The sequence below is a fragment of the Gracilinanus agilis genome, chromosome 4, assembly GCF_016433145.1.
Source record: "Gracilinanus agilis isolate LMUSP501 chromosome 4, AgileGrace, whole genome shotgun sequence".
In the NCBI taxonomy this organism is placed as follows: Eukaryota; Metazoa; Chordata; class Mammalia; order Didelphimorphia; family Didelphidae; genus Gracilinanus; species Gracilinanus agilis.
In genome coordinates, this window is record NC_058133.1 from 111,990,428 (window position 1) to 112,062,516 (window position 72,089).

General features: G+C 37.7%; 1 protein-coding gene across 1 annotated transcript; it reads left to right on the plus strand.

The window, feature by feature from the left end:
- Nucleotides 1–12,910: 12,910 nt before the first annotated feature.
- LOC123245323 (complement receptor type 1-like) lies at nucleotides 12,911–51,110 on the plus strand. The gene is made up of 21 exons (XM_044674171.1): nucleotides 12,911–12,968; nucleotides 19,839–20,018; nucleotides 20,825–20,924; nucleotides 22,292–22,377; nucleotides 22,838–23,233; nucleotides 24,451–24,624; nucleotides 24,711–24,813; nucleotides 26,873–26,958; nucleotides 27,768–28,160; nucleotides 29,972–30,148; nucleotides 30,233–30,332; nucleotides 32,359–32,441; nucleotides 33,688–34,095; nucleotides 36,381–36,557; nucleotides 36,634–36,721; nucleotides 37,359–37,447; nucleotides 40,071–40,253; nucleotides 41,793–41,840; nucleotides 43,044–43,119; nucleotides 49,223–49,331; nucleotides 50,410–51,110. Exons 1-20 carry the CDS (start codon nucleotides 12,911–12,913, stop codon nucleotides 49,314–49,316), a joined length of 3,099 nt encoding a protein of 1,032 aa, XP_044530106.1. The 3' UTR covers nucleotides 49,317–49,331; nucleotides 50,410–51,110.
- Nucleotides 51,111–72,089: the final 20,979 nt, after the last annotated feature.

The following is a 72,089-nucleotide window of genomic DNA, read 5'->3' on the forward strand; positions in this document are numbered from 1 at the left end:
ATTTACCTTGCAAAAATCTCAGACAACAGAAAGATAAGAAAGGTAAACAAATACAGAAATAAAAAAACAACAACAAAAGTAAAAATCAACAGAGAGATCTTTTAGAGATATTTTTCTAAAGATACATAAGGAGATAAGGGTAAAAACTTTAATAAAATTGAAATGATGATAAAATGCCTGGAGACAAGAGATAGAATGACTTTTTGTGGGCCTGCCAGGAAGCCAATGTCTCTGGATCAAAGGGTATGTAAATTATAGGGGGTGGAGGTGTAAGATGTATGAGAAAACTGGAAAAGTAGAAGGAGGCTAGGCTATAAAGAACTTTCAATCCTAAACAGACAATGTTATATTTGATACTGAAGGCAATAGGATGCCACCTGAATTTATTGAGCGGGCAAGTGTTGGGTTGTGGTAGTATATATGACTTATATATGTGATATAATTATATATTTATATATATATACATATATATAAATATATAATTATATGATCTGACCTGTGCTTTAGGAAAACTGATTTAGCAGCTGAGTGGAGGATGAATTGGAATGAAGAGAGACTTGTAGCAGGCAAACCTATTAGCACTTTATTGTGATAGTCTAGATGAGAGGTAATATGCTTACAAGAAGCACATTTAAAAAGTAAAGACAAGGTTCAAATCCAGCCTCAGACACTTCCCAGTTGTGTGACCCTGGGCAAGTCACTTGACCCCCTTTGCCCACCCTTACCACTCTTCCACCTAGGAGCCAGTACACAGAAGTTAAGGGTTAAAAAAAAAAAAGTAAAGACAAAAAATAAAACTATGGGATTGGATAAAACTGTCCTATGCATCAAAGGAATCAAAAAATGCAGGAGCTGAAATAGGATAAAGGGAGAAAAGAGCTCAGGGAAATCTTGTGGCACTTCCCCACCCACCCACCCCTCATTAGAAATGGGCATGATGTTGAGATAGGTTAGAAAAGAATCAGGGGTTCTAAGAAGTGACATAAAAACTTAGAAGACAGTATCAAAAAGAGGGTAAATGATAGAGTCAAAAGCTGCTGAAAAGTTAAAAGGAATGAGGACTGAGAAAAGGCCATTAGACTTGGCAAGTAAGAGACCATTAACTCTGTAGAAAGCAGTTTTGGCTGAATGATAAGGTTGTACCCAATGCAGTTGCTTGTCAGCTCTGGGAGAGGGAAGGGAAGAGGGGAGGAAGAATCATATAGCCATGGAAAATATTTTAAAAAGCAAAAAACAAAAGAATACAGATTATAGAAGGTTAAAAAGGGAGTGAGAGTGGAGAAAGTGGTGCCATCTATTGTTGACAGTCCTCTCAAAGAGTTTAATCACAAAAGGGAACAAAGACAATAGTCAGAGGTGATGGATCAATGAAGGCTTTTTTAAGGATGGAGGACAGAAGAACATGCTTGTAAGCTGTGCTGAACTGCTAGTTCAGTGGATAGAGCAAAAGTTAGGAAGACTGGAGTTAGCTTCAGTTACTGACTATAGCTGTGTGACTCTGGGGAAGTAATTTCACCTGTTTGTTTCACTTTCTTCAATTATAAAATGTGCCTACTAAAAGCACTGATCTCCAGGGTTCTTGTGAGGATTAGAAGAGGAAATATTTGTACAAAGTGTTTAACACAGTGCCTGGCACACAGTAAGTGTTATATAAATGCTTGTTCCCTTCCTCTAGGGAAGCAGCCAAAAGACAGGGAAAGATTAATGAAATAAGAAAGCCCAAAGTAGCCTGATTCTGAAGCTTATTAGTCTATCAGCAAGTCACAAGCCCTAGTAGCTTCAGGCTACTTCATTTGGAAAATATGACTAATAAAGGGCCTATAATCAACTTGCCAGGATGTTATGAAACTCAAATATAAGATAATGGTAGATAAAACACTGTGCAAATTTTAAAGCACAAAATACATATCAGTTATTATTTTTTTTTATCATATCAGCAGCAAAGGAATCCATTTCCCAAAGCTCTAATCCTACCCAAATCAGTCTGAAGGTAGCCAACAAGCCTCAAACTCATCGGTGAGTTAGGAGATGTCTACCCAAGCATGTGACTTCTACCCGAGGAATGGGCAGATGAGAACAATTTTGAAGGAGGTGAGAGCAGGAAGTGTGGAGTGCTTAGAGTTTGCTCAGATGTAGAAGCTGTCAAGGTCATCCACTGCATCCTGGGCCATTTCCACTTATCTTGATTTCTGTCTTGCTACTGGATACTGATGAATCTGGAAGAGAGGATGAGGCTGCCATTAAATCAAATGCACTGCTTGTGTGTTTAAAATATACAAAGAAGAGAAGGAAAAACATACAAGTAGATGAATTTTGAAAGGAGTGTGAGGTTTATTATAAAAGGCAAGCAGTATGAAATGGAGATTTATGGATTCAGATAGAATCTTCTTTTGTGTTGTGGAGTGTTTATGGAAATATGATGCTTATGGAAATTTTAGTGTTTACATTAAGAATTTAAAATATCTTTTTAAAAGAGATACATGGGGGGTAGCAACTGAGTAGCTTAGTGGACTGAGAGTCAAGCCTAGAGAAGGGAGGTCCTAGGTTCAAATGTGGCCTCAGACACTTCCCAGCTATGTGACCTTGGGCAAGTCACTTGACCCCCTTTGCCCACCCTTACCACTCTTCCACCTAGAAGCCAATACACAGAAGTTAAGGCTTTAAAAAAAAAAGTAAAAAAGAGATACATGGATGACTTCGAGAACTGATGTAGAATGAAGTAAACTGAAGCAGGAAAATAATACATACAGTACATTTATATCTAGAAGGAAACAAAGATTATTTAATCCAATCTCTTCATTTTACAAATGAGGAGAGAGTAAGTAGGAGAACCAGAATTTGAACATAGGTCTTCTGATTTCAAATTTAGCAATCTTTCCCACTGACCAGTCATAAACCCAGATCTCTAACTCTATAAAGGACAGTAAGGGTCGGAGTGTAAAGTAAAAATTTTATCAGAAAAGGTAGTCATTAAATTCTTGGTTTAATTTTTAAAACATACTAATTCAAAGAAGCTAAGGATAACTTTGGAAGTACAAGAGCTAATTGTGGGGAGACAAATCTCCAAGTAAGACAAATAAGAACTTCTCTAAATGTCAATAGTGAAGGGCAATAAGACAAGGCTGTGGCTAGAGCTTTAAAAAAAATTTAACTATATTAGCATTTCTTTCAAAAAAAAAGCTAAAAAGAAACTCTCCCTCTCCCAAAAAATCAACTTAACCAAAAGTATTCATTACAGGAAATCAGATGAGTAGGATTTGGGAGAGGCTTAAGAGCTTACCACCACCTCCACTGCCCCTGGGTAGCCACTGTCATATACACACCTGCTTAATTAGCAATTGCTGGTAGCAATGATGAGATGGGACTCGGTTGTATTCTAGATGTATTTGATGTTGCACTTCTGGGAGCTGCTGGAATGACTAGATCGGTGGGCCAGTACCCTGTAGTAACACGATGCTTGAGGTTAGGGATATTAAGACAAAAATGTAAACATGTAAATCCATGGGTTCTGCTGAGTGGCAGAAGCACTCAAGAGAAGACATGACCTCTTCCTGTCTAGTTCCTGTAAAACAGAAAGGAGTAGGAACTATCTGCAAATGTTTGATGGCCTGGGAAGCCCCTGAAAATGTTCCCCATTCTCAAATTCAAGTCCTGGATTGCACAATATTTTTAGTGTCCCTAAAAACTGAAAATAAGGTATTGACTTGGGGGCAGGAGGGGCAGGATTGGTAGGAAAGAGGGAGCACAGATCTATTATTAACACTGATCACAGATAGGTAGTTTAAGGTAACAAGGATTCCTTCCCCCACCCTTAAATCAGCCATTCTCAAAGGCTGAAATGATCTTTACTGGTTGTCCTAGACATGACCTGGAAGCTTTTGTTATTGGTTGTATCACCATGGTACCTATGCCTTGTAGAAGACAGAAAACTTCTTCTTTCCAATCATTTTGAACATCGTCTGAATGAACTCAGTGTTGAAAGTCCAGAACATGATAGGTTCCAAAGCCAGGCTGGAAATACCCAAACAGAGCAGTTCCTCTTTGTTTCAAGATTGATCAAAATTTTATTCACAAATTTCCAGTTTTCTAAACTCAACTGTTTGTACAAGTTGATGTCTTTGGTTCAAAGACATAACTCCAGATAAAGGGAAATTAAACTAGTAGTATGGCCCACTGGCATAATATTCATGCCCTGTTTTCAGAACAGTACCGAGAAATAAATAAGAAATATTCAAATTAATTTGATTTTTGCATTAGAAGAACCTAAGACTCACAAAGTTAAATGCCTAAACAGAAAGACTTCTCTTATGGTAATCTCTTTTCTTTTCTTTTTTTTTAACCCTTACTTTCTGTCTTAGAACCAATAAAACGTGTATTGGTTCTAAGACAGAAGAGCAGTAAAGTGGTGTTTACATTTTTTTTAAATGCAGGAATGCTTCTTTAAGGTTTTTATGTGGATTATTAATTCATTACATTTTCTAGATATGCAACAAAAAATGGGATGAAAAAGCAAGTCAGACATGGCAATCAAGGTACAGAGTCCCATGGAAACTGACTTCCAAGATCTGGAGAATTTGGAATTTATATAGTGATTTAAGGCTTGCAAAGTGCTTTACATAAGCTATCTCATTTGTTCCTTGTATCCTCTTCAAGACGCTTTGTATTATTATCCCTATTTTTTAGATGAGGAAGCTGAGACCAAGAACAATCAAGTGACTTGCCCAAGGTCATAAAAAACTGGTAAGTATTTGTGACAGGTTTTGAACTTATCTTTTCCTAACTCCAAGAACTGTTCTATCCACTTGGTGGTAGTGTTAGGGAATATTGTTGCCTTAGAGTTTGGATAGTTAGCCAAGTGTTGATGATCCTCAGGGTGAATAGAGAGAGGAACCCTGAACAAGTTTGGAAAGACTATGGAAGTGAAATTCTGATATATAAGAAGACTCACCTAAATCTGCAGTGCCCTTTGCTTCAAAGTCACTTCTTAATAGAAGTTTTCTGAAGAGGACTTCTTGGAAGTAGAAGGCTATCTCAAATTATGTGGAGGTTGGGTTTTCTCTTCTCTTCCTTTTCCTAACTCCTTGGGAATAGAGAACCACAGCCCAAGATCCAATGGTTCTCCCTATCTGAAATCTAAATTCTCTCCTTCATAGTACCTTGAACCCTGACTACTTCCTTTGTTGTATAAGGACCTAGCCTCCCCTTCCCTAAGGTGTTCTTTGCCCCTGAAAGACTGTGCCAGAACAGCCATTAGTTAGAAGAATGAAGGCAGCAACTGTCCTCAGAAAGAAAATGAGTCACCAGATCCATCACAAATCATTCTGCTCCAAGCAATGAGCATTTTCCACATATACACCATCAGTTCCAAATAGAAATATGTATGCATACATTGAAGACCTGGTCCTGACTTTATCAACCAAAGCTCAGGAAGGAGGATGGTTATTACTAGGTGTAATGTCTACTGTCACACTTTATAGGTTTCTGTCTGCCAGGGCAGATGGTCTATGAGACCAAATGTCTCAGCAATAGTCATTTGCAGCTGCAGCCTGGGAAAAGGAAAAAGCAGTTTCACTAGATTATTTGACTAGGCTGAACCCAGATATGGGTTTCACTTTGTAAAGGACATCCCTGCACATATCCTCAGACTTATGAAAGGACCTACTCGATGGCCTGTTGGTAGCTTTGAGTCCTGAGTTGTACTCCCTAGCAGATAGACCCTCTGAGTAATCAAACCTTTTAACTCTATAAGTCAAATTCTTTGCACCATGCTACAACATTTTCCAAGCATTCATTCATCCATCCTTTCATATGGCCAATGAATATTTCACAGAATCCCAGAGGGTGTTTAATCTAACCCATCCCTAGACAGGAATCCCTTCTACAATGTAACCAAGTGTCCTCTCATCTTTTCTTGAAGATCTCTAATAAAGGGTAATTCACTATTCCCACTCCCCTAAGGCTGCCCATTCTACTTTGGGACAGCTTTCATTTTGGGAATTTTTCTTGACAACAAACCTAAGCTGCTTTTCTACATCTTTCACCCAGTGTTCCTGGTTCTGCCTTTTAGGACTAGGTAGGAAAAAGTTCATCTTTCTTCCATATAACAGCCTTTCAAATAGCAGAACATAGTGATCACATCCCCTCTCATTCTCTTCTTCTTCACTCTTGTTCCTTCAGTCAATTCTGATGTGTTATAATCTCTAGACCCTTTATCATCCTGGTTGCTCTTCTCTAGACACTCTCCAGCTTATTTACTCCAATTCTAAAACATGGTGTGCAGAATTAAATGCAGGATTTTTGACATTATTTGAAATATTGTGCAGATTACTATGGGACTATCCTCTCTCTAATCCTCAGTACTACATTTCTCTCTCTCTCTCTCTCTCTCTCCCTTTTCCTGCCTCTCCCCCTCCCTGCCTCACCCCTTCACCCCTCTTTCCCTCTTTTCCTCCTTCTACCCCTCCCATCTTTCCCTTACCTTCTGTCTTGGATTGATTCCAAGACAGAAGAACAGTAAAGACTAGGCAATTGGGGGTTAAGTCATTTGCCCAGGATCACACACCTAGAAAGTGCCTGAGGCCAGATTTGAACTGAGGTCCTCTCAACTCCAGGCCTGGCACTATACCCACCGGTACTCCTACATCTATCATTGTATTTCCTGAGCTAGGTTCTAGGTGATACACAAAGATAAGTAGCACAAAGGGAGTATGTTAAAATATGATAAGGCATAAGAGGAATATAACATACTATGAGAATGGAAGAGGGAGATTTAGGAAAATGTCACTTATAGCTGAATGGATAAGAGAATGCTCCATGGAAGAAAGGGTATAAAGCCTTAAATGCTAAGTAGAATGTCAAGGACAGAGATGAGGAAAATTTATCAGACACAGGGAAAAGCAGCATGTACTTATAGGCTCAGAGATAGAAAAGCATATAGACATATCCAGAAGAGGAGAAACATTCTAGTTTGCCAGAAAGAAGGGGAAGCAGGGTAAAGTAATACTGGAAGGCTATGTTGGCACTATGTTGTCCAAGATCTTGAACATCTGGTAGGATTTTATTCTCAAACACCTAAGGCTGGACTTCATAGGCAATGGAGAGCCATTAATAAGTTTGAGTAGAGGAGTAACAGGATCAGACCTGTGTGTTATGAATAATAATAGTATTATAGAGGCATATAAAATGAATTAGAACTGGGAGAGGCTAGACATCCTGTTAGTATCCAATGTATGCCCTTCCAAAAATTTTTCCATATAGCCTGAAGTCTTTGAAGTTCTCCATTCTCCATCTGCCTTTAAGTGGACTGATTTCCAAATACTGTGCCCAAGAATAACTTAGATTTACATAGTACATTGAGGTTTTTAAAAAAGAATGGGGAGGGAGATCACACACTCAGACCTCTGTGTGAATGCTACTGACAGAAAGGTTATGCCTCTCCCCAACTGACAGGCTCTGCTGGACTGAGCCTGTCAGTTGTCTTCTTTCAATAGCTGCCCAGGCACTGAGAAGTTGTGTGTATTGTCAGCTTCTCTAGTTCCTCAAACCTGGGGTTGGTTTGAATATAGATATGGGCTATTGGTGCACTGATTGGATAACACTATGAGTCTGACTGCATGGCTACCTTCCCCTTCCCAATGGCTTTAGATATATTTACCACTCAGGAAAGGTATTTCAATATTTGACTTGGTAATAAACAACTATATTTAATTCTGGCTTAACAGGGTTAGGAACAAGGGAAAAGATGGAGGATCTGGGAATGCTGTTGCTAATTATCCAAATAGATGATCAAAGCTGTAAAGACTGCTGGACCAGGTAGAGGCTAGAGATTCTTCACTCTCTCACTAACTCTGGCTCGACTTAGCTGAAGCCAAGCCAAAGAATAGGGAAGGTTGTTGATGATCTTCTTGTATAACAGTGGTATTGCTCTCTCTCAGCTCTATTGATGGTAGATATAATAGCTCTCTAGGTCTCTCAGACAAGGCAGTTGAATTGCCTTGAATTCGTTCTTGAACCTCCCTCCCCTCAAGGATGCTCCAGAATGAGCTGTCTTGTGCTGTGCATGATGGGTATTTATAGGGCTGGCTCCAACTGACTTTTGGCCCTGGCTCATGGCACTGGGGTACATTCCGAGGTCTCCAACTGACAATCTTGTCACTCAAAGTGGTATCCATCTTGTCCCAGAAATTCATTATAACAGTTTACCAAGACTTTCCTCAAATCCTATGATTTTGTTGATGCAATAATTACTTTTAAAATTATTTTTAATAATCACAATTTTAAAAATATAATTAAATTAAAATATATTGATGTTGTTAATTAAATTAGAATGTTATATTAATCAAATAATTATTAATATATTATATGTGTTCTCAACTAATAAATAATAATTAAATTAAAATGTTATAGTCATATTAATTTTTCCTAGATGAATGAATGGCAGAAAAGGCACTTATTTAGCACTTATGTGCCAAGCACTGTGTGAAGCTCTTACAAATATGATTAAGCAAGTCAGTCCCTGCCTTCAAGGAACTAACATTCTCATACAGCAAGGCAATCAATTAAGGAGAATAATGATGATGGAGAAGTATTTTGGAAAGAGAATTCAAAAGGAAGGGCAATTGGAGTCATATAGCAAATAATTGCTATGCCCTTTCCAAGAATAGCAGTGTGGATTTGATTATTGTTCTCAGAGCTAGAGTTGGAAAGGGACCATGTAGGAGAAAGGATAGTGTAATATGGAGATTGTCAGAAAGTACCATAATCAGCCAGAGACTAGGCAAGATAAGGTGGATGAATACTCATCCATCAGAGTCCAGAACTATAGGGATTGGAAGCCATCATCGCAGATTGAAGGTGGAGTCTAAAGAGCAGGTAGCATATCATGGAGATGATCTAGAAATTATGTGAATGCTAGGTTCTGTGATTTGGCCAGAATTACCAAAGCAGAACTCAAACTCAGCTCTTTTCATTCTAAGATCAATGTGTTCTTTCTGCTTTATCATAATTGACTCTTGTATCAAAGTTTTTGATTGGGTAACAAGTAATTGAAGTTCCAAATGTGATTCTAATGTTATTTCACTAATTTGCAGGTACATTGTGAATTAAACTGGGAGGAGGCATGCATAATTGATAAATTACATACCTTGGAATCTGGAATGATTAATTTCAAATTTTACCTTTGACACATATTAGCTTTCTGACAATAGATAGGCAAGTCACTTGCAGTGCCCTAGACAACTCTATAGCTAAGTGGTTCAGTGAACAGAGTGCCAAGTCTGGAGTCAATAAAAATTGTCTGAGTTCAAATCTGACCTAAGACACTTCCTAGATGTGTGACCCTGAGCAAATCTCTTCATCCCCTTTGTCTGTCAAATGACCTGGAAAAGAAAATGGCAAAACACTCCAGTATCTTTGCCAATAAAATTCCAAATGGGGTCTTGAAGAGGTGGACATGAGTGAAATGACTGAACAACAAAATAATTTTCTATGACACTAAGTTACAGGTGAGTTGCCTTCCAATCTGTATCCATGGAGGGAATCTATACACATGACATTGAAGGAATTACAGATCCTAAAAAGATAAATAGGCTTTGTGGGCAACAAACAGAGATGTTAGAAGCTGCCTAGGCCCAATTGGTTTAGAAACTTCCTTTGTAAATGTAATGACAACCTGGCCATGAGATAATAATTAACAGCTTTGAAAATTTCTATGGGAAAATTTTCTTGAGGGTAGGGATTGTGTTGCTTGCTTCTATTTTTTACCCTGAGGGCTTAGAATGGTGCCTGATACATAGTTAACTGCTTAATAAATGTGCTGTCTATATATCTATCTATCCATGTATCCATTTATCTATCCATCTAGCTTTCTATTTATCTATCCATCTGTCATCTATCTATCTGTCTGTCTGTCTATCCATCCATCTATATATCTATATCTCTATATATATTTCATCTGTCTGTCCATCTATCTATACCCCCCCCCATCTATTTGAGAGAGTTGATAATAGTTTTTTTTTTCCTAGTGGTAAAACCTGGAAGAGGATGGATCTATTAATGTTTTTAAAAAGTCTGACACAATTTGATTTTGTTTTTCTGATAGCATCTGGAAAATTATAACAGAGAAGAATGTTACATTCCTTAGTAGTAGATCTTTTCCTTTTTTCCTCAATACCCCAATGTTTGGCCTTTGCCTTTTAAGAAAAATCTTAGCCCCAAAACCTTGCTCCTACAGACAAAATAAAACCTTTCCTCACATAAAAGGTGTCAAATTTCAACTCACATTTCATTCCAATGCTATCAATGGAGAACTCCAAACAGCTCTCATTCCCATTCAATTTCTTACCTTCTTGACAATTAACCCAATTCTTCCCTAAGTTTCAGGTCTTTGAACTTTCCAGCTATTTGCTAATTGCCTAGATTTTATAAGAATCCATCTAGGTAATCTCTTTTGGCCTTCCAAGATGAAGCTAAATATATTTTATATGACTTACACATCTATTTTAGCATGGTATTTTGTTCTTCCAGAATCAATCTTGTTCTAACAAAAAGTATTTTGTCTCCATAAATTCATTAGGCATAATTATCTATTCTTTTATATTTTATATTCAAAACTTCCACGGATCTGTGACCTTAATGATATGTGAGTACTTGCAGCCCATCTTTTATTCACCCCAAATTCTATTTTATTCCTTCCTATTAAATTCCAATCTTTTAATTACATCAAATTCAAAGTGTCTGTATATTCTAGGTACTTTTTAAAAAATGAAAATAAAAACTTTCTGTTGAATAAATCCAATTTTTCTTTAAGTATCTCAAATGCTCAAATACATATTTGACAGCCATCCTGTTTTATAAATTGTAACCTGGGCATTTTGGGGAAGTACTAACATAGAGATGCCCAGAGAGGCCTTTTGAGTATGCCCCTTTGCCTAACAAGGAGCAAACTCTGAGGGCAGAGTCTCCTTCACTCTTCATTTGTACTGGAGGACACAGCCAAGTATATGACACACAACAGGCATTTTTTAAAAATCATTAATTGATTTGATTGATTTAAAGTCATAAAACTAGGAAGTAATAGAAACTAGACTAGAATCTGTTTCCTGATTTCCATTCATGTACTCTTTCAGCTTCATTGGGTATATCCGCAACCTAGACACACACCTGCTTGAACATTTCAGAATGTTCAATTCTGTAATTTCTTTCCCTCTACCCACTCAGATCATAACCTAGCTATGCCTCAGTAAACACTCTGCATGCGTTATGGTGGCCAAAGGAACTTGTTTTCTGGTGGCTAACCTTCTAGTTTTAATAAGTCTCTCCAATCTTAGGCTAGTCCTCAAGTGAAAGACACAGCCTCTTTGATAACTGTTTTTAAAGCCATCCAATTTACCTATACTCCCCTCTTATAGTCTTTAAAGATCCAGCTTCACTTTCAGAGTATGATGAAGACAGAAATAGGATTTCAGAGATCTATTGATCATGGCATTATAGATTTTTAGCTGTTATAGACCTTAATATCATCTGGCCCAAACCTTTTATTTTACAAATACAAACCTGACATAGAGTGGTTAAAACCCACCTAAGCTAAGACTTGAGATCATAGATCTAAAAGTAGAAATGATAGTAGAGGTTATAAAGCAACCTTTTAAAAGTTAGATATAGAAATTTTACAGAAAATGAAACAAAAGTCTAGAAAAGTTAAGCAACTAGATAAAATGCCATAAGACAGATCTAAGAATCAAACTCTGGTCCTTTGACTTCAGGTTAAACACTCCAAGATCCACTTACTAATTGTGGTCCAATTAACTCTAAGGACACGTAAATATGTTTATATAGATATACATACACACACATATACATATATACAATAGAACTTAGTACAGTGGATGACATAAAGGAGATGCTTAGTGAATGTTCCCTGAATGACTATGTAATTATATTGAGAGGAAACATGAGGTGATGCAGGGATATCACACACAAATAGAAACTGGGACCTTACATGAGGATCCCTGCAGGCTTTAATATTGAACCCAAAACACACAAAACATTAGCTGTTTTGTTGTCATTTTTATTTACTTTGTAATACTTCCCAATTACATTTTAATCTGGTTCAGACAGTACTTGTGAGTGTTGGGACCCCGAGGGGAATACCCAAAGGGAAATCTGGTTCAATTCTCACATAATCACGCTATTTGACCCAAGACAAATCACTTAGCCTCCCTCAGGATCCTAAGCAATTCTCTGAACCTCTAAGGTGACAATCTGCATTGGTGGAGGGAACTTCTTTGCCCGGGAGTCGTCCCTATATCAATGAAATCTAGTCCCTATCCTTAATTATCTTTATTTTATACTATGGGTATACGGAACACGCTGATGGGTCCAAAGAGATATGATGAGAGGTGGGTGTTTTGCGGTCTCAGGAAGCAGAAGACCCCAGTTCAAGCCCCGTCTCTGACACTTGGTCGCTGTTTGAGTTTGGGCAGATATGACTCTGAACTGACTTCTTCGGGAGCAACAAGTTTTGCAGACTCTGCAGTATTTACCTAGAGAAGTCCAGGACCTAAGAGTTGGGGCGCTCCAAGGGAGGACCAGACATTGAAACTTGCGGCTCGGATCTTCTGCCAGCAAAGTAGGCCAAGGCAAATAGCGCCTGCTTCTGGTTGGCCGGCTCCCTTCCGAGGGAGAACCAATTGGGTGAGAGCGGACACCAGCGGGCCAATCACAGCCATCCCTACACGGGCCGCCAGGGGAGAGAAGGGGGTGTGGAGAAAGGAGTGTTGGTGGTTGGTCTGGAGCCAGGTGCATCCTTGATTTAAGTGAGGAACCGCAAGCATCTAGCGGTTCAGGGCATGTTCTTTCCACCTCTCCCCAATTTGTGATCGAGCCTGAAGACCTCGCTCTGGTGACCAGCATGGGCGCCGTACTGCTCCTGTGGGGCTTATTGGCTCTCCTCACGCCAGCGGCTTGCGGTAAGTGGGGAAAAAACCGCAGGGGATAGCGGGCGGCTTTGGGGCACGCCCCCGCGCCTGAGAACCCAAGGCAAGGCCAGCCGGCTCTTCCATGCGCTTGCGGGCCGGGCCGCTCCCCATCCCTCACCCCCTTTCGGGGGCAGGCATTGCTCCACGTGAAACTTCTCCTCTGTCCCACCTTCCCCACTCCCCGCGACTGCCCCCAAAGGCAGAAACGGGAGCCACGGGTGGTGGCAGGCTGGTACTGAGAGGTAGAATGAAAGGAGCTGTCCAAAAGCGGGTGGCCTTACCCTGAAAAGTAGTGAATTCCCATCACCTGGATAACCAGGAAACGGTGAATGAGCTCTGGTGTAGAGTGCCCCTGGGGCTGGTTAGAACAAGCAGCATCTCTTCCAGCTCAAAATCTCCATCACTTGAGAGGCGCACTGGAGCACTGGAATTCATTCATATCTGGATGAGGGTTTAGAGTTAAGGTTAAAATGATCTGTCTCAAAGTCCTCCTTGATTTTGTGTCGGTCATTATTACTATGTTCCTGTAAGTATACAAAGCTTCTCCTGTTCCTTCCTCTAGGTAGTTTTTCTGTCATTAATAAAAAGAAAACGTTGACTTCATGTTCCCTATTCCTTGATGAAGGAGGCAGTATTTGCCCCAGAATTTTGATATGAATGTCTAAAAATGAAGAATGAAGTTCTAAACTTCAAATATTTGGAATTAGAAATCAAAGACTGTAGTCTTCTCATCACTGTAATAGTAGGAACTGTTCTAGATGGTGCATTCAGCTTTTGCTAAAATATCTCTGATAGGGGCAGCTGGGTAGCTCAGTGGAGTGAGAGTCAGACCTAGAGACAGGAGGTCCTAGGTTCAAACCCAGCCTCAGACACTTCCCAGCTGTGTGACCCTGGGCAAGTCACTTGACCCCCATTGCCCACCCTTACCAATCTTCCACCTATGAGACAATACACCGAAGTACAAGGGTTTAAAAAATATATCTCTGATATTAATCTAATTTGAATGAATCAAAACAATTCAAGACCGTCAAGCATATTGTAAAAGTGAAAATTTCCTGTTTTTGTCATAAGGCTACTTTGTGACATCTCCAATGTACCATGAAATGCCAGGCAAAATACCTAGCATATTTGTTCTTTACAAAATTGTTTTATGTGGCTACTGTTTTGTGTTAGGATGGAGAATGAAAAGAACAATAAGTCATTATCAGTCCAGAAGCATTTAACGCTTTACCTGGTGGACTTTACAGAACAACAGGACATATGCAAATAATTGTGCTATAAAATAGATTGTAAAAATGTATTAAGAAAGATACAAATGGGACTTAAGAGGAGGGAGAGTTTAATTCTTGCTGGGAAGATCAGATCCTTCTTTGAAGGAAGAGTAGGAATTGAATAGCCATACTTGGTAGGGAAGGAGTGTATTAAAGGAACTTGAAATATTCTTGTTCTGAGAGAAGCATAAAGGGTTAAAACCAGAAAGACAGGGACAGGTTGAAGCCAAATTGTGGAAGTCTCTAAATGTCTTTTTACTTTTTTACTTTATTTGGTAAGTATTGGAGGAGCCATTAAGGCTGTTTAAATGGTATGGGGTGAATATGACTACAGGTGTGACTTGGGAAAATTCATATTACAGTACTGTGTCTTATGAAGGAAACTGAAGGAAATAATTAGAGCCAGGAAGATGAAGGATGGATTTGAGTTGGAAGAGAACTCAAAAACTATCTACTCCAACTGACAAGGGGTCATCCAACTTTCTCCTGAAGACCTGTGAGGGGGTATCCACTACCTGACAAGAAAGCCAGTTCCATTTTTTACCCTTTTAATTGTTACTAAGCTTTTCCTTAAATTGAACCTAAAATTATTTCCTTGTAATTTCCTCCCATCTCCTAATTCTTCCTTCTAAGGCCAACAGAAATCTTTGATCTTTTTTCTACCTGACAATGCTTAGCAATCGTGCTCCAATTTATACCCATTATCTTTTTTAGGCTAAGAAGTTTCCGTTAATCAGTCCTATGAAATCTTGGTTGTCCTTCTATGGCTGCCCTCCAGCTTATTAATGTCATTCATAAAATTTGGTTCCAAGACGAGAAATCTTATTCTGGGCACTAATAAGTCTCAATATAGTCTTAAGATAACAATACATTTATTGGTTGCTATATGATTCTTTTGACTCACTGCTTGTAGTTAGGCAATATTAACCTATTACATTATTCCACGAGACATTATAAGGGCTTATATAGGGATGGCCTAACTTTGAAAATGTTGGTGAATAAAAGTAGGAGATATTGTGGCAGCAGAAATGGCATGATTTAATTAAGTATTATGATTAAGCAAACCACTTATTGACTTCAATATATATTATTAAAATACGTTAATATATTAATTTTAAGGGGAATTAGCATGGCTCTGAATATTCTTCCTGCTATTTTGTCTGCTTTGCTCTGGAGAAAGGTTCTTAATTTAGCCTTATCTTCCCCCATCTACTTACTCTCTCCCAGAACTTAGCCAGACAAAAAATATACAATACATTCAATAATATACCTTGTTTGTGCAAATGATTCCCAAATTGACATCTTGAGCTCAGATTTTTCACCTGTGTTCCATAACTTCTATATAGGAATTTGAAGCTATATCTAGCACATCTCAACTGGGATGTGAAATTCAGCATGCCTAAAACCAAAGTCATTTTCCCTTCCCTTTTGAACTCCAAGAAATAGTATTGGACTAAGTGCTAGATTTTCATCCTGTTCTTAACACTTACTAGCTGCATGGCCTTGGGCAAATCACTTAGCCTCAATTTTCTCTCATTCCTGGATTGCTGTGTCATGCTAAGATATGTCTATAGCAATCTCTTTGTCTCCAGTCTCTCTCTCCTATCTGTGTCAAATAGTATTTTTAGTTGCTCTTCCTTTAAAACAAACAAAAATAAAGCTTTATCAGTAGCTCACTCATCTGTCAATTCAACAAAGTCCACTCAGCAATTCTCATAATTTTCCTTTGCCTGAGAACCTGTAGTAATTCCGTGTTACCTACAGGATAACACCATATCACCTTCTAAAGGCAGCTAGTGGTGCAGGGGACAGAGAACTGAGACTGGAGTCAAGAAGACCTGAGCTTAAAGCTAAACTCAGACACTTTTATTAGCTTGGGTGATGGCAGGCAAGTCTTGTCTCTCTGCCTGGCTCAGTTTCCTCATCTGTAAAATGGATATAATAATAACTTCTACCTCCAAGGGTTTTTGTGAGGATAAGATGAGACAATATTTATAAAGGACTTTGTAAACCTCCAATAACTGTGATCATCACTTTAGTCATCCTTTTGTTTCCTACTGTCTCCAACACATTCTCTGCTTGAATTTGGTTATCTCCCTTATACATACGCACCTAGAAATACCTTCTTCCTTCTTCTGTCTCAAGCACTATCTCCTCTATGATGAGTCTTTTGCTCCACATTAATGCAACCCAAACTAATCTTCTCTTTCTTTTGGCCCTTAAGAGTCAATGCTTCACCATTAGGCAGTGTTTACTAGTGAATTGAGTTCTGGGCTGGGTTTCAGAAAAACCTGGGTTGGATTCTGTCCCTGCGCTTTACTGGCTTTGTGATTGGGCAAATCATCTCACCACTGAGTCACTGTTAACTCTTCTGTACAATATGAATAATAATCTTAGTCTTTACCAAACACAAAGTTCTTCTAGGGGTTCAAATGGGAATAATGAATGTTAAGTACTTTGGAAAATATAGAATATGTTTAAGTATTATCATTATTGCTCTTTCAGGGGCATGACCTTGGAGAAATCACTATAGTTGGGCAACAGTCATTTATTAAGCACCTGCTAAGCACTCCGCTAAGTACTGGGGATGTAAAAAAGGCCAAAATTGGTCCCTTCCCTCAAGAAGCACCCTGTGTAATGGGACAGACAACATGCAGGCGCCTACATACATACAAAATATTTATTGTAAATAGTAAATGGTGAAAAAATCTCAGGGAAAGTATGAGGGGCTGAGAAGGTGGAGCAGGGTTGGGGAGAATCAGGGACAAGGAAAGTTAAGAATTCCTCTTTGGGTCTCAGTTTCTTCTGTAAAATAAAGAAGCTGGATTAAATTATTCCTTCTAGTTCTTAATGTTCTGTGAATTTGTAATTGTTTCATGGCAATTAATATTTAAGGGACTACTTTGCACATATATGTGGTCAGATCTGTTTCTGAGAGCCCCACACAAATTCCACTGTGGATCTCTTTATGCTGTCCTCCCCAATAATCCAGTGACATGAGATTAAAGTAAACATCAAGGACACATTGTCATAAAAAGGTGACAGATGAACTGAGTCATATGAATAGAAAAGAGGAGGGACAGTCCATCATTTTGCCTTGACCTTGTTAACTTGACTACATGGGAAAAAAGCCACCAATCTCCAACAGGGAGCAGGGCTAGCATGAGAAATTTATGAAGGTCACAGAACTGAAATGAATATGAATCTGGCTCTTATTAATGAAACTTTACCGTTGGAGTTAGGCCTTTTCTCTCCTGCTGTAGAAGGTACAAATTGAAAAAGGAAATCATGCAAGTGTGAATTTTGAATTCTCTTCAGATACTAGTCAGTAAAAGTGTTTCTGGTCATGGTCTACTGCCCTTAATACTCTTATACTTTTATAATGAAAAGAAGATGGTGGTATGGGTAGGAGTAAAAAGGTTTAAATTTTTGCCATTCAAATATATTCCTATTCTAGGAGAACTTCATAAATGCTTCAGCAAAGCATACAGTACCTGGGTACTTTCTTTCTCGGGTCTCTGTAAGATTCTGTAGAACCAACTTTACTCTGTGACAGGTTTGTTCAGAGCTTGGGCTCAGACTTATTCTTTGAGTTCAAGTCCTTTCAAGAAATGCCTATGAGAATGACTTCCTTGTGTTTATCACCCATGTTGCGGATATAAGTCTCCGAATCTGTTCCTAAAGTATAAGTACTTAGGGAAGTTTTCAAAAAAAATAGTGAGACAGTCCAATAGTGCTCAAAACATTTTTATCATAGTACATTTGAATTCACTCAAGGGAAATAGAAAGCTTGCAATGAGGCACTAAGTTAAAAGAAGAAATGAGGCAGTTACAATGGAAAGAGTCCTGGGCCTGGAGTCAAGAAGATCTGAATTCAAATTCAGCCACAGATTCTTTCTTAATTGTGTGACCCTGAGCAAATCACTTAACTTCCTTCTGCCTTAGTTTCTTCAACTTTAGAATGAGGAAAATAGTAGTACCTATCTCCCAGGGTTATTGAGAGAATTAAATGAAATAAGATTCATAAAGTGCTTGGCCCAGTGCCTGGTACATGATGGTGTCTAACAAATGTTTTTTTCTCTCCTTCTTCCTTGTGTACTCTGTGACAGGCACATGCAGAAACAGGGGGAAGGGAAGAAAGATTCCAAGAAAAAAGATATAACCATGTCTCTCTCTCCAGGAGAGTAACAGGTGCAATGGTTTTTAAGCCATGTCAAGAAGGATAAGGGGATGAGTTAGGTAAAAAGCTGCCTTAGAACATGGTATACCCAGGTTCTTCCATTTGCAACACTCTTCCTCTTCAGTGGCTGTGGTGATACCTGGGTCCTTTCTCACCTCAACCCCCCAGAGCAGCTCAACAACAGTCCATGGATTTGATAAGGAAAGGGTGGGTTCTTACATAGGTGTGATTAATTTTCTATCCCTGATATCACATATTGGGAGAGATATTGGGGGAAGAAGAGTGAGGCCCCATCAGTGCAGACATGGGACATGGAACTTTCCAGAAAAGAGCAAAGTAGAGGGGAGAGGGGATGGAACATTAAGCAGGAATAATGTGTGTGACTAGAAGAGAAACTGTGCTGTAAGTGAGTCTTATGGATCTTTATACTACTACTTAGGGTTTAGATTTAGTTTTATTTCATTACTTAAAGGCACCAAGCCCTAGTTTTTCTATTAACTTCATACCTGTCAATAGACATTCGCTCTCTCAGGAGGTATATAGTATTCTACAAGATGTACAATATCATACAAGATGTGCAATAACTCTAAAGCGATATACAGGCCTGTATATTAAGTGAACCCTTAATAAATGCTTATGGACTCCCTTTAATCAATGAGCTTCTAGCTCATTTGATTCTAAAGAAAAGTGGAGCTTGTGATGTCATATGAGGTCAATAAAGCAGTTTTAGAATAGAGTTCATTACAGAGCTACCAAGTTTATGGGACTTTTTGCTTTTCAGAGGTCACATTTCTATCTAAGAAAGCCACCACTATTCTTTGATTGGTTCAGAGGACCAAGCCTGAGCTAGCCTCAGATTCATAACACTTTAAAGTTTACAAGTCACTGCATACATTTTCTCATTTGATCTTCACAGCAATCCTGTAAAGTAGGTACTACAAGTCTTGTTATCCTCATCTTAAAGTTGGGAAAATGAAGCCCAGGGACCTGATCAAGTGACATACTCATGATCAAAAAGTAAATGCCAAAGACAGAATTTGACCCCCAAATTTTCCCAACTTTAAGCCTATTACCCTTTTCTACTATGCCATAGGAGATAATACATACATAGCTTAGGATTCTATTCATATAAATGCCCACACTCTTTCAATGAGATCTTTCCACATATTTACTTGAATCTCTTAGTTTGCTTTAAAATCTTTACCTATAGATTTTTTCACATTGGTTTCCAGGGTAAATTCTTGGTAAATTTTTCTCCTTATCAGATTCCCATTCCAAAGATTAAAACTATTTGGGTTTTTATTGAGTATTAGTATTCACAAAGTTTAGTAAAGACAGAAAATTAGAAGCAGAAGTCTTATTAGTTTTCCAAATTGAAGAAGCTAACAACTTTGATGTATATGTCTTCAGGTCAGTGTTATTCCCCACCAATGTTAAATACTGCGATACTAAAAAATAATTCCAAGTCTGTGTTTGACATCGGAGATACTTTGATTTATGAATGCTTCCCTGGATATGTGAAAAGAAAGTTTAGCACCATCTGCCTTGAAAACTCAACATGGTCAAGTGTAAATGACAACATGTGCAAACGTGAGTAGCCATACATGTGATACAGCTGTCTGTCAATGCACATATGTGAGTTACATTTTCAAATTGCAAACAGATGTGTAATTTGAGTTTCCCAAGGCCCCAAGCCCAGTGCCTATATGAATATGAAAGCATCAGTAAGAGGGTTATGTTGTTCAGAGGCCCTCTTAGCACCAAGACTTAGTAGGCTTCAAGAATGAGACTGAGCTGAAGTGTTGGACTATCCCATCCTGGTGCTTGAGTTTCTGGATCAGAAGGTTCAGCTTTTGCCTGAGAGTGATGAGGATTGAAAGGGGCATTGAATTCTTTTTCCTCTTTTGCTTAGAGCTCTTTCATTGGAGATTAGTGATCCTGTCTTCTCCACATGCTCCTCTTTTCCAGGGTGAGCAAAGACTAGATCACCCCAGATTGACCTTTGACTTGTTCTCTTTTCACTGTGTAGAAGGAAGGTACTTTATGGGAACAAGACATTTTCACTGTTAGTGAAGCTGCAGCTGTGGGGGACAGCTCTTTGAACTTGTTCTGAGAATAAGAAATTCTACAAGCTTGGTGTGGGAATGATATATCTAGCAACATCTTCTCATTCATGCCCAGACATTCAAGCAATGAGTTTTTCCTGGGGTAGTTTATCTCTTAACTGATTTTTTTTGGAGACGGGTGTAGTTTATCAAGATGACAAAAATTTCATAGTAGTCAGAATTAGATAGGCTGACTGGTCATCAAGCAAAATTAAGTTTGGAACTATACAGAAGCAAAGATACTACCAGCCCCAAATCTTGCTTCTTTCTCTCTTCCTTTCTTTTTTATAGGGAAAACATGTCCAACTCCTACAGATCTCCTCCACGGACGGGTGCAAATAACAGGTCCAAACCAGTTTGGTTCAACAATTACATATTCTTGCGATGAGGGGTATGTTTTCAGTGAACATCTACTAAAAGTACTAGGAAATTTTTTAAAGCATCTATCCTATAGTCTAGGGGACATGAACTGTTGGCATCTATCAGTTTTGAAAATATAGAAAAGGAAAAAAATTATTAAAAAAACCACTTCATCTCCCTCAACCTTTCTTGCCAACACAACTTTTCAACATCCTCAAATACAGGGTTCTTTACCTTTTTTCTGTCACAGACCCTATTGGTATTCTTTTATTTGTTTGTTTGTTTATTGTTTTTTAGAAAAATTTTCCGTGGTTACATGATTCGTGTTTTTACTTTCCTCTTTACCTCCCCCCCCCCCATAACTGCCCATTGGTATTCTGTTGAAGCCTTTGGACTCCTTCTCAGAATAATGTTTTTAAAATGCATAAAGCCAAATACATAGAATTACAAGGTAAACCAATTTTACAGACATACAGTTATAAAAAATTCTAACAAGTTCATGGACCCCCACAAAACCCCTTCTGTTCTAGAAGGTAAGAGATACAAAGCAGAAAATACTTCACATGTTTGGCTAAAGGCTTGAAGAAGTTAGGAATGCCTTAGTTCCTTTGAATAATCTTGAGCCTTCACTGAATTGAATCTGTTTTTATTATTAAATTTTATTTTTTTCAATTAACAAACATATTTTTTCTCCCAGTTCCCCCCACCCTACTGAAAAAAACCCCTATAACAAAAATAAAGTCAAGCAAAACAAATTCCCTCATGGGACAATGCCTATATCATTCTGCTTATTGAACACATAACTTTTAGGTGGGTAGCATTGTTCATCATCAATCTTCTGAAATCAGAGTTGATCATTGCATTGATCAGAGATATTAAATATTTAAAACTATTCCATTTTACATTGTTTTTAACTTTGTATAAATTGTTCTCCTGATTCTGCTTGCTTTACTCTTCATCATTTCATAGAAGTCTTCCCTGGTTTCTCTGAAACCATCTTTTTTTGTCATTATTTATGTTATTCACTTTTTGTTCTGTTACCATAATTTGTTTAGCCTCACCCCAGTTGATGAGTACCTCTTTACTTTCTAGTTCTCTTTTGCCTTAGAAAGAGCTACTCTAAATAAGTTTGTACATAAAGTACTTTTCTTCTTTCTATGTTGCCTTTGGGTTATAGGTCTAGTAGTAATATACCCAGGTCAAAGAATATGTACAGTTTAGTGACTTTGGGGGCACAATTTTGCTGGGCCAGTTTTGAGGAAACTTTTTTCTCATACTGTGGTACTTCAAAACCAGAAGCCAATTCTGTTCCAGGTTGTAATTTTGGTAAAGGAAGTCGCATATTTATGGTGAGTATTAACTTTGCCTTGGAGTGATCATTTTACATATACTCTTTAGGTATCAACTTATTGGCCTCTCATCCAACCAATGCATCCTGTCAGGAAATACCGTCATTTGGGAGAATGAACCACCTCTGTGTGAAAGTGAGTAAAAAAATCTCCACGTGGTTTGTTCCATTATCCTTGGTTCCTTCTGCATGGATATATAATACTCATATGAAGGCCTTATCTCTTCTTTGCCTCTGAGATACAAGGGCATTCATTCTACTTGGGATCATCTCTTTTTTCTTACTTATCCCCCCAACCATAAGAAAGATCACAGGACTAGGTGAAAGCTGAAAAATCAGTCAATCAAGTAAAATGCCAGTTTTCTGACAACCCAAAGGCATGACTAATCCAGATGATCAGACATGTTTTGTGATTATATGAAATGACCTGTTCATTTGGTACTTTTCTAATGGGTAGGAAGTGACCATCATGCTATACATTTTAATTTTTAAAAGTGAAAAGCAACTATAATGTAATATGAGCCAAATTGAAGTTTTATTTTCAAAGGAAAAAGATTAAATTCCCAAATGAGTGTTATTCTCTATTCTCTCTGCAGCTATTCGTTGTGATCTACCTCCAACCATTCCCAATGGAAGATATCGAAGCACTAATGAATATTTTTACTATGGCATGGTGGTATCCTATGAATGTAACACTGGGTCACGGGGGGAAAAGCTATATGACCTGGTGGGTAACAAAACATTACACTGTACTAGCAAAGACAATAAAGTTGGCATCTGGAACAGTCCTCCACCTCGATGTATTACTCTAGCCAAGTGCAAGACCCCAGTAATTGCCAATGGAAGAAGTATGTCACTCTTTAGACCTTTCTATTTATTAAATGATGCTGTGGAATTGGAATGTGACCCTGGTTTTACCATGAAGGGCAGCAGAGTAGTGCAATGCCAGATTAACAGCCAATGGGATCCTGCATTGCCGGTGTGCTTCAGGGGTGAGTTTGCCAAAATCTTTGGGAATTTGGAAATGAGACAAGCTTCTTGGATTAGCAAATGGAGATAATCTTTAGACTAGGATAAATGGGAAGTGAGCAAGTTGAATAGATATCTTCCCAGAAAAGAATTTTTAAAAATGAAAAATTCATTTAAATAAATGTTGAGTAATAATAACTGAATATGGTCAAGTAATGGAAATTTATTTTAAGAAAGCCATTTTTAATATTGCTTTGAGCATAGACTTTTTATATTATCCATTATCTATATAAATCTAGGGAGATCAATGGAAAGTAAGCCAAAAGAACAGTTGGAAATTTTTCATTTGTTTTTTCCTACAGAATAATTAACTTCCTGATAATGATTTTGTTTAGGACAAAATTGAAGTAAGTTTGCATTCCCTAAGTTAATTTCTACTGGACCATATAGGATTGTGATGGTAAACCTATGGCATGCATGCTAAAGATGGCATGCAGAGCACTTTCTGTGGGCACAGGTGCCCCCTGCCTCCCTACTCCCCCACCAGATTCATTACCAGAAAGGCAGAAGGACTCAGATAGAGCTCCTCCCTTCCCCCTCTCCACTGTGCTTGATGACATTTCTTCACATCACCCATTCAGCAGCCCAGCAGCCCAATGGGAGCGCTTTCTCCCTCTCCTGTGTGGTGAAAGAGGTGGGGTGGGGCAGGGCATACCCAGCACTCAGTGGGAGGGCACAGCACACAGTCTCTAAAAGATTTGCCATCACTGATGTAGGGGAATGCAGCTGAAATCAGAGTTTGACTAAAGGGGATATCACAAATATGGCCCTTCCTAATGAAAACAGTTTCTACTTACAAAACAGAAAGGATTCATGGTGGTCATTTGGTTGGATTTCTCCTGTATTGAAGTGGATAGTTTGGTAAAAGACTTAGAAGCATGAGGACAATGGAGTAATCTTAGGGCACTGACTTTCTCCTTTTGGATACAGGAAATTTGAGTCTATAAAACTGATGCTGTTTTTTTAAAGTATCAGGATAGAAAAGGCAAATTGTTAAATAGACTAGAACAAATTTTAATGGATAAATAGGTGGAGAAAGTGTCCCAGGAAAACTTATGACCTAAAGATCTAAACTTAGTGTATTTTTTCTTTTCTTTTACCTACCCCAGAGACTTCAGTTGGAGAAAGATTATTCTCCTGTGACAACTAAAGGTGTCTTTTGTTCCTGCTCTTTCTTCAGGGTGTCTTCCACCTATGGAGATTTCCCACGGTAAACGGAGCAAAATCAAGGACTATTTTTCCTTTGGAGATACTGTGTACTATGACTGTGAACCTGGCTACTTTCTCAAAGGATCAGCTTCCATTAAGTGTATAGAGCCTGGGAAATGGAACTATGAAACTCCAAAGTGTGAAGGTGCCTACAGCTAGCTAGAACCTCTCTTGCAAATCTCTTCTCTTTGTCTCTCATATGCTGGCCTCATCCCTTTCTTGTTCTCCTAGTGAAATCCTGTGGGAAATTCCTGGATCAGCTTCTTAATGGAGAAGTTAAATCTCCCAGTCCTCCCCAGCTTGGGACAAAGGTTGTCTTTGTTTGTAAAGAGGGGTGAGTGTGAGATAATCCCTCCTAGATTACCATGACTGGATGTGGCATTTTCTGAGCTTCGCAAAGCAATTCATTACAAAGATTCTTCCTCTTCTTTTCTTCCACTTTATTTTCTGTCCTTGGAGGAAAAAAATAGCTTCTGTTGTCTGTGCCCGCTGTTCTCACCACATAGTATCTAACTTTCCTTCAGTGCTGTTTCAAATGCATTGAAGAAGACTAAAATCAGCTACTTACCAAACGAAACCCGTTTTGTTTTGTCAAGCCAAGCTGGGAGTTGTTCTGTTTGCTGTTTCCTTGTTTGAGGGGAGATCTCTTGAAAGGCATGTTAGAGTGAATGACTCCTGGTAGTGGTAATAATTGGGCTATGGTGGGGGAAGGAGAGTGGTTGAAAGATGTATTTTAGACAGTGGGGTACTGAAGAGTACAGATATTTCTTGCTGTGTGAGAGCTACTGCTCTTACATGGACACTGGAATCTTGCTATTTGGTAGTGCTTTGCAGTCAAGCAAAGAGAACATAGAGGGTGGGGTCAGTAGTTATAAGACATTCTGACTAATTGGAATGATTTGTGCTTCTGCTGATTATTAAATTCAGGACTTAATCTTCATCCTTCTTGATCTCCCTGTAGCTTTTGACCCTATTATCCTCTTCTTGATAAATTCTTTCTAAGTTTTGAAACACCGCTCTTTGGGTTCTCTTCCTCTCTGTATGACAATTCCTCTGACTCCTTTATTGGATCTTCTTCCAGGCTGCACTCACTAACTGTGGGTGTCTCCCACAGGTCTGCTCTGGACCCTATTCCGTTTTCCCTTTGTCATTTATTTTGCATGGGATATTAGATCCCAAGGTTTCAAATAACATCTCTCTGCAGATGATTCTCAGATCTTTAGCCTTAACCTCTTACCTGATCCCCGTTCTTCAAACTCCAGCTATCTATCAGACGTCTTAAAGTAGATATCTGCAATACAGATATCTTAAACTCAGCATGCTCGAAACTGAACTCATTATCTCTTCCCCCAAAACCCTTTCTTCTCTTCTAAAAATTTCTGTTACTATCAAAGGCATCACCAAATCCTCAGTGACCTAGGCATCTAACTCATCTCCTCATCCTCACTCCTCACTTCTTACTTTCGCTTCCCTCACATCCCATCTGTTTCCAAGACCTGTTATTTCTACTTTCCTAACATCTCTTCTTCTCTTTACCCTCTTCTCTCCTTGGACTCTGACACCATCATAATCTAGACCCTCAGTGCCTCTTGCTTATACTACTGCAATATCCTTCTGGTTAGCCTCCCTGCTTCAAGTCTCTCTCCACTTCAGTTATCCCTCAGCCAGCTATCAGAAATTGTGTTTCTAAAACTTGTCTGATCATGTCACTCACGCGTGCACACGCACACATACACATATCCCTCAAAAAAAAAAAAACTCCAGTGGTTTCCTCTTACTTCTAAGATCCAATATAAATATAAAATCCTCTGTTTGTGTTTTAAAACCCTTAATTACCCCCACCCTTCCAGTCTTCTTATACCTTCCAATCCACTACGTACTCTGAAATCCAGTGGCATTGGCCTCATTGCTATTTCTTGCACATGACACACCATTTCCTGACTCAGAGCATTTCATTGGCTCTTTCCATGATTGAAATGCTCTCCCTCCTCACCTCTGCCTCCTGATTCCTTTGACTTCCTCAAGACTCTGCTAAAATGCCATCTTCTGCCAGAAGCTCTTCTCATAGGGTTCCTTTTAATGCTAGTGCCTTCCATCTGAGATTATCTCTGATTTACCTTGTATCTATCTTGTTTGTACATAGCTATGCCTCTCCTGATTTGAATCCCGAGGGCATCTTAGCTTGTTTTTGTATCTCTGTGCTCATCATTATGCCTGGCATGTAGTAAGCACTTAATTAATGTTTGTTGACTAACTTACTGACCTAATTTAACTGAATTCAGGAATTGGCAAACATTTATGTTAAAATGTTTCCTCTCCCAGAAGGGAATACCCTACTTTTCTGTGGTTGAGGTTTGATCTTGTCATCTATATGTAATTCCCTTGTTTTCTAGGTTTTGGCTTAATGGCACCTCTTCTAGTACATGTGTACTAAGGGGATTGACAGTTGGTTGGAGTAACAAAGTGCCTGTCTGTGAACGTGAGTAGAAGCACAAATAAGTTCTCCACATTCTTTCCCTTGCTTTTGAGGGAACTTGTACTCCATGTACATATGTCTGCTATCAGTGTATTAACCCATCACTCCCTTGGGTTTTTAGTGTGCAAATAAATATGTCATTCTTCACCTTGCCAACTAAGACTATTGTGAAAAAGTTATCCTGTGGTGATGTGATATGTTGAGATATTCTATAGCTTCTTCCTTTTATGCTACATGTATAGGACAGCTTAGTTCCTTTGTCTTTGAGATAACAAGCTGCTCATGAAACCAAAGGAAATCAGAGGTTCCCAGCAATTTTTACCTGATTTAGGAAAGGAGTCAGATATACATAGGAAGTGGCAAACTATGACTGTCCAATGGCAGAGGACATGAGATCACTGTCAGGATTTGCTGGTCAGCTCACCTGTTGTTCAACAAGCAACTGCTTGACCAGTTTTGGTCATGTAGAATTCTTGTTAACTGAGTAGTGAGTAAATGGAAACTGAGAATCAAGAAAAGTGGGAAGGGTGAGGCTAGGCAGAGAGGCAGGAGGTAAACACACACTAGAAACTCAAGTCTTTACCTTAGAGGCCATATGACTTACATTTGGACATTGATTAGCATGAGTGATGACTATATAAAAATTTATAAGAATTAAAACTCGATACATGTAGATCAGTTTTAGGGCAGTTTTAAATTTTAGGTATAGATTTAAAAGTTAAGTTTCTATTTGGGTGGCAAAACTTAGATTATGGAAGAACTTTAATCTGATACACTTAATTTATACCCTTCTTTCCCTTTAACTCCTGTAGGGATTACTTGTGGTTTTCCTCCTCCTATCATCAATGGAAGGTTTCCACTCCTTTCTGGGAATAAATTTCCCTATGGGACTGTAATAAAATATACCTGTTTCAAGGCATTCCGTGCTATTGGAACCCAAATTGCACATTGCACAACTAAAGATCAAGTGAATGGAGTCTGGAGTATACCTGCCCCTCAGTGTGAGATTTACAATAAAACTACTATTTGTCTTGCCCCACAAGTCCAAGAGAGACATCTAAAGTTGAAGTTCCAACCTCTATATAAACATGGTGACACTCTGATACTTGCCTGTGATACCAACTTTACCATGAAAGGTCACAGCACTCTGTGGTGCCAAGCAAATGGTACATGGGGGCCATCACCAATGCCAACATGTGAGAGAGGTGAGTGAAAAGAGGAAATTGATGCGAGGAGTACCTAGAGGGTACAGTGAATTGAGTTCCAGGCCTGGAGATGGGAAGTATGGGGTTCACATCTGACTTCAGATACTTCCTAGTCTAGTGACCCTGGGAAAGTTACTTAACCTCATTTGCCTAAACCTTTGCCCTTCTGTCTTAGAATTATTCTTATGACAAAAAGTAAAAATAAAAAAAAAACCTCCAACATATGGCACAGATAGGTGGTAGGTAGCTCAGTGGATAGAGAGCCAAGCCTGAAGATGGGAGGTCCTGGGTTCAAATCTGAACTCAGACCCCGGGCAAGTCACTTAACCCCCATTACCTAGCCCTTACTGTTGTTCTGTCTTGGAGCCCATACTTAGTATGAATTCTAAGAGAGAAGGCAAAACTAGGAAAGGAAAGGAAAGGAAAGGAAAGGAAAGGAAAGGAAAGGAAAGGAAAGGAAAGGAAAGGAAAGGAAAGGAAAGGAAAGGAAAGGAAAGGAAAGGAAAAAGAAAAAGAAATTGATATGAACAACTTGGGGTGGAAGTTCATGGGATGGTATTGCTGATAAAGATAGACCTGTTCATTATCAATCATGCAATCACACTTTAGAGAAGGAGTGGAGTCAGAAATGGAAAGGAATTACAGCTCTTCCTTGGAGCATTACTTTTCCCTGATAGTAAAATGTGCTCAGTGTATGCAGGGAAACCAGTGTGATAGTCACATAGCCAATGGAAGTCAAAAACAGCTGGATTTTAGGACACTAATTCTGAGATGGGGCTCACCAGTTTTTCTGATCTTTCAACCTGGATTAGGGTTATAGCCAATTTGATTTTAAAAATAAAATATGTAACTAGGTTCAAAATCTAGTTGTTAATATCTAGTTTTATAATTGTGTCACAAAAAATGATTACTGTGCCTAGTTTCTGTTACTATTTTATACTGTGGCTCCACCATACCCATAAAATGTAAGTGAGAAGGGACCTAAGAGTCACTCTAGTCTAATTCATCCCTGAATAAAGATCCCCTCTTCAATAAGCCTGCAAGTGGTCATCTAACCTTCACTTGAAAACCTCTAGCAAGGGTTAATCACTCCCTCCTGATACGCCTTCATGTTTGGGTAGCTTTTCTTCTCCGGAGAATTTTTATGTATTTTTATTTTCCAGAACTACTTTTCTGTAAGTTCTGTAGTAGATAGCTTTTGGACTAGAAGAATTTTCCTTACATAAAGCCTTAATTGCCCTTCTGTAACTTCTTGTCCTGTGGCATGTCTTTGTCAGTTGAAAAACTTTATATATAGGAGAATATTGTTTCCTAAGTCACACCAAGATTGGATTTTAATCCTTGGATTTAGGGAGCAGCTAGGTGCAATAGTAAGTAGAGCACTTCCTGAAGTCAGGAAGACCTGACTTCAAATCCTGTCTTATACACTTACTAGTTGTGTGGCTCTACACTCAACCTCTTAGGATGGTTGTGAGGATAAAACTAGATAATATTAATGAAGTACTTTTTAAACCCTAAAGTACAATGTAAATATCTTTTTATTATCTTAATAACATTGTAAAATAAAATAAGAGAAATGACCTAGAAAAAGTATTTTAAGCAAAATATAAATTTTTTTAAATTCTTTCTTAGTGTGGTTGTAAACAAAAAGCTATTATTTGATTCCTGAAAGGCAAGTTAATTGCTATTTATCCAAAATTTCTTGCTGTTTTTACTCTCTTTGCTGAAATTCAGTGACTGTGTCTTGTACATTTATAAACTAATAGTCTTTATCTTGTGTATGTGTATGTGCATAAAAAATTTCTTATTAGATTGTTCATCACCTCCTATGATCCTTAATGGGAGACATAGAAATGGCCACAGTGGCCCAGTTGTGCCTGGGTCGTCTGTGACTTACAGCTGTGAACCTGGCTACTTGCTTGTTGGAGAAAAGACCATTCGCTGTTTGTCTTCAGGAGTCTGGAATACTGCTGCTCCCACATGTAAAGGTATAAAATGGTCCAATCCTATTTCTTGAATTCAAACTGCGGCATTACTTGCCATATATACCTAACTCATTACTTTCTTGTTAGGGGCAGTGTGTGAACCTTTAATAAAATTCCCCAATGGGCAGGTAAAGGAGCCTTCACATCTTCAGATTGGGGCAACCATGACCTTTTCCTGTAATAAGGGGTGAGTTTGCCTAGTCATTCGAACCCAGTCCATCCTCCAGAAGCTGGCAAAGCAATTGTGCCAAAGTATAGGTTAGACCACATCACTGAATTACACATGAATTGCATCCTTATCCTCTAACCATGAATCTTTCCCTTTCCACAGTCTCAAAATGCCCAATGTTTCCCCATTACCCCCTCAAAGAAGTACTACAGCCTACCATTCCTTCGAAGCTATTAACCTATATTTCTCCTCTCTGCCAAATTTCTTGAAAAAGCCATTAATCCTTAATGCCTTCACTTTCTCTCTCTCTCTTTTTTAAAAATCCTTACCTCCTGTCTTAGAATCAATACTATGTATTGGTTTTAAGGCAGAAGAGTGGTAAGGGCTAGGCAATGGGGGTCAAGTGACTTGCACACAACAAGGAAGTATCTGAGGCCAGATCCCATCTCCAGACTTGGCTCTCTACCTACCAGCCACCTAGCTGCCCCTACCTTTTACTCTCACTTTCTTCTTAACTTCCCACATTCTGGCTTCTGACATTGTCACTCAACTGAAATTATTCTTTCCATAGTTGCCAGTCCTAATCACCAAATCTAATGTCATTTTCTCAGTTTTCATCTTCCTTGATCTCTGCTGCATTTGACACCTTTGACTCCTACTCCTCTAGCATAATCTCTCTTCTCTGAATCTCTAAGACCTTGCTGTGTCCTATTTTTCCTCCTTCCCAGCCAGCCACTTCTCTGTCTCTTTCACTGATTCTTATCACACCCAGTTATTGTGGATGTACCTTAAGGGCCTATTCTGGGCTTTCTTTTCATTTCTCTCTACATTCTCTTAGTGTCCTCTCTAAACAGATAACAGCTAGATCCATGGATCCAGCCCTAGTTTCTCTTCTAAGCTCCAGTCATTTCAGACTCAACATATCCAGAACAGAGCTCATCTCCCCCCACTCCCAAATCCATCTCTTTTCTAAACTTCCCTGTTATTGTCATGTCCCACCATACTTCCCATCTCCCTAGTTTTCAACTATATTGTTTTCTTTGTGACTCCTCGCTCTCATGTCACATATCACATTTGTTGTCAAATATTGTTATTTCTATCTCTACACTAGCTCATGTGTAGATGATCCTCTCCACTGTTACAACTCCCCCCACATCCAGTACTCATCACATCTTCCCTTGACTACTGCAACTATCTCCTCCTTCCTCCTGTTTTGTCTTTCTGCCTCAGATCTCTCCCCACCCCAGTCCATCCTCCAGAAGCTGGCAAAGCAGTTGTGCCAAAGTATAGGTTAGACCACATCACTGACCCCTCTTGGATTCAATAAATTCCAAGAGTTCTCTGTTGTCTTGAGAACATAATATAAACCCCGTGGTTGGACATTGAAAGATCTTCACAACTTGACTCCTCCTACCTTTCCAGGCTTCTTATATTTCACTTCTACCTTCTTGCCATGTGATGTGGCCATATTAGGCTACTTGCCACTCCTCTGGCATGAAGCTCCATCTCTTGCTTTCTTGCTTTTGTTTTGGCTAGCCCTTGTTCCAAAAAAGAATCCAGTTCTTTCCACACCTCTGCTGCTTGGAACCCTCAGTTTCCTTTAAGACTCAGTTTAAGCACCACCTTCTTCATGAAGCTTTCCTTTGCCCTCCTACCCACCCCAAATGTAGGGGAACTCCTTCCCCTAAGTTTCTTTTGTTTATTTTGCATGTGCTTCTGTGGGCATATGTTGTGTTCCTTCCAGCCCATTGAAATGTAAGTTCTTTGGGGGTAGGGACTTTGTCCACTTTTATCTTTGCATTGCCAGAGCTTAGCAAGAATGAGCACCAAATAAATGCTTGTTGATTGATTTTCTGAATGTTTGCCCCAATGAAGGCCATTCTGACATGGAGGAAGAGACAAGAAAAAGATGCTTTTTAATGACTGTCTTGAATCGGAACATCTAGCATTCTAAATGGAAGAGGCTTTTGTGCTCCTTCAAGTCTTGCTGCGTTGTCTTAGAGGCAAAAACTGATGGTTATCATGAATAACTCTCTGTCTCTAGGTACCATTTACAAGGCCAAGCTTCTAGTCACTGTGTGCTTGCTACAGAGGGTGCTATTTGGACTAAGATTCCAATTTGTATAGGTGAGTAGGATGGCAATTCTAATTTTAGATATTTTCCTTAAGCTGGAAGAGATATCATAAGCCATCTAGTCAAATGTACATTTGAATAAGAAGGGCATCTACAGCATAACCAACAAGTGACCATTAGTAACTTCAATCCATTCTACATTTGGATACGTTCTAATTGCCAAAAATTGTTTCCTTAAATCAAACCTAAATCTAATAAATTTATTAGAATGTTTCCAATTTAAAACTGAAGGGAAAAAACATAGATGTAGTTGCAGCGTTTTTTTCTGTAATGAGCAAGGATAAGATTCACCAAAATCATAATTCATTATTAGTACTACACATTATATACATTATCTCCCTTATATCACAAGCTGGTCCTTATGCTTCTCCTTTTCTGTACCTATTTTTGAGGGGAATTCTATTAAAAGACTGCCTGTATATATAATCCATCTTCCACATTTTAATTCATTAGCAAGAAAGGATATATAGTAGTATCCTATTTCTATGTTTCGGCTCCTTATGTATCCCCTTTGACCTAGTCTTCCCTTCTTATCTCTGCATTTCCTTTCTATTTATAATACATTTTTGTCCTTTCCTCTTTCTGTCCATTTCTGTTTTGCAAGGTGAGGACAGATTCTCTTAAGCTGCCCCAAACTATCACTTGTCATGTTCCCACTACCAGCCTATTTTCCTTAAGCATATGGTATCTCTCCCTTGGCCAACAGTTTCTCTCAAAAATACCTTGGACTTTCATATGTGATCTTTATCTCACTCAGAATCAATGAATATCTTTACTTAAAATCCCATCTTTAACTTATGGCACTATAATAACAGTTGAGTTTTTTAACCTGGGTAATCTCTAGGTGATATCAAGGTAAATAATTTATTCTGAAAAGATAAAAACTTTAGATAATATTTCTACTAATATTGAATTCTTCTATAAAAGACTGATTAATAAGACTAGATTCTTAAGAGGTAAGCCTGACATGATTTATATTTTCAGATAAAAATTCTTGATTGACAGAGAAATGTAATTACATGATCTTAATTTTAAAGTATTTAATAACCATCAGAGATATGCACAAAGAGGCCCAATAATATTTAAAGGACATGATGGAGAAAGATTAAAAATGTTTATCGGAAATAAGGTGATTAAAGATTGACATTTTACTGTGGGTAAAAGTGGATATCAGAATGATGTGAAAGGTTTTCCAAAGAACATTTTGGCAGGACACTCTCCTCCTCTCTTTCTTCATAGAAGTGATTTGCCCAACACCACCTAAAATTGAAAATGGGAAATATATGGGTAGCCCTGCAGATGAAGTGCCATATGGAACCCAAATAATTTATAGCTGCAATGCTGACCCAGAGAAAGGAGTGAAATTCAGCCTCATTGGAGAGAGCACCATCCACTGTATGAGTGATCCAGAGGGCAATGGGATTTGGAGTGCGGATCCCCCTCGGTGTGAGCTTTCTGCTTCCTCTGTTCAGTGCCTTCATCCCACAGTCTCCAATGGCTACAAGATATCTGGACAGGGACCCCCATATTTCTATAATGACACTGTGGCATTTCGCTGTTACACTGGCTTCACTCTGAAGGGCAGCAGTCAGATCCGCTGTAGTTCCAATGGCACTTGGGATCCTGAGGCACCAATCTGTGAAAGGGGTGAGTGAAAGTTACCTAGGTCATGTCATGATTTAGATTTTTTTGTGTGTGTCTTCTCCCCTATCAAAAGTTTTTTATTGGTAGAAAATTGTACCGACAATACAATATATTTTTCCATTATTTAATTATTTGGGAAATTTAATTCTTAGAGCCAACAAGGAACTTATTTTAATTTTCCTCCTTCATCTATTCTTATATTAGATCTGTGTGCACTTCTGCATATCACTTCATCTTTACTTGACTTGGTTATATTTTCAGTCACTAAACATGTAAGGATTATCTGCCAGGCACTGTGCTAAGTATTTTAGATATAAAAGAGTTTAAAAGGCAATAAATACCTCCTCTCAAGGAGCAATCAATCTAATTAGGAGAGACAATATGCAAAAACTATGTACTAACAGGGTGTAAAGGGATACATTCCAAGTAATCAATAGAAGGAAGGCACTAGAATTAAAAGGGATACGGAAAGCCTTTCCACAGAAGATAGTGTTGAAGGAAGCCAAGAAGTGGTAGCGAGGAAGGACAATATTTCTTTCATGTGGAACAGCTGTAGCAAATTCCTGGAGTCTTGAGATAAAATGATCTTGTTCAAGGAATAGCAATAGTGCTTGACTCAGTGGATTAAAGATTATATAGTGAGGTGGAAGGTATAAATCTAGAAATGTGGGGTAGGGATTGGGAATCAGATTATTAAAGGCTTCAAACACCAGTTTATTTGATATTTGATCCTAAAAGTATAGAGAAGCATTGTAGTATATTGAGTAGGATTGCAGCATAGTCAGAACTTTTCTTTAGAAAGTTTGCTTTAACAGCTAAATGGAGGATATATTAGAGTGAAAAAAGACGTGATGTGAAAACCAGATATTACAGGAATCCAAGTATGAAGTAATGAGAACCTGAATCACATCAGTAGGCATGTCAGAGGAGAAAATGGAGTTTAGGTGAGAGGTATGGCAATAGTCAAATTGACAGGCCAACTAGGCGTCTTTGTCTATGAGGGAGGAGAGAGTGAGGAGTCAAGGATGGTACTTAGGTTGCAGAACTGAAGGACTAAGAGGATAATGATACTTTTGATAGTGATTGGGAAGTTTAGAAGAGGAGAAAATTTGGGTGAAATGAGAGAGTCCAGTTTTGGACTTACTGAATTAAAATGTCTACAAAACCTCCAATTTAAGATATCCAGTTGCTAGTTGGAGAATGGGAGTAGAGGGGTTATGGCTGGATCAGTAGATATCAGATTCATCCCCACAGAGAAGATAATTGATATGCATGGGAACTGATAAAATAATCAAGTGTAATAAATAGATCAAGAAAAGAAGACCCTGGACAGAGCCTTGTGGGACACCCATGGTTAGTGAACACAACATAGATGAATATCCTCAAGAACCAGAAAAGATTAGTGAGAATCCAGAAAAGATTAGTGTGACAAAACAAACAAACAAACAAACAGCTAGAGAGAAGAGGACATCAATAATGCCAGAGGCTGCAGAAAGAACAAGAAGGATGAGAATCAAGAAAAGGCCATGAGAATTTATGATTAAGAGAACATTAGTGATTTTGGAGCAAGCAGAGTGCAGTTGAATTATAAGATTGGAAGCCATAATGTAGAGAGTTAAAAAGATAGTGAGAGGAAAGAGAATAAAGGCACCTATTATAGATGGCCTCCTCAAAAAGGTTAGCCCTAAAGGCAGGAGAACTAAGGTGCAACATCTAGCAGTAATGAATGACCCAAGAGAGGGTTTTTTGAAAATGAGAGTGATATAAGTAGGAATGACAGATGGGACAATCTGCTGGGGATAGGATGGGATGTAATCACTTATACATGGAGAGGAATTTACTTTGGCATGGACAAGGTCTCCCTCTTCATACAAAATGGGGAAAAGAAGAGATAATGGCAAAATACATGTGGATGCTGTCAGATATGGGAGAATGGAGAAGAGAAAGGTCTCCATGAATGGTATCAATAAAATCTGAGCAATACCAGACAAACCTCTGTTTTTTTTTACTCTAAGTATAATGGAATCATCATTGTAGAAAGCTTTGCAAATAGTTTCTTCCTTATATCTTTTGAAAACAGGAATGCCCCACTGTGATCTTGTTAGAGAAGTAAAGAGTCGAAAAGGAAATAAGAGGCCCCTCCTGAGGTTGTTAGTTTCTCTTAGGACAGGAAAAATTATGCTATGATTGAATGAAACTCATTAGTCTTCCACTAGAAAGTTTCAGACTGACTTTAACATGAATTCCTTTTAGTTGGCGTTTTTACATAGATAATACTTTTTCTTCAGAGTGCCTACCACCTCCTCAGATACCCCATGGTCAGCACACAGGTGGGGAGAGAAGCCACTTTGCTCCTGGGATGTCTGTAGATTATACTTGTGACCCTGGATACTTGCTCATGGGAAATAAATCAATTTGCTGTATGTCTTCAGGAGCTTGGAGTCTTTCTGCCCCACATTGTGAAGGTACCAATGGTTCCAACTTAGGCTACATTTTTTTAACCTGAGGTATCCTTTAGTGATCTTAGTCTCAATTCTTTAGAAGCGGCATGTGAACCCATAGGAGAACAATTGCAATTGCCCTTAGATGACAATCCTGTGGTTCTGGTTAATTCCTCTTGCCAAGAGGGGTAAGTGAGTAGATACAGCTTAAATAACAGCTTTTTCTTATTTTTGTGCACTAATTACTAGTTTAGCCTAGTGGTTTCCTTTAAAAGCTCTTCACTTTCACCGAACACTGCATGTGGATTTCTAGACTTTTAACAACTATCCTTAACTCTTGGGCTTTTTCTGAGTGGGTAAATAAGCCTGCTATAAACTGAGATTATTCTTTTTTTTAATATTTTCCCTTAGTTACATGTTTCATGTTCTTTCCCTCTCCCCCAAGCCTCCCTAACCCCCCTTAGCTGACACACGATTCCACTGGGTTTTACATGTATCATTGATTAAGACCTAATTCCATATTATTGATAGTTGGACTAGAGTTATCGTTTAGTGTCTTCGTCCCCAATAATATCCCCATCAGCCCATGTGTTCAAGCAGTTGTTTTTCCTCTGTGTTTCTCCTCCCATAGTTCTTCCTCTGAATGTGGCTAGTTTTCTTAAATTGAGATTATTCTTGATCAGGTTTCTAGTAAATAAAGTTTTAAATTTTTGGTGTTTCATCACCAAAAGCCTTTGCTCAATGGCACCTACTTTGACTTTAAATGGTTTGGTCCAGAAAAGAATGGACATTGGGAGGTGAAATTATATTACCCTCTATCTTTAGGTACCAATTAACTGGCCATGTTTATAAGCTCTGTTGGCATCCTGAAGTGGGGACTAGGTTTTGGTTCCAAAAGATTCCACTTTGTAAAGGTGAGTAATCCTAACCCTCTTTATTTAGTTGGGTCTTGGGAGAGGTAATTGGAGGAAGATTTGTCTTATATCCTTTGAAAAGTTGACATGGCATTACTTTTGATAAAGTTTCCAATTTTACTAAATTAATATTTTTTAAAATATTTTTATTTAAATATTTTTCCATGGTTCCATGATCCACATTCTTTCACCCTTTTTCCCTCTCCCCTCTCAGAGCCAACAAGCATGAATTAATATTTTTTTAACCTTCATCAAAACTAGAAGAGTTATGGTGATTAGGTGGTATATTTATTTTCTAAAATGCTTATCCTACCCATTTGCCCTGTTTAGGTCCCCTTATAAAATACCTTTGGAAATGATTTCAAACTTTATCAAAAGTAGGCCAAAGATCTGTGCATGGGCCTCCTGTTTCTGCAAAGATGGCTGCTAGGAATGTTGTCTTATATCTTTTTTGGAGCCATACTTATTCTTTGCAATGATGCAACATACACTTTTGATTGTGAATATTTTTTCTGGTTATATTGCCATTATGTATGTTCTTGGCATATACTTCCCTATACTTTACTCTGCATCAGATTGTGAGCATCTCTCCATGATTCTCTATTTTCATCATATTTATTTTATTATAGCACAGCAATTTGCAGCTGCATTCATGTCCCACCATTTGTTTAGCCATCCCCAACTGATGCATGCCTACTTTGTTTTCAATTCTTTGCTTTCACAAAAAGTTAAGATAGAGATATGTATATTTTGAATTGGGAAGATGCCATTTAAAAGTAGTGTTCGTGGACTTCTGTGGACTTTGAGACTACATTACCCATGATTCCAATGGGTCTTAAGGTTTGAGGACCTCAAAGGTCCCCACACAGGGAGAGTTTAAATTCAGGGGGAGGGCCTAGAAAAGGCCCTTTTTTTGGTCTTCCTGAAGAGTGGCTGGCGAGAGGGTCAAGATGGGCTCCGGTGGTAAATATAAAAGATAGGCACGGTCATATATATATTTTACCAACATGGCCATGGCTTTGAATAAACTACTAATTTATACTATTATATCAGTCTTTATCATTTTTAATCGTAACAGATATTTGGGTATATATGAGGGCTTTCTTCTTTTCAATGACTTCCTTGGGAAATAAGCCTAGTAATGGATTCTTTGAATCAAAGGATATGGACATTTTAGTGATTTGATATGCATAATTCCAAATTGATTTCCAAAATTATTATATTGATTCACCAACAATGCACTATTGTGCTTGTTAACCCACAACTCCTTCAGCATTGAGTATTCTCATCTTTGCCAATTTTCAGGATGTGCAGTGAAACATCAAGGTTGTTTTGATTCGCAGAATGATTTGGAATGTCATTTCATGTAGTTGTTAATAATTTTCCATTTTTCTTTTGCGGGCCTGCTTTCCAGTGCCTTCCTTCTCTTGTTATGGCTTAATATTATTCTGAGATGTCAGTATTCTGTAAATGTGATCTAAGCTCCTTCCTTTTGCGAGAAGCACTCATTAGTTGTACCCATGAAGGATTCTGGAACAGATTTTTCCCTTATTACAAAGATACTTCTTCTAGGCTTTCTTCTTCCTGCTCAGATTTGTAGAAGCTATGACAGATTGGTGTTGTGTGGGCATAGAATTCAAGAAACATTTTATTGAGTAGCTACTACATATGAGTACGTTGTGCTAGGTTCTAGTGATACAAAAACAAGGAATAGTTCCTTTTCTGAAGGAGCTAATATTAGAACAGTAGAGAGAGATAGGCATATATATATGCTTATATAGGTGTATAAATATGTATAACATACATACATATATGTGCATATGTATAAACAGAATAAAGCAGAAAAAGAAAAATGAATACAAAGTAGTTAAATAAAAAGTAGTTTGGAAGGAGGTCGCCTGCATTTGAGATTATGAGAAAAAAATAGTTCTTAGTTAGAAAAGTGATGCTTGGAGTTGAAAAAAGAGGGGAACGTGTAGTCCAGAGAAGAGAAAACTGGGGAAAGGGAGTGGGAATGTAATAGCTGTCATTAAGTACTCAAAGGGTTGTCAGGTAGGGGAGGGATTCAATTTGTTTATTAGCCACCAAGGCAAAATCAAGAAAACCAAATGGAAGTTGTGAAGACATAAATCTAGGTTGATGTCAGGAAAATTTTCTTAACAAGTAGAGCTGTCCAAAAGTGGAATGGGCATGATGAGTTCTTCTTCTTTGGAAATCTTCCAACAGAGGCTGGATGGACTTCTCAGGTGCATTATAGTAGGAATTCCCTGTTGTATAGGTTGTACTAGATGGCTGCTAAGGTTGCTTCCATCTCCCAAATTCTCTAATTCAGTTAAATTAATACAGCTTCCAAGGAGACAGGTAAAAACTTAGAATTTCTAATAACATTTTAAAAGAGAAAGAGAAAGTAACTTGTATTGCAGAACCCAGAAGCACCCTGAGATGTCAGAAATTAGGATTTATGAATCACCAGCTCTTGTTACATGTTCTTTTAATTAAAATGATGCATGCTAATGGTAAAGGTGGTCTTTTGCCACAAATTATGAAGTCTATAAATTTATTGTATTTCTTTGAAAGAAGTCAGAAGATGGTAATAACCTCAACCTCCTTTCCTTGATTTCAGAAGTGAATTGTAGCCTCCCAGAGTTCATAATTGGTGCCCAGAATATGTCGACTAAAAAAATATATCATTTTGGAGCTATCTTTACTCTGAAGTGCGATGAAGGGTATATGCTAGAAGGCAGTCCTCAGAGTCAATGTCAGGAAGATCATAGATGGGACCCTCCTTTAGCAGTCTGTAAATCAGGTAAGTATTCTATGAGCACTTTTGCTATGTCAAACTACATCTTTTGCCTCTAGCACTGGGCTGTATTCAGACAGTCCTTTCTTTTGCCAAAAGACTTACAGAGCAAGCAGTTCAGTTTACCAAATATTTGAAAATAAGCTGGTTGGATTTCAGATAGTACCTTGGGAGGTTTCCTTTATTCACATGCCAGAGAATTTTTAAATCCAATATGTCCCTATTTTAAAGTGGTTAAATGTGGCACTTTATAAGTGTTGATTGGTTGATTGGTGTCCTTCAGTAGGACTTGAAATCATCAATCAGTGCATCCTCATCAATACTGGCTGGTTTACTGCTGCTCCCCCATAATCCTTTATTTCCCATTGCTTTCCCTTTGCACTGCTTTCTCTTGGAGATATCTCTCTCCCACCTGTATCTCTTAGCAACCCTGGTTTCTCTGGAGACTCAGCTCAAATCCTCTTCTCCCCAGCTGCTGGTGCCTCCATCTCTGAGCTGACCCTCCCTCTCTTCTTTATGAATCTTGGATGAACTTGGTTAAACCCCTGTTAGTTCCCTCAGGAATGAGCTACCTCTTCTCTTTCTTTGTATCTTTACACCTTAGCATAGAGTAAGTGGTTAATAAGCACTCATTAACAAGCTATAAAAAAAAAATCTCTCGATTGGCATAAAAGGCTGCTAGGATGGAAGAAAACATTTTGTAACAAGATGACTTTGCTTGCAATGCAAAAGCAGTGTCTTTGTATTTTTAAATCGGAGTTGATTCTGAGTCCTTTTTCCTCCATTTGACTTCTTTTTTAAAAAAGTAATCGTCCTGAGGCTGTTAGGTGGTTCAGTGGAGAGAGAGCCAGGCCTGGAAATGGGAGACCCTGGGTTCAAATTTGGCTTCAGGCATTTACTAGCTGGGTGACCCTGGGCAAGTCATTTAACTCCCTTTTGCCTAGTCCCTATTTTTCTTCTGCCTTGGAACCAATACTTAGTATCAATTCTAAGACAGAAGATAAGGGTTTTGTGTTTTTTTTTAATGTTATTGCCCAGATCTACAGATAATTACACAATTGGTTTAATCAATTAGGAGACAGTGTGATACAATATGATACAGGACAGAGGTTCCAATCATACCTTTGTCACTCACTGTGTAGTCTTTAGCAAGTAACTAAACCTTTCTAGGTTTCAGTCTCCTCATTTTTAGGAGTTTCGATTTGACCTTTGAGATTCCTTCCAAGTGTGAATCTGGCATCCAGGGTTTTGACCATGTGAAATATAGCCAAAAATTATATTTTTGTTTCATAGCCTTGGTATTCCCCTAATAGCAAGTTGAACCCATTTCATTTGGCTATCTCCCTCCCGTCATAGTTTTCATATCACAGTGTTTTTGAATAATGTTTTTTTAAAAATATGACCAAATGCATTTGTTAAAATGAAACTTTTGTCAAATCTTTCCAAAAGCTGTTACCATAGTTTAATGATGACAGTCATAAGAATCTAGTCTAAGATTGTGCTAAACCATTAAACTGGCATTTTCATGGGTTTTTTTTTTTTCAGTGAATTTTTCTTCCCTTCAAAGCTCCCAAGGACCTGTTGTTCTCAGTGGTAAGTTTTAACAACTCAATTTAAAAAAGCAATAGTGGCTTTTATGAGCCAATATCCCAAATCAATCCAGTCCCCTTTTTTCTACCTAAATATAATTTTATCGTTTTGAACCATTATATAAAAGTATCACTCTTTAGAGTTATAATTCAGATCTTTATACACCTGAAGAAAAACTTGCAAGAAATCCACCGACTTTGGATGTTGGAAAAGTTTGTTTTATGTTCATGTAAGCCTGTTTAGATGAATCTAATTGATAATAATAGTCTACCTGAAGTAGCCTGTGGCTAGAAGAAATAGAAGACTTGTTAGCATAAGATACATATATATGAATATATGTAAGTATATATATATATATATACATATATATATATATATATTTCTAGGTATCAGGGGAGGAGAAAAAGACTGATATTAGTTTTCATTCTAGCTCTAATTCATTGATTAGAATACTGCTTTTGAGATAAGAGAGTAGATTATAAAGTTATTTGGACTTGTGAGTCCACACATGGGTATCCCTTAATTTTAGCCATCCGATTATGTTTAATATTAGATTTTTTGCATTCAAGGTTTAATCTTGAGCCCTGTATTTAATAAATGGCTGTATGTTAATATGAAAGAATTCAACAATGGCTGAAAAGGAATCACTATTAAGTCCTAAGATACAAGTTAAGAAACAACTGGCCACATTTTTCCTGGTATTTAATGTTCCTACTTTTTTGCCTAGGCATCCTTTTGGGTTCAATTCTACTCATCATATTTGTTGGTGCCACACTGGCAATAATATCAAAANCATAAGATACATATATATGAATATATGTAAGTATATATATATATATACATATATATATATATATATTTCTAGGTATCAGGGGAGGAGAAAAAGACTGATATTAGTTTTCATTCTAGCTCTAATTCATTGATTAGAATACTGCTTTTGAGATAAGAGAGTAGATTATAAAGTTATTTGGACTTGTGAGTCCACACATGGGTATCCCTTAATTTTAGCCATCCGATTATGTTTAATATTAGATTTTTTGCATTCAAGGTTTAATCTTGAGCCCTGTATTTAATAAATGGCTGTATGTTAATATGAAAGAATTCAACAATGGCTGAAAAGGAATCACTATTAAGTCCTAAGATACAAGTTAAGAAACAACTGGCCACATTTTTCCTGGTATTTAATGTTCCTACTTTTTTGCCTAGGCATCCTTTTGGGTTCAATTCTACTCATCATATTTGTTGGTGCCACACTGGCAATAATATCAAAACACAAAGAAGGGTGAGTTAAATTACGTTGTCATACAAAATATATAATACTACATATGCTTTTTATTAGAAACTAAGATTAGTAAGAGATGCCTAGAATAAATGCTTAGCTTGTTGGTAACTAAGGTACAAAGGGAAACATTGGGTTCTCATGAAAGTGGGAGATTTTCTAGAAAAAACATTATCATTATATAGTGATCCATATAGCTATGGATATTGGGTGATAGAAGCTTTCAATGTTTTTTTATTATTTTTAAATTGATGTCTCTCATAGGCATCTCAAACTCACCTTTTCCAAAATAGAACTCGTTTCCCTCAAAATCTCACCTCTTCTGGACTTTTCAATTACTGCTAAATTCACTAGATCACCCAGATTCATAGCCTTGGTAAAGGACCCCCTTCATTTTGCCTGTGTAAAGGCACAGCACTAAGACATGTGATGCTCTGTGTGAAAAACAGCCAAAAGGCTAGGATAAATGAACGGAAAGAGAGGAACATATGATCAGGCTGGAAAAGTAATCCAGAGCTAGACTGTGAGGAACTTTAGATGCCAAAGAGAAAAATATTTTGTCTTAGAAGGAATAGGGAGCCATGAAAGTTTACTCAGCAGAGCCATGAAAGTTTACTCAGAGATATGGCCTCTATGGCTTAAAGAGGAAAATCACTTTAGCATCTAAGTGGAGAAGTTAAGAGCCCTAGACTGCAATTAGAAAGCTATTGCAGTGGTCCAAGAGAGAAATGAGAAAGCCAGGGCCAGTTGAGTAGCTCAGTGGATTGAGAGCCAGGCCTAGAGATGGGAGGTCCTAAGTTCAAATTTGACCTCAGACACTTCCCAGCTGTGTGACCCTGGGCAAGTCACTTAACCCCCTTTGCCTAGCCCTTACCACTCTTCTGCCTTGGAGCCAATACACAGTATTGACTCCAAGACGGAAGGTAAGGGTTTAAAAAGAAGAAGAAGAAATGAGAAAGCCTTAAACTGCAGTATGATTGTATAATTAGAAAAAAAGAGGTCAAGTTTGAAATGGAGGGAAGACTCATCCTTCAAAGCTCAGTTCAGACACTACCTTCTACATGAAATCTTTTATGAAGACCTCTGCCAGCTGCTGGCACCCTCCCTCCCATAGCTGCCTTATATTTATTTTGTTTTCATCTACGTATTTGTGTACATGGTTTTTGCTGTGATAGAAGCTCTCTGAAGGCAAATATTTAGGGCTTAACAAATGCTTATTGACTGATTAACTTCAGTTTTGCAAAAGATGAAGTTCATTGTTCTTTATAAGGCTCTTTATATCTTTTTTTCTGTAATTGCTAAGAGGATATAAAATTATATCTTTTATTTTGTGCATAATAAACATTACAGTAAAAATAAACTATGCCTATAAACATTAATGCCATCTTTTGCCTTCAATTCCATAAGAATATACAAATATATTTTCCTTTAATTATAACCACTACATATTCATTTTGCCCAGCTTTCTATTAACATCACTTTATGCTATCTGAGACTATTCATATTCTTGCAAAGTCCTCCTATTCGTCATTTTTATGGCCGTATAGCACCCATCTCTCTAACACACCATCTGTTGAACTTCTTACAAAATATTTTTCATGCACATTAATATATGTAAAATACCTAAAAGCAGATCAATCAACAGACTTTTCATTAATTTCTTACTGTGTACTAGGCACACTGTGCAGCTGAGAAATGAGAACCTTCCAGCAGAAAGAGGCACTTGGGCTACAATGTAAAGAAGACAGTAGATTTTCAGAGGCAGAAGGGAGGAAGTGTTCAAATCTATTCAACTGCTCCTGGATTCTGATAAGGGATGGTTTAGGTCAGTGGTTCCCAAACTTTTTTGGCCTACCACCCCCTTTACAGAAAAAATATTACTTAACGCCCCTGGAAATTAATTTTTTATTTTAATAGCAATTAATAGGAAAGATAAATGCACCTGTGGCCATCACCACTCTCCTGGATCGCTGCAGCACCCACTAGGGGGCGGTGGCACCCACTTTGGGAATCACTGATTTATATGATAAAGAAAAAAGCGAGAGACGAGATGATCTTGTCTGTCAGCTCATGGCTGCTTCTCTGAAGTACCATTGAGTCACAAGTTTAATATATACAGAATTCAAACGTCATTTCACACAAAGGCACAAAGAAACTTAGCAGTTGCACAGAAAATACAAATTATGTCATGTCAAAAGAGCATCAGTGACTTCAAAGTAGAGATAGACTGGAATAGAACAAGGTCCAAGGCTGAATTCTAGCCGCCTTATTATCAGTAAGCTAAGTATGAGTATAATACTTTTTCTCGGGTGGAAAGCCCCTACTAGATTGAGGTTTTGTCTAATTTTTAACCTTGACTGACTAGAATCAGTTTTGAGCCCAAGCAGCTACATTTTAACCAAGAGAGAAATTAACCTCTTGACTACTGGTTTGCTAAGAACTTAAAGTTTTCCAATAAGACTATGTTTTTCCAATAAGAAAAGATGTGAATCATAAAAGGAGTCAAAAGAGGAGTCTCAATGGCTTCCAAAATATTCACTCTTTTCTTTTAAATTGAAGTGATTTATTATACAGCCAAAACTTTTATTAATGAGAGGAGTCAATAGAGAGTGGTTACAGCCATCAACTACAGCTGGATTTGATGGGATTCCCAGATTATGCTGTTTCTCTATGGCTCACATCAAGGAAGGACAGCATTCCTGGCATGCCCAGCAGCCACTGCAGTAGAGAAGGGACACCCAGGCAGACAGTAGACCTGGAGTGGTGTCACGGAGAGAAGGTAGATTGGCTTCAGTTTGTGAAGAGCTTAAGTAGCAGAGGACCCTACCTTGGAGTAGTCATCATAGGAAACATAGGAAATCATCAATTTAGTGTGTGTGGTGTGGAATTATAATTTTTACCATATTGTGCAATTTTTCCAATAGTATTAAATATTTTAAGTAATTATTATTTAGAGTGCATATTAATCTTGTACAGAAGCAAAGTGCTTCAACATTAGGAAGACCCGAGTCAAATCTTCTTTTGACATACTGGCTAAGTGACCCTGGGCTGGCTTACTTAACTCCCTCATATCCTAGGCAGTGTTTTCAGATTAATATAAGTTCTAAAACAATTGCTAGTGTGTATTGGTAGAAATTTTCTTCCTGGGAGACACCAGGAAATTCATAGACCTTGACAAAAACTAATCTTATATAGAAGCAGCCAGGCACAGTGCATAAAGTGCTGGACTGGTACACAAAAATATAGGTTCAGATCCTACCTCTTAATACCAGGTGTGTAACCTCGCACATGTTGCTTTAGCTTATGTCAAGCAACCCTAGAATTGAACTCAGAAGTCAGAAGTAGACTCTTGGTGTAGGGAAGTTACACACTGACAACATCAGAGATCTTTTATATAGCTATGTATAAATCTTATACATTAATTCAACTCCATCTTCTTGTTCAATGGATATTTTTACTAAGTATTTTGATGTTTTCCACTTTTTAACCCTTTTTTCCCCAAGTCTGAAAGGTCATGGTTGCCCTTTTTTTTTTTAAATATCCTGTTCTGGGGGGCAGCCAGGTGGCTCAGTGGATTGAGAGCCAGGCTAGATATGGGAGGTCCTGGGTTCAAATTTGACCTCAGATAACTTCCTAGCCCTGTGATCCTAGGCAAGGTACTTAATCCCCATTGCCTAGCCCTTACTGCTTTTCTGCCTTAGAACCAATACACAGTATTGATTCTAAGACAAAGGTAAGGGTTTTAAATAAATAAACTGTTCTCAATGGAAGCATATCCTAGTTAAGTTTGGAGAGGATTATTCCCAGGAAGCTGAGGAGGCGCCATTGAATTCTTTGGCCATGGCAACCTATGAAGCAAAGAGAAACACAAAGTCCATTGCAGCCCCTTGTGCTTCTGCAAAACTTGGCTGCAAAGTACATTAAGAATCATTGTTTTCAGACTGACTGTAAACATCAACCTAATAGTTATATTCTAAATATGAGATGATAGTCCAGGGAACAGCAAAGCAGACACAGTAATGAGGGGAATCAAATCATAACAGTCTTGAGTCTCTCTATAAATGAAATTAGAAAACAAAAAAGGTACAGTTAAATGGAAGGCTGGCTCACAATTTTCACTGACAAGGCTATAAGTTAGTGAACTGGAGGAACTGATTTTATCATGTATCCAAAGGCCAAAAAAAAAAAATTAATGGGAAACATGGTCATCTTATATTACACCCTTTTACAAAAAGATTAGCATAAAATTAATTGTAGCTTTTTTTGCCAAAGATTTTTTTGCAGAGAATGAAGTAGAGAAATTCTGCAACAAATTCTATCAGACCTTTTAGATTTAATCAGCATGTACTTTAATACTTGGTGACTTTAAGGAAAAGATGGTCATAGAGAAGGACAATGAAAAATGTTTCTATGATCTTGTTTGGTGTTAGCCATGTCTGGTATTGGATTCTGCCTGAAGAACATTATCATAATATTATTGTAAGCCTTCTGGCTACGCTATTTTTTTTAGAAATAAATGTTTAATATATGATTACCAAGACACTTGGGATTTGTTGTTTGCTGCTTTTTGGAAACAGGATAAAACTAACTTGATAGTTTCCTTTATTTGCTCTTCCAAGAGAACTCATGAGCCATCTTTGATTGTGACATTTTGACTAATAACAACTCATTTTGTACTTGTCAACTGATATGTAGTATCTTTTTTGCCTTCATTTATTTTAGCCATATTGCTCAATCACTCATATTATTTCTTTATATACTTTATATTAATTTGTCATGTGGTTTTCCCACTGGCTATTCAAATCCATTTAAAGTTCTGAGGTTGAGCTCCCTTGGTTTCATTTTAGTTTTTCTTTCCTATCCCCAATATACTTCTAACTTGAGGCCCTCTAAGCCAGTGGTGTTTTTGTAGTAGCATCCATCATATATTTATAACCAAAAGTTACTGTTTGGGTGATCTATTGGGCAATCAGCAATTCTTAGTCTTCTCAGATACTGCCTCCTCATTTATATTGTGTCCCCTAATGGTGAATGTTCCCCCTGGTTCTGCCCTAGACCCTCTTCTTCTATCCTCTCTGTAATATGGTTTCTTTGCTCCCTTGAGTTTAACCAGCATCTTTTTGAATATCAAATACACACATATCAAACTGTATGTCCCAGAGACATCTCAAACTCAAGATGTCCAAAACTACACTCATTGCCATTCACCCTCTCTCTACTCACATCCCACCTCCCCCCCAACCTCTTCCAAACTTCCCTCTTTCTGTTGAAAGTTCCAGGACCATACTTAAAGCATTTCTATCTTGTCAGGACCTTCTAGAGTTTGTGTTCTTCTGGCATAGTCTTAGAGAACCTCCATGGTCACTTCCATGCAACAATGAATCATTGGAGTTTAACTCAAGTAAAATATATAAACCTCTTGTACATAGATATTTAAAGGAAAACATATACCATAATACAGAAAAGTGTTTTTTGTTTTTAAATGACAATTTAAGGCTGATTTTTAGCCAACATTTTCTGTAGAATCCCATCTCCGATTTTATGAGGGAACTAATATAACTCAATTTAGAGAAAATTATTCTACAAAGAACTTTTTAAGAAAAGTTATTTCTTAAAATGAAATAGATTTCTTAGAAACAAATAAAGTGGAAAGGAGGGGAGGGAGGAAGGGGAGAGGGAGAAGGAGAGACAGAGACAGAGAGAAAGAGAGAGAGGCCAACATGTGCAAAATTGTTGTGCAGTACCACCTGCACTATTATATTCATTAATATGTTAAAATTATACTGATAGTGTGGTAAAATCTTTTTCTTTGAAAAAACCTTTGATCTTGTAAGCTCTTTAGGCCTTCTTTTGTTGTATCTTTTGAATGATTTTAATTCTATCAAGTTCTTTTCAAGTGAGTTTTTTATACAAGATACAGGGAAAACAACTTTATTTAACGAAATCAATGAGCCAAGCACTTTCTGAATGAAATATTTAATTGACTTTAAATTTTTTAAAGAAGGAATAGGACCAGATCTTAAAAATTGGTTAGTATTTAGCCTCCTTTAGAACTGACTTTTTAATAAAAAATTTTTTCTCTTGTATTTTTTCCTCTGCTATTTAGCAATTATTATACTAATGAAAATCATAAAGGTGTAGCTATCCCTGTAGAGACACAAGAAACTTCCATTAATGATGCTTACAGCCTTGCAACTTAGCCAGAAGACTAACAGGTATATAATCAATTTTGAATATTTTTTCGATCTGTGTTATAAATAAACATGCTCTAACTAGGTAGTATTGGTGGTTGCTACTTGAAATATTCTCACTGTAGGAACAAAACATGCTTTTTAAAAAACTAAATGTAATGGTGATTAATTTCTGATTTTCACAATTTATAGCTTTTAATAACAACTACTTCATATGCTAGAGTATCACCTTGCTTTTTTTTCAGTATTTTGAATGAAGTCAGCCTGTAATTTATAGCTGTTAATAATATTCACATTTACATAGTACTTTATGGCTTACAAATTGCTTTCCTCAGAGCTCTAGAGTGGGTAATGCAAGTATTATCCTCATTTCCCTGATGAAGGAAGGTAGAATATTAGGAAATACCTTGTTTTAAAATAATATAAGTTGGGGGCAGCTGGGTGGCTCAGTGGATTGAGAGCCAGGGCTAGAGTCTAGGAGGTCCTAGATTCAATTCTGGTCTCAGACACTTCCTAGCTGTGCGACCCTGGGCAAGTCACTTAACCCCCATTGCCTACCCTTACCACTCTTCTGCCTTGGAACCAATACACAGTATTGATTCTAAGACAGAAGATAAGGGTTTAAAAAAATAAATTAAATAATGTAACTTACCAAACCAAGGTACTAGTGAGGATTATATATTATTTTCTTTATAGAATAATTATTTGTCATTGTAAAACAAAAGTTCAACACGAGTTTTATTATATCTAGAACCTTAAGAGCATTTGAAATATCTATCTAGTATGTTATTCACATGCTACTTGTAAATATATTTGCTCCATAAGTAAAAGTATCCATAATTCATGCACACAGGTAGCTAAGCATATTAATTAAAATGGAGGTGAACATGAAAGAGATTGTGATTCTAAATTTTCAGATTTTTCTTCCTTAGAAACAGTTCTGTTTTTTTTAAAAGGAAGTAACAAAGAATGTAAACATAGTCATCATGTTTAAATATTTGTATGCCACTAATGAATTAGAGTGCCACAAATGTCCACTCAAAGTTTGGACTGTTTAATTGCCATTTATTTTACTAACTAAAAGAGAAATCTGTTGTTTCAGTTATCTTTGAAATGCTATGAGATTGGAAAGCAATCTTGGAATGAAGCTTTAACCTCGATTTGAAAGAAACCTCTCTGCTTCTGGAAGGTACACACACAGGACATCAAAGTCTCAGAACTGATTTTACAGAGATGCAACTTTTATCAGAACTCGAACTCAGGTAGAACAAAGCAAAGCAGCTTTGTAATGGTGGAAACTGAATTCTGTTGCTGTTTTCTTCCCAGTGACTATCCTCCATGACTGGCATCTTGCCAGAATGCAGCTACAAGCACTTGCAGACTTCTGAATCCTACACATTTTTTCATATCAACCCTAGTAGAAGTTTTCTTTGTTTTTTTAAAGTTGGGCCATGTAAATTCTCACTACCTTCATTCAACCTAGCCATCCTCTTTTCTTTTATTATCAGCATACTGACTGTTATTTGCACACTGGACTGGAACATGGTTTTAGTAATTTAAAGAAAGATGGTGAAACATTTTCTCTACGTTTACTTGGGCTTTGCTCAATTAGGAGACAGCCTTAAAAATATTTAGTTCCTTTTTCATTTATAAAAGGTAGCATTTTGCTTTTTTCCCTCAGGTTAAAGTTAGTTCAATATCTGCCTTGAATTTCCCTATGACACAGTAATTCATGAAAGTGATTTCATGAATTAATTTAATAACATGATTAAGAGAATTGTATTGACTGCCAGTGGGAGAAATTGGGGGAGATGGGGGGTGGGCATAGTGAAGCTTTTATTGCTCCTTTATTTGTATTTCAAAAGTTTTATTTTCTTGTTTTAAAACATGTTTAACCTTTGAATTAATAAATAAAAATTATTTCTATAGAAAATTTAGTGAACCTGAATGGATTTGTTTGACCTGAAAATGTCTATTTCCTTAAAATTCTCAATCTATCAGCCAAGAAGTAAAACTAAACAGGGAAGATATTTTTCCCTTGGAAATGTTCTTACTGATTATATATGATTCTAGTAGGTCTAGAGAATCCTTAGAGCAGTGATGGTGAACCTATGGCACATGTGTCAAAGATGGCACACATAGGGCTCTCTGTGGGCACATGCCTCCTCAGAGTTCATTACTAGAAGGCAGAGGGACTCAGATGGAGTTACTCCCCTCCCCCTCTCCACTGTGCCTGATGACATTTTTTCACCTCCCCCATCCCTCTGCCTAGCAGCTCAATGGGCGTGCACAGTGGGTAAGGTGGGCAACTCACAGGCAGCAGAGCTGGAGGGGAGCCAAGTACTTGGGACACTCCCCTTCCCCTTTCTACACTCACTTCACCTGCTCCTCTGTCTAGTAGCCCCATTGGGGTGTTTTCTCCTACCCCTGTGTAGGGCAAGGTGGGGCAGGGTATCCCAGCATTCAGGGTAGGGGGCATGGCACAGCATGGCACGTGGTCTCTGGGAGTGGGCCATGGCACTCCGTCTCTAAAAGGTTCACCATCACTGCCTTAGAGGGTGAAATTTACCACAATAAGTACTCTACTAACAGTAAAGAATAAAATATTTCTGAATACAACTTTACTAAGAATACCCCTATGCTGTCCTACACACCAAACTTGCTGTTGGATTTTTAGAAAAGATTAGCTAAAGGGCAACACCAGAAGGCTTGGAGAACCATCCTTCCAGAAGTCTCTCAGCCCCACCAGATTAACCCTCCCTGAACATCAGTGGATTCCTATCTTATTCAGAAAAGCAGAAGGTGAGTATGTCTGAGTGAGCTACTCATAGACATCTACATTTCAGGTTTTTCTTGCCATTTTTCTGTTAATAACAGTGGGTTGTCTGATCATTCCTCTGGAACTGCACCAAAAGACACTAAAATTAAGTTCAGGAATTATTTTACTCATGTTTGTATTCCCACAATTCCTTGCACTTAGTATAGCATTATTTGATGAATGAAAAAATGAATCATCTTTGCAACCCTGTTACTTCCATATAATCATGTTCCTTGGAAGTATGATTTACCATTAGGATTAATAGTCTTGCTCTTTTCAATATCTGCCTTGATGACCCTGAATTCTGTCCATCCCAGAGCATATGAGCATAGCCTGCTTCAAGGTCTTTCTTTTGTAATCCCATTCAAAACTGAACTTATTAGCAAGGTTGTTATCTAGGTGAGTCAGACCCACAACTGTCCTAACCACATTGGTCTTTCATCATGTTGTCTAGTCTACTGATACCAGATGAGAAGGGGGCAGAGAATGTCCAGGGATCTGAAGAAATATGAGAGCACCAGGACCTATGAGGTATTGAAAATTGTTTATATTGCTAAGGCTGTTTCCAAGAATGTGTAATAATCCTGAGCCAGACAAGAGGAATTGGATAGTCTGAAAGAAGAACCAGGCATTCTGTGGCTCCTTTGTGCATCTGGGCACATACTATTGAGTCCTCTCCATGAACTCCTCAGGTGTCTAAAAAGGTCATCAACACTAGCTCTACCTGGCTATCGCTAACAGTCCTATGAAGAAGAAGTTAGGTGGCACAGTGAATAGGGTCCTAAAGTCAGGAAGACCTGAGTTTAAATATGACCTCTAATATTCAGCTGTGTGGTCCAAAATAAGTCACTTAAACTGCCTGCTTCAGTTTCTTCTTCTGTAAAATGGGGATAATAATAGTGTCTTTCTCCAAAATAATTTGGGTTTCCCTTTCACATCACAACTTTTCTTCATATTTTCAATATATTGTAGGTCAGCATAAGACGTTAAATGGGAATTTGGGGGAGTTTTGTGGGATCCTCAGACATGACACAAAGGCCAGCAGACAACATAGAAAAAGTTTAAAAACTCATATAAATGCACACTTAACCCAAAATTTATAATGCAATACTATAAACACATCGTAAAGGAAAAAGAAAAAATTCAGACTTTCTGATATGAAGGAAGAGCCCCCAAAATTCAGAGTTTCCAGGTCAGATCTTGGGCATGCTCCCAAGATGTGGAAGGGATGCCTGTATTTATAAAATACTTTGTAAACCTTAAAGCACTATGTAAATGCCTACTATTACTATTAGAAAAGCTGTAACACCATTATAAGGAAAATTAAACTGTCCACGTTTTATTCAGTAACTAGGGACAGATGTGAATGCTTCCTGGATCTTTAAGAGCCATGCCCTGAAGAAAGAGATTCAACTTATTAATTTAATTGCTTGTCAAATTTGTATAAATTTGCATTAGGAGATGATCTTCAAACCCAACAGCTATGCCAGGCTTTGACCCTCCCTAAAGAATTTTGTAGGTACTTAATAAATGTCTGTTGACTGACCTCAAGAGATAGTGAAATTTTAAACCGGGGGCTGGATGGCCACTTATTGATGATACCATATAAGGGAAGTTGTTTTTGTTATTGGTTTTTTATTGGGGAGAGGGGTAGATTGGATTAAGTAACCTTTGAGATCCCTTTGGAATCTAAGTCTGATTCTTTGACATGATTGCCTCAGGGATCTACTGCAGGGAGTTACCAATAACCATTTCTCATCTCTACTTCCACTGTTCAGGACTTCTCATTTCATGACATCTATAGATTCACATCATTAATTCTGGTTATGAGACATTTTACACAACTCATATCAAGACTCATTTGACAAAAAAAAATCTCTGAGGACAAATGGTTTGCTCTTATCATACGGAGTTGCTAGTTCTTGAAGAAATGAGCCTCTTGTCCAGACTCTTAAAACAAGTAAGTAGTTACAGTGCTGATTCCCTAGACATTCAGCCAAAATCATTGCCATTAGGACAATGGCTCTGGATTTCATTCCAGCTAGTATATGTTCTTGGCACATCTGAAAACATCTGTCTTTGGCTGATCATATTAGAAATCAGGTGACAAAACGCCATGAGATTAACTAATGGGATTCAAAACCGGGAGAGCCCTTGGTTTTGTTGTGATATGTGTACTCACAATTATTATACTCCTTGAAATTTGTGTTATGATAAGAACTTTAATACATATTCTGACATAAATATGAAAAGGTTTTAGCTGAGGACAAAGAAGTATAGCAGGTTTGCATAGTCTGTTAATGTTGGGAGTCATTCAGAGAAATAAGGTCTCTAATAGGTATTTTTATCTAGACCCCATCAAAGTCAATATAGCTGACAGGATCATATATTGACTCGTTTGACCTGAAAGGTTCAGGTCAGGTGGCGGATGGCTTATCTAAGATAAAAATCTGGACTCCTCTCTGTGTCTTCTTTTATGATCAACACCTTTTCTTATTGGAAAGCATTATAATCTAATTTTCTAGGATAGCTTTAAGTTTTTAAGTATCCTATAGTAAACCAACAGTTAAGGAGTTAACAGTTTCCCCCCAAGCCAAAAAAGGCAGATGCTGCCCTGGCCCTATGTCTATTTCCAGACAGCCCTAGGTCAAAGTAGGCAAAGTCAGACACCCTTCATATTCAGCCAGGTATTTTCCACCCCACACAATCTTAAAGGCTCATTCTTTAATGTATTTTTCGAAGTATGGAAACTTTTATTAAAATACAATGTTAGATAAAATAAGTCTCAAATTTTAACCTTGGACTCTTGTCTCATCCTGGCATAATCTATATGTGAAAAAGCTTGTGTGGGAGGTAATTCTGTAACCTTGATTGTCTGCACAACTGCAAATTCCTTTGTGCTTTGTGTGAAATGGCTTTTTAATACTGTATATAATAAACCCCAAGCTCCATGTCTGGCAGAGTAGCCATGAGCTAACCACTGGCTGACTGTTCTCAATTTTCTTCTTCGTCCTTATCATCTGACACTTCAGGCCATTCAAATCCTTGTCGATATAGAGCTGGTCCTCTATATGTTAAAAATAAAGATTATAAGGAAGAGTAAGATATTTAACATATACTTAAGCCTGAGGTGTTTTCTTTGTGACAAAGTAGCATAAAATGGGGGATTGAAGAAGCATAAAATTAGTTTCAAATTTATGAAGTAGAAACAAAAGATCTTGTTAAATAAACTAGACTGCTAATTCTAAATTAAGATTAATTGTATCTTATGCCTTCAAGAAGATAGAAAAAAAGATTAGGATACCCTAAGAATGCTCAAGATACAAAAGGCACTACAAGCTTACCTCTTTTTATTATGCTTTATTTTATCACACTTTGCAGATAATGCTTTTTTCCCCCCTTCAAATTGAAGATTTGTGGCAACTTTGTATTAAGGAAGTCTCAGGAACATTTTCCCCAAAGCATGAACTTACATCATGTTTCTCAGTCACATTTTGGTAATTCTCTCAATATTTAAACATTTCATTATTATTGTATCTGTTCTGGTGATCTTTGACATTATTATTGTAATTGTTTTGGGGGCACCACTGACCAGACATACCACCATATCTCTTCCTCTCCTTTGGCCTCCTTATTCCCTGAGATATAACAATATTGAAATTGGGCAAACTAATAACCCTACCTCTAAGTGTTCAAGTGAAAGGATGAGTCAGTCAATATGGCAAATGTTATTATCTTATTTTAAGAAATTGCCACAGCCACCCCAACCTTCAGTAACTACCACCCTGATTAGTCAGTGACCATTGATATTGAGGCAAGATCCTCTACCAGTAAAAAGATTAAGATTCAGTTGATGGCTAGTATTTTTTAGCAGTAAATTATTTTTAATTAAGGTATATACATTGGTGAAGTTTTTTAGATACATACTACTTCACTCTTGATAGGTTACTATTAATATAATATAAACATAATTTTTATATTATATATGTTACATAATATATAACATAAACATACTTTTTATGTGCACTGGGAAATCAAAAATTCATGTGATTCGCTTTATTGCTATGTTTGGTTTACTACGGTGGCCTGTAACCAAAATATTTCTGAAGTATACCTGTAGTTCCAGTGATATACAATTGGTTAGGTCTCTAGTGATTTGTACCTAATTTTATCTCATTCTTAAATCTTTAAAGCTCTGTAGTAAGTCTTATCTTGATTAACACTACAATCAAATCTTTGAATTACTTTTCTGCCTCTGTTAGATTAAAAAAAAAAATCTGTCCTTATTTGTAAAGTTCAATGTAGATTAAGATGAGATAACCACTTAAGATCCTCTTGGAAAGAAGTAAAAACCATTGTTAGTCTGTATTCTTTGAAGATGAGAAAAAAGTCAATAAAACTGATTAGAACATCAAAAAACTTTGAAGTCATATGCAGTATTCTACTCTGTGGTCTCTGAGTTCTGCAAAGGAACGGGAAGTTGTCTTCCTATTTCATTTCTCCATGCCATGGTGCAGAAACACATAATAACAGTAAAATACAATCATTTTTTAACTTTTTTACCCTAAATTTTAAGAAGTCAGTCTTTTTTTTTTAAATCACAGTACTCTTTATCTCCTGGATTCCAGTATAATATTTTCTAATAGCCTTGTGACAGTGGTGACAGTGACTATACTCTACACAAATTAACCCTTTGATATAATAGGGGGTGCCCTTGAACTGTTGATGATTGCGATTAAACCCTGTGTATCTTGCCCCTCTCCAGATTCTATACATACCCTTTGAAATTCACTCATCTCTTGCTCTTGGGCTTTCTTTTCCCATTTAAGACACATAGCCTTCATTTGTGAATTAATGTGCCAACTAAAAGGACCTATTCCTTTTAGCACTGATCAACTCACAGAATTCTGTAAAGCCTCTTTAAATCCCAGCAATGATTTGGTGATCACCTCATAGAATATAATGGAAAACCTCAAAAAATCAGCCAAAACAACCAGCAATAGATTTGCTTATTACTACGGAAAAGAATTCCAAGGAATTTAGATCAAGTAGGCAAAAACAAATTCAGAAAAATCTCAGTTATTTTAAGAATTGCACAATTTAAGTGTCAGACCTTGATGACAGGTCAAGATTGTAGAGATTAAAATTAATATCCAATAACTAAGTGTTATATTTTATAAATTTTATTAATAACTAAAGTTTAAAAAAAGCTAACTAAAAAGGTGCTAACCCAGCACCGTAGGGAGAGAAGACAGCAAGGGAGAGGAGCTACAGAACTTATAAACAATTATGTGAAGATGCAAACGTGCACAAAGGGGAAAGCATTCTGGGTAATGTAGTTTTAGGAATTCTGGGGTATGTAGTTCAAAGAACAAAATCTCCATTTATATAAAATGCAGCTCAATAAGGATTACAGATATCCCTGGAAATTTAGAAAAATAAAAGAATCTAAATGCCCTATCCCAACAAAAATTTCCAGAATTAACAAGTTATGATAACATACAAATAGATTCCACAGCACCTTAACAAGAAGACCAAGAGATTCAAACTTTAGCATACTGTCTCAACTTTGAAAAGAATATTTTTATCATAGATATGGATAAAATATCAAAGACTACATTAATGAGCTTAATAATGGAAAGAGACCAGTATTTTGTGAAATGAAAACCTATATTTGTAAAACCAAAGAGAAAAAAAAAAAAGACAAGACTTTTACTATTGTTGCCATTCTGATAAGATACTCATCCCAAACAAGAGCTTGTAGAATTTAGTGGCAATATTGAACTTTAGCTCAGGATAAGGGTAAAAGAACTGCTGGTCCAACTTTATTACTTTTACTTAATGAAGCTGTAACATCAGTTACAGCCCTGATGCTGTCTGGTTAGTTCTTTTTCTGTATGCAAAATTCCAGCCTGAGATACCAATTTTAACTCCAGTTGTTGCTTATCAGTTATTTTTTTTAACTAATATAGATCTTTCCCCTTCTTCTATCAATTCTTTGATGGATAAATCGTTACTTTCCCTTTTGTTCTCTGTCAAATTTCAACCATATCCTTCCTGATGATATTATTAAAGACTATATTAAGATTTTCAGAAATGTTTTTCAAAGCCCATTGTTTTTTGTGTACCATAGTACTCTGCTCTGAACATGTAATGAACCAGTTATTAAAATGTCTCTGTGTTAATAAGTATGATTGACAGCAGTACCTATCAAAGAATCTTTGAATATTTTACATCAAAACAAATCAGGAAAAAATATGTCAATCAATATTTCTGTTTCCCTGCAGTTCTGCTAATGATAAATTTTTCTTTTTAAAAATAATTTTTTTTGTGATGATAGGGAATTTGAGCATTTTTTTCAGTTATTGTTGAGTTGCTTCATTTGTGTCTGACTCTGTGTGATTCCATCTGGGTCTTCTTGGCAGAGATACTGGAGTGGTTTGCTATTTCCTTTTATAGCTCATTTTACATATGAAGAGACTGAGGCAAACAGGGTTAAATGACTTGACCAGGTCACACTGCTAGCAAGTATATGAGGCCACATTTGAACTCTGGAAAATGAATCTTCCTGACTCCCGCCCTGGTACTCTATCCACTTTACCACTTAGCTGACCTATCAATGACTAGTGACCTATACACTTGCTTTCTCATCTTTACAAAATTTTATAAGAATAACTACAAACATAGTAACTAATTTTAATGAAGGAATAAGAAAGATAAGGCAGACTTCTGAAAATAACTTGCTATAGAAGACCACAAATTTATGATCCCATAATTGACTGACAGGTGCAAAGAATAGGGCATCCCACTGTATTTATTGTTGACCATAAAAAAAGCATTTGATTTAATAGACCTAAATGCCACCTTGAAGGTTCTCCTCCAAAATCCTGCTTCTGATGACTACATGAAAATCACTTAAGATTTCTTAAGATGTTATAAGGGAAGTAGTTTGCTTAACACCTCTGATTATTATTTAAAAAACACATGAAACAGGAAGATATATGTCTACCAAAAGTGGTTGTTGCTATATTGGCAGGTCAGTGGAGTGGTAGATAGTGCAGCTAGGCCTAGAGTCTGGAAGACCTGTGTTCAAATCCAGCTGCAGATGTGTGACTTCAGAGCAAGTCACCTAAAAAAAAGATAGAAAGCCCTATGTGCCTCAGTTTCCCCAGATGTAAAATGAGAATAATAATAGCACCTACCTCCCAAAATTATTGGAAGATCAAATGAGATAATGTCTGAAAATGCCAATCCTTAGTACAGCTACTTGTACACCTTAAGTGCTTAATAAATGCTTGTTTTTTCCTTACTTTTAATGGAAAAATATCCAATGGAGTCTAACTGGATGAGGAATTCCCTATACATTTTGAGGCCCAGAAGCTCAGTGGTGTCAAATTCAAATAGATACAGAGGCCACTCTATCTTTCATAAGAATCTCTGTGGATCCCATACTGATTTAATGTGTGTTTATATATTTCTTTTTTATGACTACATCAACATGTTAAAATCAGATAGGATCAACATTTTAATCTGGTGCATGCTAAACCTGCAAGTGCTTTGTTTGACACCTCTGACAAAGATTTCTCTCTTTGAGGGGACTTTGTGTTGAGTGTATCAAACCCTGGAACACCACCACCTAGCCATGAGTAAAATGAAGGATGTTGGACAGAGAGACCCCCTATGATCCTTGCTAGCTCTCAGTCTATGATCAGATGTACCCTGTCACCCCACTGGAAAGGTGGTATCAGTTTTCATCCTTATATTTCATTTACAGTAACCCAAAGGAGTGCCTCTTCCCAGATCTTACTGAGAGCTTCCCTACACATATAAATATATGCATATTCACGTTCATATACATGTATATGTTTGTATGTATATGGACATATGTTTGTATGCATGTAACTATATTTATGTGTATTTATGTGTGCATATATACCCATATAATATATATACACATATATCTAGTCAGTTCTACTATAGCCTTTCCTTTGAAAATGCAAAATTTCCACTTCCCTATGTGTGTTTTCCTCCCCAAAGATAAAGCAAGAGAACTCCAAAAATGACACCACTTACAATAAATCAAAGCGTTGACCCTTCTCATGCCTACTTCCACAGCAAACTCTGTCTTTTCAAGGTCATGACATGTTTTTTGAGCACTTCCTGGTGCACTAGGAACAATGGAAGACCCTTCCTTGGCCTTCCACCCTAAAGATGCTGCCCGCTGAAGTCAGGCCACTCTCACACAGAATATCTCAACTTCACCAGCTCTTACCTTGTGCTGTTCCCAAGCAACTGGGCAGCAGCCAGAGGCCCTTGGATACTGCCGCTGTTTATTATCGTGTTTATAGATTAGATAGTAGAAAAGTAGAAAATAATAATATCATTTTTATTAGGTTTTACTTTTTTTCAGTGTGTTTTTGATGAAGTTTCTGAGTGTCGCTACCCTGACTTCACTTTCCCCATAAGTTTTGTGGGTTTTATTACATTGGTTTTTTTTTATCATGTGGTGATTTTTAGGAATAAATGTCATATATATTGTAGCAAAACTATATATATATACATATATACGCATATATGTGGTTGTATGTATGTGTGTACACATGTAAATAACTGTACTTTGTGTGGGGGAGTTGGTTTGGTAAGTTTATGGTTATGTGTGTGGGTGAGTAAATGTTATTGCATTTGTGGGGATCAAAATTCCCCTTCATTTTTCCCCTACATTTTTCACTACTCATCTTCATCTAGTGCTCCTTCCCTTGCTTCTCTAAATGACAACCGTTAAGAGTGATAGCAGTTCATAAGAGAATTATGAGCACTTCTCTATAAGCCTGAGAAGCTTTCATTGTTCTCAGGATGCTTTTGAGTCCTTTACCAATGAATTCTCTTCTGGAAAAGGAAATAATAAACCAGGACCCCACAATAGGCCTCTTGTGGTCTAAAAACAGCAACACAGCAATAGTTTTCAGCAAGAGAGTGCATTTAAATGTCAGCATATTTTGAAGGAAAATCTGACTCTCTACTGAATGGTTGTCATATCCTAGGCACTTAATAAATGTTTTCCAATTGATGAATTTTAGTTTTTTCCATCCATGGCTCCCTAGCTACATGATCAGGAAATGGAAAACATTTCAACCTTAATAAAAACTTAGCATCATCAGAAAAGCAAATATTGGGGGGCGGGCAGCTGGGTAGCTCAGTGGATTGAGAGCCAGGCCTAGAGACGGGAGGTCCTAAGTTCAGATCTGGCCTCAGACACTTCTCAGCTGTGTGGCCCTGGGCAAGTCACTTGACCCCCATTGCCTACCCTTACCACTCTTCTGCCTTGGAGCCAATACACAGTATTGACTCCAAGACGGAAGGTAAGGGTTTAAAAAAAAAGAAAAGTAAATATTGGGGGAGATGGGAGTTTGACATAAAAATGGCTTTGAAATTACTTGCTCTTTTGGTTTGACCTCTTTTGTTCCTCTCCATTAGCACAGATAACTGAGAATATATTAGAATCAATATGATATCCAGAGTATTATTAAGTATAATTGTCCCAAACTCATTTTATATCTTTTGACCATGTTCATATATTGCTCCTCAATTTGAGAATAATTAAACTCAGTTCTTATTTTCTGACCCCCCCCCCCAGGAAAATCCATCTACCCATATGGTTCACTTCTCCATTTTATCTAATCATTATTGCTAAGCAGCTATTCTAACCTATCACATCACTTCTTGTCCATTGGGCCCTCAAAGAAAGGGCAATCAAATGTGCCAAGATCACTAGAAACCACTTTTCCAGTCTTTCTCTCCCCCTCCAAATCAGAACTTCATTTATAAAAGCCTCTATCCCTCGTGTGCATCCTCTCTTTTAATCTTTAGCTCTTCAATCCTAAATGTTTCCATCACTAAGAGATGGACATTTCTTCAGAAAAATAACAAAGTAATGTCTGAGTTCCCAGAGTTTGTACAAGTTGCTGTTCTCATTTTTCTTGCTGGTATCTTCCAAACTCCCTAGACTGGCTGGAGCTGGACAGCTCCAAACCACCCAAAGATTCAATTACTACTGGTTTAAGAAAATAGGAATGTAAAAGGAAATGATAAAAGATGGAGGGGGAGTTAACTTTGAAAGAAGAGTTCCAAAAGGCCTAGAAGGAGGATCAGGCAAGGGAGGAATTGGAGAGTGGGGTAGAGTTGAGTTGAACTGAAAAGAGATGAAAGTATAGAGTTTGATAGCAGTACGATAGAGTTCCTGCCTAGGCTATTGAGCCTGTGAAGGAATTGAAGAGATTAGGACAGCAAGTGGTTAATCGTGAGACTTGAGTGAGTGACTAGCTTAGTTCCCTTTCTATTCAGCCGTGGGTCTTGCTATATATTGTTTAATAAATCAATATGTTCAGAAGATTAAACCTTTGTCTCCTCAGTTATTTCATCTTTTTCTTGTTACAACTAGAAAATAGGAATTAGGGAATAGGAAGTTAGGAAATGGTCTAGAACGAAGTGTTAGAAAAAAAACACGTAATCCCATTTAAAATATTGCTATTATGGGGCTTTATCAGGTCACACTGCCCCTTAGTTTTCCTTTGATTATGGGTACGGTGTCTCACTTCAGTAACACTGTAGGTAGAGAAGAAAGGTAGCACAGGATGGAAGCTTCCTAAATCTCTCACTGTCTATTTTAGAAGGCATATAAATTGGGGGTATACTTTAGAATTATTTCTTTTCAAATGCTTAGAATTTCTTAAAATATGCTTAAAGGGGTAAACTCTCAAATGTTCAAAAAATCTTGCCCATCCAAAATGGCTCATTTCCTGAGAGTTCCTCTAAAGCTGTGGTTTTCAACTTTGTGGTGAATTTTGATTTAGGCTTCATCTCTTTCTCATCTATCCGTGTTATTCAAGGGAATCTTCATTCTAAGAAGCAATTCTTGAGTTTAGTATGCATATAAGGTCCCCTGCCTCTTTGGGATGTGGACAATTTTATTTGTGATGACAGACAGTTCTGAGAAGACTTTAGAGAAAATATCCCTTAGAGAAATGTACTTATTAAAGGCAAAGATAACTGAAGAGTTCTTGTCTATAAGAAAATAACTTACATATGACTATTATGAGTGCTTTGATATTGATATCTGGGGGAACTCTGGTATCTAGAACTTTTTAGGGACTATACGATAATTGTATACTACTTATTATTTTCATGTTTGACAGAAACAGAGTTTTAGGTTTCTTACACTAAGCTAGAAGTGACTCATTTTTTAGGAGATTCTGCTTTGAAGCAAGAAAATTAGAAGTCAATAGGGACCTAAAGAGTAGAAACTACCACCAATCAGAAAAGGCGGTGGAAGGGAACTGAGATTGCTTTTTATTACTTGAAGAGTTGACTATATTTAAGTCATCTGAGTCAACATTATCCTCTACTGCTTGACAGATGAATGGATAACACATGGAAAAACAGACTAACTGAGGTTTGAAAAAATAGCTTAGAACCTGCATTACTCCCATCATCCCCCTTCTGACCTTGCATCTGTTGCTTGGAGCTACACTGATAGGAGGAATTATAAAAGTGCGTAATCCTTCCATAGACCTCAGTAATAAAGCAATTTGAATCCAGGAGCTAGTTAATAAGTGGCTTCAATTAATAGGCGACTGTGCACACTGAATCCTAAGGAAAATAAGAACATTAAGGCCAGCTGCTCTAAGTACATGTAATGTCCCTACTCATGTGTCTCCTTGCTAGGTTTCTTTAAGTGTGTTCTCACTCTCCCCATGTACATCAGGAAGAAAATGTGACCCAGGTTTATTTGTGGATGGGTAGAATGTTATAATTATTTTTTGCATTGCAAGATGGTTAGTTATTTCATAATTAAGTTAATGAGGTTGCCCTCTTTACCAGGGCTTATCTCCAGGTGGAGCTAAACCTCAGTCTTCCTCTCAGGCTAAGTGAACAGAGGCCATGCTCTGGGGACTGAGATAAAAGTTGTCTCCCTCCATCCCTTCTGGCTTGAGGTTAGAGGTCTCCACCCCTGCACCAGAGATAGTCCCCTGCATTGGTTACTACTTGTCAACCATAGGTTGGGTCCTGATCATAGTGAGATGCAGCAGATTTTCCACCAAGACCTTTGGGTAAGAGCACATACTTCTTGTTTCAGCCTGTTGGTCCCAGCCACCATCAGTTTCATGACTATTATTAAGTCTATGAATAAAGTTACCATCAGGATACAATCCCTAAAAACCAAGAGCTTTCTCTTGTTTCTGAATGCCTAAAAACAATTTGTCTTCATTTTCCTTTTCAACCTAGCTTTCCCAGACTGTTCTTATTTTCTAGGAAGATCTTGAAAATAATAGAAACCAAGCAGAAGCAAAGAATGCTCTTTTATGGGCAGAAGCCCAGGTAAGTTAGCATGGAGGATGCCCCAACCAGCTCATTCCCCTGTCCATGCTATCCTTTCTCTTTCTATGGCCTTGGATGACAAATTCCTCTGTTACATTTTCTTTGGCTAGCAGTCATTCTCTCTAGGCCTCTATGGTATAGGTATAGTCAGTTTATTGTCTTTTAAGTGCTTGTCAGAGGGTGAGAACTTGCCTGATACACTCCTGAGTCATCCTGGGTTTTTGAAGACTGTGCAAGAAAACCCTAAGCACCAAGATGGAAGGGCTTTGAATGCAGATCTTGGCAACTACTGTCTGTCAACTGAGAACCAAAACATAGCAAAGCTTATGACCAGATAGTTGGCCATCAAAGAATCTTTTAATGATAACAGCTCATGAAACTCATCTACTAGTACACCCACACTAATGAAATTGTGGCTCTTTCAAATATGGCAAGTCAGTTGTGTTGGAGACTGTAGAGAATGACAGAAGAGAAAAAGAAAGCTGAAATTCTGAGTAATGAGAACAGCCAAAGGGACCTGTAAGCAGAAGACAAACTTAAGTCATAAGCTGGAAAGAGCTTTGGGAAAATGAAAAGTATGTGTAATGAATAACTGCTATCTGTACACGACACATGTTTGAGAATATTCCTGTGGCAAGCAAACACCAATTGCATATATCTTGAATATCTGTGTCAACATTCAATATTTTCCAGTGGTCCTTCCCTTTCTGCCCAATACCTTAGGAAAGTGACTTCTTATGTTCCACATTATTTCCACTCGTAACCATAAAGACAGAGATTGGTACTGCATTCCTTATGAAGCCAGGTGAAAAGATGAGAGAGGTTTTGGATTTTCATTTTGAAAGCTGATAAAGCTGCTTGTCTTCAACTTTAATAAATTGAAAAAAGTGTAATTCTATGGGACTGGATTATATTTTCTCCTACTTCCTATGATGCTACACACAGTACTGATATTCAATAAGCATGAAATTATAATAGTGTTTTTTGATCAACATTGTGGCTGATTTATTTAAATCAGTAGTTCCCAAACTTCTTTGGCCTACCTTTCCAGAAAAAATATTACTTAGCCCCCTGGAAATTAATTTTGTCCATTTTAATAGCAATTAATAGGAAAGATAAATGCACCTGTGGCCATCACCACTCACCTGGATCACTGTAGCACCCACCAGGGGGCAGTGGCGCCCACTTTGGGAATCACTGATTTAAATGGAAAAAACACTGGGCAGAATGCAGGATCTACAAGTGTAAGTAGTTGATCTATAGCCTACGCACACCAGGGCTACCTGAAAGATCCTGAGAGTGAGTAATAGCTGCAATGAAATCATTCTTCTACACTATCCCATGAGCCCTCCAATCTGCCAGTGTGAGTGCAGGTCATGGCGATTAAGCTAGCCCAGAGAGAAGAACAGAAGGTTAAGCACTACAGAGAAGGTCTCACACACCACAACCACACCATATATACAATCTTCCCTAAAGAAGCTGCAGTTTGTGGTTTGCCCATGCTGTCACTGAGCCCCATAATCAGCTATATTTTTAAAGAAATCTTTTGCCCACAACATCCTGCTATGTCTAGTGTAAGAATTATAGGCACATCTCAGGAGAATATTGCTTATGGAATAGAAGGAATTTATATTTGTGACCCTTATTCATGGAGAAGAATAGTGTGGAGTTTCATTGACACCATTAGTCATTTTAGAAAATTGTCTAGGACTAGTCTGCTGGCCCCAGCCACCATCAGCTTTCACGATTATTATTAAGTCCATGAATAAGGCTACCATCAGGCAATCCCTAAAAACCAAGAGCAATCTCTCAGTTATAAAAGCCTATGGACAATTTCTCTTCATTTTCCTATTTGATCTACCTTTCCCAGACTATTATTATTTTCTAGTAAGATTTTGGAAAGACAGAAACAAAGCAGATGTGAAAGTTTAAGCCATTTGCCTAGGGTCACCCAGCAAGTGTCAGATATAGGATTCAGAACATAGGTCTTAATTGTATTATAAAAACTTGCAAAACCTGAAGGAAAATGCAACCCCCAGGAAGCCACTGCTACCTCTGTTATCCCATTCATGAAGCCATGAAGCATGTCCCATCTCTAACATTCTTCGAGATTATAGCCCACACTTATATAGTACTTTAAAAGTTTTCAAAGTGCTGCCTTCACAACAACCCTGTTAGGTAGCAGAAGTATATTTCTCTGACCTCGTTTTTCCAGAGCCAGACATGGTACATTTCCCCTGCCTGGTTCTAGGGGCACCCTGAGGGGCTGAGATGTCTCTTCTGTACTGCTACTGTATTGAAATCCCATTCCAATGTGTTTTTCCTACTGTTAATATCCTGCAACTAGCACTCCAATTCCATTTAACCAATTAATATAATCTATCCTTTAAATAAAAAGATATTGACAGAACAGGAATACAAATCTTCCACCCATCATCAGGGGATACATTCTCTCCTCTTATGTTATTGGAAATTTTGTGCCTTAAAAAACTACGTTACCCAGGAGCCCACTGACTTCCTGTCACTATGTACTAATGTAGAAAAGGAATAAATTCAGTGGATTTCCGGGGCTGGCTAGCTCTCTTCTCTTGGAATGAGGGCAGCTATGAATGAGGCACTTTTGAACAGGTAGCCATGGTCACGTGGTTTTATTTTGTTACCTTTTTATTCCTTTACTTCTAGTAATTATTAATAAATCTTTAAAAATGTAATAATTGAAGTTATTATTATATATTAATTTTAATTTTTTACATTTTTGGTGACCACAAAGGGATTCAAACCCTCAATCTTCTGATTCAGAATCAGAAGAAACTGGCATGGATCTGACTACCATATTCTCAGAGATTAGATGGTTTACCATTCTGACCTTTTTGAAACTTTATGTAGTTATAACCAACTGTCTTTCCCTAAAACAAAAGAACAACTATCAAGGGAGAGGACATAACCCATTATTCCCCTGGTTGCTTGTGGGCCTTGAGGATGAAGACCTCAGGCCTCTTACCTTAAGGCACTATATCACTCATCAAACACCATTAGCCAAGAAGTTTTGGCAGTCACATTTAGAGAGAAGCCATCATTTTGCTTAGCTAGTTCTTTTTTGAATAACTCTTATTTCTGGTTCTGCTGTCCTCACCACCTGATTAACAGACTGGAACCAGTTGCAGAATATCTACACAGGCTCTAAAACCCCACCAAAAGACTTTGGAGTATCAAAAGTATCCACAAGCAACCACCACTCCAGCTTCTTCCACATGGGAAATTATAGCAATAGCATCCATGTATACCTGATAGGGCTAACTGGCCAGTCCCTTATAACATAAATTCTCAGAGATTAAGTGACTTGCCTGTGACCCTATGACTTGGTGTCTGAGACCAGAATGTATTTACCCCCTGAGCCTACCAAACTCTTTTTGTTAGGCCACAAATTACTTATTTGCAGGAGAAAGAAACAAGTCCAGAGGTTGTCACTTGCCCACAGTCATCCAAGTTAATTAGCAGGAGACTTAATAGCAGAAACCAGCTCCCCTGACTACTGTTGACTTATCTTTTCCTTATGCCACACATTATGACTCAGGAAAGATATTCTGGCAAGAATAATTTTAAAACTGTGGCCTGCTTTTAGAAAGTGGATGCCAGGAGAACAAATAAGAAATAAGGCTTTTTTTCTCATAGCAGAGAAGCCAAGGAAAACTAGAGCCCAATATTATAAATATTATCAGGTTTGTTCCTTAGCTATTGTTACAAGGGAGAAGTCAGTCTGTAGAAGGTGCCTTTGTTCGATGACTGTGATGTAAAATGATAGACATAAATAAAGTGTATTTTTTAAAAGTAGATGTTATGTTATTTTTTAATTTCTTGTTTATTATAGTGTTCAGGGATGGATCCCTTTCCTGAAAGAATGAGAAGCTTATATTGTTGAGCCAACATTCTCATCAGAAAAAAAAAAAGTTTGGTGATCTGTGGAGTTTTTATTTTCCTTAGGCACTGATCTAGTAACCTGATGCTCCATAGCAAGAGAGCTTAAATATTAAGGATTTAGAGATTTTTAAACAACTTTTCCAAATCTACCCATTGAAAGCCCTCCATTCCTTCCAGTTCCAACTTGGTTGTCACCTTTTCTACAAAACCTTCGAGACTTCTCAGAGGTATCAAATTCTTCAGAAATGAAGGAAAGAGACTCCCCACCAAAAACCATTGAATTTGGGGGTTGGGATATTCACTGATGACCTTTGACAGAGCAATTTCAATAGAACGGGAGGTGGAAGCCAGATCACCAGCGGAGATTGTGGGCCATGAAAAAGTGTCAAATGGAGGATATTCTGAAAGAAGCTTGACCATACAGGGAAGAAGGAAAATGGAACATGACTGCATGGTGTGGAATGAGTAAGAGAAATGAATTTTTGTTTCATTCTGAAGATTGAAGAATTATTTTAGTCAGAGGAGTCAGGAGAGAGGGAGAGATTGAAGATGCATGGGAAAGCAAGCATGATTGCTGCAAGAAAATCCTAGAGGAGACAGGAGGAAATGGAATGAAGGTCATGTGCAAAGGTTAGTTTCTTATTTTGCTCATGTGAACAAAGAGAAAATAAATGTATTCAGAAAATGTATTCTTTAGAATAGCTCTTTGGACCAATAAATTAATATAGCTGACACCGTGTAATTTTTAAAAATTGCTAATTGAGTATTAGTAAAGAGTTGGGCAGGGGAAACAGTGAGTTAAGATTCTGAGAAGGTTTTAAGATTGGTTAAGGTATTTAACATAGGATTGCCTGAAAATATCAGTGCCCTTTGGAGCCTAAAGTCTTTGTGTGTGTGTGTGTGTGTGTGTGTGTGTGTGAGAGAGAGAGAGAGAGAGACAGACAGACAGACAGACAGACAGACAGACACAGAGAGAGAAAGAGAGAGAGAGAGAGAGAGAGAGAGAGAGAGAGAGAGAGAGAGACAGAGAGAGACAGAGAGAGAGTGACAGAGACAGAGACAGAGACAGAGACACAGAGAGACAGAGACAGAGATACAGAGTGAGGCTTGAGAAGAAATGGATGAAATCACAACACTGAAAGCATCAAAGTAAATTACTAAGTAAAAATCTTCTTTTTTTCGGTCACAGGTGGTGATCATACTTTCCTTTTTTCACTTTTGTTCCACCTCATTTCCTTAGTACAAGTTATTTTTAAGCTTTGCTGACACCTGAAAATTTGGAAAGAGGAAGGATTTTTCCACATCCTAGTTAAAGACAGGTAGTTAGTATACCAATGGCAAGGATGTGAGTTGGCAGTAGGAAGAAAGCTGTCAAAATGAGGGACAGTAAAAGAGTTGTGGGGAGAGGAAGAGAGGAAGAAAAAAAAGAGGGAGAGAGACTAGGAAAGGGAGGAGAGGGAAGAGAGAGGAGGAGACAGAGAGAGAGAGAGAGAGAGAGAGAGAGAGAGAGAGAGAGAGAGAGAGAGAGAGAGAGAGAAGAGAGAAATGCCAAGTTGACTGGTTTCTAGTTTTTTGACTCATTCTTGCCCTCAACCATTTTTAAAAGATAAAAACATTTGCCTTTTTCCAATTATTAGTGAATAACCATACATTTGTTGAATATATACTTTTTCAGTCTGTATACACTTTCTCTGAAATCTAGTGAGTAAAAAACCTAAGGGTAACATATCACAGCCCTAAAATGAGATCTTGTTGAAAGGGAAAAAAATAGAAAACCATTAAGAAATACTAAAGATCAATTTCAAGATAGCCATCATTTAGACCAATATAGCGCTGGGCGCTATAGGGAATTCAAAGAGGTTTAAGATATTGTCCCTGCATTTAATAAATTTGCAAGCCCACTTTCTGGAAAATAATAGTTCATGATTCTAAAAGAGCACTCTTTAAATACCTTGGGATGAATGTCATCATTTCCCATTCATCTCAAATGTTTCCTTTATTTCTTTCAGAATTTTAATTTGACTTTTTCATCTTCCATTGCAACCAGGATTTGTTTTGGTCAACCACTCCCAGTATAGCATATTGGATAGAGTGAGTACAGCATCCACCAGCAGAAAACCTAGATTAAAATTTTGCCTCAGCTGCTTACTTTGTACATGATCATGGGCACAACTCGACTACTAAATAAGGATAAAATGCTTGTTTTCTAGAGTTGTAATAAGGACAATGTTTTGTGAACAATAAAATGGTATAAAAATAGCTGGTACTCTAAACATTTTTGTTCTTTTAAATAAATTTAAATTTAAATAAATACACTTAATATTTTCTAAGCACTGTGCTAAACACAAGGGATACAAATATCAAAGCAAAAGCAGTCTCTACCCTCAAGGAGCTTACATTCAAATAGAGACAACACACATAGTAGAATGGTGGCATGGGGCAGGGACTTCCGTTCCTAATGTTACAGGGATAGTGGCCAGGATGAGAGACCCTAAATAAATATTTGTTTATATATATATATATATAACCAAATTAAACCATTTGGGGGAAGGGCAAGGAGAAGATACACAGCAGTTGCTGGTGAGGCTGCCCAAAAGACGGCCTGTGAATAGGGAGTGAAATGAAGCATGGCTGGAATCTTCCTAAAATAGTGGGCCAGGTGAGGTTGTCACCAGTCAGAACATCAGGAACTCCAAGACTGAAATTCTGGAGATAAGAAGGTTAAAACCTCCAGGGCATGGTTTCTAGTCTAGGCAATGAGATAGCTAGCTGTCCAGACTGTTGAGAAGATGGCTGGAAGTGAAATGTGTGCGACATGGATAGGGTAATGTGTTTTATTAATGAACATGTATTTTTGTTTGTTTGTTTTTTTTAAACCCTTAACTTCTGTGTATTGGCTCCTTGGTGGAAGAGTGGTAAGGGTGGGCAATGGGGGTCAAGTGACTTGCCCAGGGTCACACAGCTAGGAAGTGTCTGAGGCCAGGTTTGAACCTAGGACCTCCCATCTCTAGGCCTGACTCTCAATCCACTGAGCTACCCAGCTGCCCCAGAACATGTATTTTTCACCCATTAAAAATGACAAAACTGAGGTCACATTTGAATCCAGGATCTCTTGTCTCCAGACCTGCCACTTTATCCACTGAGCCACCTAGCTTCCCTTCTTGCACTGATTTTGACATATTCATGGAAACACCTATTGAATTTGGAACATTTAAAGTGACATGTTGCCTTATTACATTAAATAAATGCCTTTCTCAAAAATCAAGGAAAAAATGTCAAAAAATAGGATTCTTAGTCACAGACAAATTTAGAAAGGTCCTTTTGTAACTTCTTCTGCTTTGCTTAATTTAGAAGCCAAACACTGGTACCACCAAACAGGCAAGATTCCAGGGCTTCATCTGGAATTGAAATCCCACAGTCAGAAGAAAGTAATGTTCCATTTTCTTTAAAGCAGGGAACAATCGCACCTGCAAACAGCAGTTATCATCTAATGGTGAAGTCTAAATTGTAAGGTGAGATATTCCTAGGCCTCCCAAATAGTTATCAATGATTGATCTAAGAAAAAAACATCTTCTGACATTCTACCTTCAGCTATAGAGTTCCTGAGGACTGATTTTTAAGAGAGTATCTTTTGTCAGAAAACAACATACTAAACCAACATTTAAACACAA

Bases quoted from the DNA above. Each gene is read 5' to 3' on its own strand.
- LOC123245323 (XM_044674171.1), top strand. From the start codon at position 12,911: ATGGGCGCCGTACTGCTCCTGTGGGGCTTATTGGCTCTCCTCACGCCA. The intron at 12,969-19,838 runs GTAAGTGGGGAA...ATATGTCTTCAG, and splicing joins CCTCACGCCAGCGGCTTGCG to GTCAGTGTTATTCCCCACCA. The intron at 26,959-27,767 runs GTGAGTAGAAGC...TAACTCCTGTAG, and splicing joins CAAAGTGCCTGTCTGTGAAC to GGATTACTTGTGGTTTTCCT.